Here is a 72,089-nt window from a genome sequence, read left to right as displayed (position 1 = left end):
TGGTATTAGTTAATATTTCGACGATATTGTTATATGTGACCAGTACATTTGAACAGGTATGATTATAAACAGTAAAATTAGGCATTTAAACTGTAGGAAAAAAATTCTACTGAAAAATGTTTCATCAGCATAAAAAACTAATGATTGTCAAATCCGAGACTAGACAACATTTTATAGTACCTATAGTTGCTCTTTTCAGCCCAAGTCCTCACGTAATGGCTTTTTTTAGTAGATATTTGAATTCACTTGCTTGTTTTTGTGGGTTTTTTTTTTTGCTACCACACAAAATGCGCATGCGCGGAATTTAATTTCCGTTGCCATGACGTATAAAAGTTACCATGCACCAACATTTTTCTTTTTACATCAGATTTGCATAACATGATTAAAAGTAGTTATACTTGAACAAAAAGAACCAAAAAAAACCTATCAAGTGTACAGAAAAAAATAATTTAATTTCTCGAAATAAAAGTATACATCACTGTTACTTAGCTACGATTTTCCACCTATAGAGGACGCCAGCAGGAAATGACGTACATTTATCCTCACAAGACGAAGTACTGGGGGGGGGGGGGGGAACCAGACAGATCCCCCCCCCACTTTTCCAAAAAATTATAGTGTTTTATGTGTATTTATCCCCCCCCCCCCGTGTTGTATGTTTTATATTATGCAAAAGAATTTAGGTCAAAAAAATTTAATTCTAATTTCCCTATACTCTTGGTTGACCTTGGCTAGAGGTCGCCTATATCCCGTGTGTGCTATATGTATATATGCTATAGTTTGTGTATGCTATATTTTGCTTCCATGTTGGGATAGCCTATATTTGTTTCCCAAATCTCCCCAGTAATCTTAGGACCTTATAATCGGATCAAGAAAAGGTTTATTTTTATTTATTTAATATATTTTTGAATTTTGGCGAGGTAACGGTGTATTATAATTTAATTAAGAAAAAAAAACCTAATGTGTTCTGTGTGCAAATATATTGTCATTATTCACATATTGGATTTGTAAATTGAAATCCGCTGTACTCGAGTTGGAGTCCATACACTTTTTTATTTGCTTGTATTTCCCACCTAGAGTTAGGCCGTCTCAAATTATTTATTGGATTTCTGCCAGAATCTCCAAAAATGGTTGTTCTTCCCCCCCCCCCCACACACAGTGGCGATTTACCGTGCAGTGAGAGAGCTGTACATTTAGAGCGAATAGAATTAGAAGAGAACTTGTTAGATCCTTTGTTTTCGTGTTTGTATGTAAAGTTTCCTATATGGGGTGTTTTCCCAGACTCTTTCATAGCCCCATGACGTCATTATCTCGTACTTTTCCCATATAGTTTCTCTGTCCCGATAATTAAGATTTGTGATAGGTTGCGTAATATAATTAAAGTTTATTTAATTATTTAATTTTAATTTTAATGGATAATAAAAAGAAACTGAAGCTTTTTAAGAAAATTTATAAGAAATTAAAAGGTTGGCGGCTACAGCAGATTCCAATCCGGGGTGGGGGTATGGGGGCAAGGGTTCACTTTGTGGTGGTCCCCTTTAAGGGGAGACTATCCATTGCCCCATTTCCCTCCCCTTCTTTTCACCCTTTGCAGCCCCGTCCCTCCCATTCACAAATCTTAATAGAAGTTCTTTTTTTCTAATTAATTTGAAAGGATTACAAAAAAATTGGCCTATTCATTTTTTTTATGTTTATGACTTGGTCACACGCCATCATGGTTTTAGTTATGTAATCTGTTATTTTTCCCATTAAATTTTTGTTAAAGTTGCCGTCTTGATATAAAATTTGGTTTCGTCTGTATTTTTATTTCTTGGATATCTCCATAATTAACTGTATCCTGTCTTGTTTCCTAAACTCGCACTGTGCTATCGCATGATATTTTGTGAAGTTCGCACATTTGCACATGAGATATTTTACATGTATGCGTATCATTCTCCTTCGGAGTGCTACTTTACCAGTCAGCCATATGTCGTGTAGATATTTGAATATCAAGCTTTGTATTTTTGGAGAGCCGATGTTGGTCCAGTACCTCCAAGGTCTGTCCCAATTAATCGAGATATTTCCTCCTCTACTTTATTTTTAATTTTAGAGGTTAAATTTTCCCTTATCCAATTATATGTTTCCTTAGTTTCAGTTCCCCAAAGTTCCTCATTTTCCCTATATTTACATAAAAGTTCCTTTATACTTCTAAAGGTCCTTGGTTTTTCTAGTCTTTTTACCAGTTTATTATTTTTGTAGATGTCACTTATGTTTTTCATGCTAAAACCAAACCAGTAAATGTATAAAACTTCCTAAGGGGTTTTGGGTTGGATATTTACTTCTTTTACATTATAAATTAAATACTAGAGAGGAGGCCTAACTCGAATCGGGAGAAACACAAATAAATAAAGAAAGAAAGTGCGGACCCTGACTCAAATACAGCCTGCCTCATTTTGAAAATAGACTTTAATGTGAGAAACGCCACACCATAGTCACTCACATGAAACAGTAGGTTTTATTTTAATTTCAACTGGTAGTATACCGTTCATCTCGCCGGAATTCTAAATTGCAAATTAATTCAAAAGCAACTAAATTTATACCAGGACAAACAAATAAATTTGAAAAGTCCATAGAAAAATATATATTAAGACAACAGGGACAAATTTGACATAGTTTTGCTGTCCCTACACACAGACTATATAGCATACACACACCATAGCATTGATACACATAGCATACACGGAACATAGGAAATCCTTGGCAAAGATCACTAAAAATCAAGGATATGAAATCTGAAAATGGGAATAAGACCCATGTTTCAGACTACTACCCTTTATAAAACACTAGGACTAATTATAAACTAAAAGTTTGATCAAAATTCCTTTTTGTTAAACTTTAAACAAGCACACACATCTTGAGGTATACAAGAGTACATGAAAACACTTTTTTTTGGGGGGGGGGCATCTGTCTGGTGCCCCCCCCCCAAAAAAAATAAATAAATAATAATACTTTCGTAACCCATACTAGCGAAAGATTATCATTTGCACTCACATTGTATGTTCTTTAAAATAATGATATTTTTTTATTTGCGAGATATCGTCGTATAGTTAACCTGATACAATACAATCTTGATCCGTTTGCACCTTGTAACTTATCATGCGTGAATGGCAAGCGCCTTCAAGCAATCTGGTGATATTTTCGTCTCTTTTGCGATATTTTTTTTATCTGACATTAGCGATACACACACAGTAAGGATGCATACGCATGCCGGCATCCGCTACATTTACGGAGTTCGTTGATATATTTTGTTCTGTAAATTTCGCATGATGAAAAAGGAAGGAATACATTATAACAATGCAAGGTTAGTTTCTTTTATTTTATTTTCAATCAATTGTTTGTTTATTGTACCGTGCCGGGGTGGGGGGGTGGGGTGGGGGGTGGGGGCACAAATTCAACACAAAATTAGTTCCTTTCTTATCTGCATGGAATAATGGAGCAAATATGATTGACGATATTGACTAGTAATAACAAGCTTTCAATTTACGCGCGCACACACGAAGACAACTTGAAAAATAGAAACAAACAATAAAATTAACTGGTAACTTCGCACTTGCTCAAGGCTTTGTAGTTACAATGGGGGGGGGGTATTTTCTGTGCTATTCTCTGGTTAGGCATGACTATTTCGCAGAAATACAAACAAATCTTTTGAGATGAGCATAAAAGACAATTATTTCTTTTCCTCCATACATTTACGGTGTTCTCAAAGGACCCACATATTTAGGTAAAATTATGACCGTTACCAGGCGTTACTGAGTTGAAAAGATGCCGAGTAAACTTAGGAATTACGCCACGTACAATGTATAAACAACACTTGGCAACTTTTAATGATTAAAGTTGGTGTTTTTATTTATTTACTTATTTATTTAGTTATCAGAACTCTTTCAGAATAGCAATGTAATTGCCGATTATACAGCTCGCCTCTAAGAAGATTTTCGTAGTTTCCAACTGCCATGCATAAAGTAAGTTTATGCCAAAGTGATCGTGACCTACAAAATGTTGGCCATTGTCACAGGGCATAACATTCATAAAACAATAAAGAGCATTCCTTTTTGTTTTATCAAAGCAGCGGAACCATAATGAGTTGATAAAACACAAGGATATTTGTTGTTGTTTTGCAAACCATTGCTAATAAAATCAGCTTCAGAAACTATTATTATTGTCCGCCCTAGAGGAAAGATTTTACAAGGTGGAAATCACTGACTGTCAGTATCCCTGGAATGACAACCAGTATGACAACTCTAACTAGTTTGTGCATCAGTAAATAATCTTGAGTAGCCACTGCACCTGAAATGCATGCAGTCCATTCATCGAATACCTCCTATTCATTCATTGTATAATACACATTTTACTTACTAAGAATACCCTATCACAGTATAAATGTTTAGTCATAAATCGGGAAAGTTTACAACTGGATATGCATATTTATTTCTATTTTAACCGTACTGTCATAAAGGTACTTCTGTGGAGGCTAATGTGTATATGTCATGATGAAAGCTTATGTCATCAATAGTTTTCTTTCTTTGCTCTTTACAAAAAATCAAAATAATAAGACTTTCGTTCATCATTTGTTAGATTTCATATTTTCTTGAGAATTTTTTTAAAAATGTATCTGGAAAGTAAACATAAAAAATACGATAATTTAAAAAATGAAATTTGGGTCTCCATCTAAAGAATTTATATATTCTTAGTTACTACTCAGTAATTTTTAATTATTCATAAATGAATGTAAGAGAAATTAGTTTTACAGTGTAAAAGTGCGAGTTTGATCCATTTACAGAAGGGTTTACTTGCTATTCTCTTTGTATAATTCTCCCAGCTTTAAACTGCAGATACAGAGCATTACATAAGACAGCGAATTTCAGTCTTAACCTAAAGCTCGATGCTGGAGAAGAGGTCACTAAATTACCGTTTCCATAGTTACACACTGATCAGATAGAGCAGTCTCCCGCATGTATCATTCCCTATGATTAGAGGCCAAGTAAACTGCCTTCATTTCATGAGCTATACTAGTGTAGTATAGATGAAATAAGTTTTAAATTGCAAAAGCTGTCTCTTTTGTAACCAAAGTGCAAATCAATAAAGGAATATAATGACATGTAAAATTACATGAACAACAATGAAGGATCTTTAAAGAGAGTCGCAAAAGATTGAGACTATTTAACGAATTTCATAAATTTCATTTTAAATAATCTTAAATGTAAGATTATGTTATGTGTATCACATGACAGAAATGATATTCAAAAAAAAGCATAAAAATAGGTTACATAATTGACTTTAAATTACATTCGTCATTACACCTTCAATTCATATGTCGTCATGCCGGCATTTGCTGAGTTACTGGGTGTTATTAAACGTATCATATAGTTACGTATGATACTGGAAAATATCATATGGGTATATTAATCTTAAGAGGAGCCACATTGGTTCAGTGGTTAGCGTCTCAAACCTGCGACCGAAAGGATGCAGGTTCAAACCCTGCCATCGGATCAAATCCTCGACCTTATTGGAAAATAATGAGATAACAAGTACATTCTACAAAGACATGGAACCTATTACCTCCACTGAAACGTACGAAATGATCATCTAAATTTGCAACAAGTGATCAGGAGAAGTGCGACCTGTTGAACTCGCAAGTTTGATATGTTACACGTTTAAAAAAATTATGATAAGAGTTACCGCATTTTGAAGTTAGAAATCAAACTTTTATTTCTGCCATCATTATATATAAACAAGAAATTATAGATGTAATAACTAGTCTTGACCTAAACAAAACCGCTGGAACCAATCCAATAAGTAATAAACTTGTACAAGTATAGTTGAGGAAATGTATGTTCCATTGCAAATACTTTTAAATAAATCACTCCCAGCCAGCGTGTTCCCAACACAGTGCAAGCTAGCGTATGACATACCGATGTATAAGAAAGGAGATAAAACACCACCGTCTAAATACAGACTAATTGTTGACTTCGGCTAAATTATATACACTATTCATAAGTCCAACCTTAGAATATGCTTCTGGAGTCTGGGATAATTGCTCTATTGAAGATTCGGAAAGATCAGAATAAGGGGGGGGGGGGGGAAATCAGATGGAAGATGCACGGATCGTTCCAGATCTATACCCATTAATTCTTCTAGATAGTCTCTTTATGCGGAAACTGTTTGGTTTGCACAACGAAGGAAAAGGAAGAGATTATGCATTATGTATTCGATTATAAATACTCAAGTACCTAACTATTTAAGCGAACTTCTTCCACAAAGGAGATATGAGGCATCTAATTATCGTCTACGTTACTCTCAAAGTATCACACCAATCTCTACCAAACTTTATATTTTCACACGACCTTTTACCATATACGATTCGTCTTTAGAACTCTCTCCCTGATGATATCCGAAATCCTCCAAATCTTTCTATTTTTAAGAAACGTTTCTCTAATTTAACTAACAGGTCATCACACAAGCAGAAAGACATTTTTTTGTTGGTGGGTAGTCACGTCACTTTTCAATGATAAATCTAGACTTAACCAAGAAGTGTGTTGAAAGGTAGAGCGAAAGAGCTGGGATCTTTGGCATTAGGTAAGGAGCAATAGACAAAGTGTTCAACTTCTTCATTATCATAAGCACATGCACACGTGAAAGAGTTAACTAAATTCACCATGTAAAGGTCGGATTTCAGGAGACTACCTGCTTGTCTAAGTTTAGTATGTAGGATATTAAGATGACATTTGTCAGTAGCATAATTTTAGCGTGATGACCCGTTAGTTGAATTAGAAAAACGTTTCTTAAAAACAGAAAGATTTGGAGGATGAGAAACCTATAAATTGATATCAAATGTGTTAACATCGGTGGTTCTTTACAATTGGCATGACTTATTTGATTATATACAAACCATCAAAAAACGGCAAGGGTAGAAGCGGGTAGCAAAGATATGAAGATCGGTAAGTCGCAAGCAATACCGAGACAAAAAAGGCAACTTTCAAGGTAGCATTTTCACACATTTATATTGACACGGGTCGTTTTAGACTAATGAGAAACCAATAAATGGATATCAAATATGTTCAAATCTTTGGGGTTTTTTTTACGATTAACATGACATATTTAGCCTTATAGAAAACGACCATGTTGCAAGGATATAGGCGCACGGACAGAGAAATGAAGATGTACTTAATAAGATACATACACATAATTTTTACTGTTTTATTGCTTAAGTATATGCTTCATATCATTAGTATCAGCATCGAGGTATGTGATACCATCGCAAAACAGCAATGGTAGAGGCACGTAACAAGGATATTAAGTTTGGTAATGGTAAAGTCGCAAAGGATACTGGGTGAAATATATAAACTTTTCTAGGTTGCATTTTCACACATTTCTGTAGGCATATATCAATTTAGACTGATGAGAAACCTATCAAATAATACCAGATTTGTCAAAATCTTTGTGTGCTTACGATTGGCATGACTTATTCGACTCTAAGATAAACGTTCGTGTTGTAAAGATCTAGGAGCACTAACATTCAAATGATTATCATCGAATTATATGGTACCATCTCAAAGCGGCAAGGGTAGAGGCACGTAGGTAGGATATGATGATCCGTTGATGATCCGTAATATCGCAAGCGACACCGAGTAAAAAATATCAACTTTTTTACTTGCATTTTCACACATTTATATATTTCACAGATCAATTTAGACTGATGAGAAACCTATCAATTGATATCAGATAGGTCTAAATCGCGTTTTTAAAAAAAATTACTATTGTTATAACTTATTTGCCTATATGGGAAACGCTTATTGAGGAAGACATTGAGTGGACATACAGACACATAAAGATGTACTTTATAAGATGCATACACATATTATATACTGTTGTATAGCTTTCCCTATATGCTTCAAATCTGTACTATTAGCATTGAAGTAGGTGGTACCGTGGCAAACGGCAATGGTTGATGCACGTATCAAGGATATGAAGATGGTTAAAGTCGCAACCGATACCGAGCCAAACAAATAAACTTTTTTATTTTGCATTTTCGCACATTTATGTTGGCACAAATCGATTTAGACTGATGAGAAAATATCAACTGATATCAGATTTGTCTAAATCGGGGTTTATTTACTATTGTTATGACTTATTCACCTATATGGAAAATGATCGCATAGGAAGATCAAGGATAGAGGTACGTATCCAGGATATGAAGATTGGTAACGTCGCAAAGGATACGGGGTAAAATATACCTACTTTTCTAGGTTGCATTTTCACACATTTCTATAGGCATAGATCGATTTAGACTGATGAGAAACCTATCAATTAATATCAAATTTGTCAAAATCGTTCTTTGTTTGCGATTGGTATGACTTATTCGCCCATATGGAAAACGTTCGTATAGGTCAGATGTAGGCACACGGAAAGACAGATAAAGACGTGCTTAATAAGATACATACACATATTTTATAATCATGTACAGCTTTAATTTTATGCTTCAGATCTACAGTATTAGCATGGAAGTATGTGCGACCATCGCAGAACGGGAACGCTGTATGAACGTAGCAAGGATATGAAGATCAGTAAAGTCGAACCCAGTATTCAGTAAAAAGTACACTTTTTTGTATTTTGCATGTTCACACATGTCTATTGGCACAGATCGAGTTAGACTGATGAGAAACCTACATAATAATATGAAATTTGTAAAAATTGGTGTTTGTTTACTATTGGTATGACTTATTCGTTTATATCGAAACCGTTCGTATAGGAACGCATTGGGCGCACGAACATACATATGAAGACGTACCTAATAAGATACATACACATATTATTTACTGTTGTACAGCTTTAATTATATGCTTCAAATCTATAGTATTAGCATCCAATTATGTGCTACCATCCTAAACGGCAAGGGTGGAAGCATCAAGGATACGAAGATCGGTAAAGTCGCAAGCGACAATGAGTCACAAATAGCAACTTTTTTATTATTCATTTTCGTCATTTTATGTTTGTGTGTGTGTGTGTGTGTGTGGCATAGATCGATTTAAACTGATGAGAAACCTATAAATTGATATCAAATATGTCGAAATCGGTGGTCGTTTACGATTGGTACAACTTATTTACCTATGTGGAACATGTTCGTGTAGGAAGGCATTTGTCGCACGGTAAGACAAATGGAGGCGTACTTAATAAGATATATTAACATGTTATGCTGTTGTTTAGCTTTAGTTTTATGCTTGAAATCAGTAGTGTCAGCATCGAAGTATGTTGTAAACTCCACCTCCCCTTAGTATGCTACTGCAAGCACACTTTGTCAAATGCTAACAGGCACTAACTTTCTTGAAAATTATAATTATCAAAAAGATTCTGGATTCGTATATGATAACCTTATAATGCGCCTTCATTTTCCCTCAGGTAGGTCTCCAGGTCGAGTTGTCATGAACAACAGGAAACAATATCGTACATTCTTTGTTAAGCCATCGCTCCGGTGGTGCAGTGTCTCTACAGAGCGTCCGCCTTGGATGCGAGAGGTCGCGGATTTAAACCCCAACCGAATCATACTAAAGTAAAAATGGTACTAGCAGCTGCCTCTTTTGGCGCCCATCATTAAGAGGTTAGTTTTCGGATTGGTCGGCCTGTTGTCAGGATAATGTGATTGGGTGGGACAAAATGCTGTATGTTTGTGGCATGATGCCACATTGCTACACATCATTATAAACTGTCACAATGCAGACATGGTAGCGATATGATTGCATTTTTTTTTAAAGCTACGTAAAAAATTACACACACACACACACTTTGCTAGGGTATTTGCTATTTGAAGAGATGGAATCTTGTTCATATTTCAACCGCTTTGTATTAATGATCATCGCTGTGACCAACATATACGATAATAATACTCCCGATGATGATGATGATGGTTGCTGTTCATGATTTGTTTTATTACTACTGCTCCATGGGTATATTATATATCGAACTTGAAAACAGAAGTACTACCAGCAATAAAGCAACTTTGAAAACAAATCGCACTTAGTCGATATAAATATATATTGACATCAAAATGAACGTCATATGCTCTTGTGCAAATGTATCGAAATGAACTATCACAAGCTGGATTTTTATTTTATTTATTTATTTATTATTTTTTTTTTTTTTACATTTCTAAACCGAAATAAGTAGTACTTCAAGGTTCTGTCTATGGTATAAATATGTTCATGGACACTTTACCATTGTAACTTTAAGTGTATAGACTGCAAATACGATGAAGCACAAATCGAGGACGTCGAGTGGTAACATTGAAACAATATTACTACTTCGGTCCAGCAGGATAGCGACCTATATATGTATTCCTGCCCACTACCATGTAGGATGTATCAAACTGTATATTACTCAAGCGCTCTTTGTCGAGCGTGCTGGTGTGTGTGTAAAAAAAAATGGAATATAATAACTTTAACTGAAATATATACAATTAAATTCTATATAAAAGTGATGCGGCAACTGGGAGTAAAGCAAAAATGGAAGAAACAAACTTCCGGATCGCTACTATCAACAGTAATGGGATAGACAAAGCGAAAGCAGACAAAATAGCCAAAGAAACAAACTTTCATATAATAATGATACAAGAAACACACTATGGAATTAAGCCAGAATTCAAAATTTTAGTGGAAGACAAACTTAACGCAATAAAGATATGCAACAATTTTACAAATAATGATATTAGAGTGGGTTGCAACAATAATATTTTTTTAAAAAACAGGGAGTAAGCTAGGAAAGGTTTGAGGTGGGGGAATTTTTTTAAGGGACGGTTGCTACATGTTAAATTGTTTAATTGGCATATTTTAAATGTGTACATGCCAGCTAATAGAAATAAGAAATGAATTTTAAAGAAAACTTATATACCTACCTACAACAATATTCGATGGAAAATCTAATCATAGGGGGAGATTTCAACTGGGTAGGGGACGAAATTGACAGAACGACTGACCTAACAAGTGACAAAATATACCGAACTGAAATGGTAAATTTATTAAATAAACACAATGACATTCATAGAAAACTGAACATTTTAAGAAGAGAATTTACCTTTAACTATAAATAAAACCAGTCTAGCAGGATTTATACATTTTACGGGAATTTTTATGATCCATTAATATATATTAATACTGCAATAACCAACCAAAAACTATCAGGCCATTTCATGGTCACTATTGACTAAAAATGAAAAAAAAACAAATAGAAAAATATTGGCCAAGACTATGGAAACCAAATAATAAGATTTTAAATGACAAAGAATATGTCGAAATAATAAAATAAAAAAAGAAATTGAAACCTTCCAAAATGAAGAAAATATTAATATAATAATTGATTGGGATGTTTTGAAAAACATAATAAAAAGAATATCTATTCAGTACTCAAATAGAGGGCGGAAAAACAAAAAAGACAAACACGAACTCAAATTCGAACTAAGCAAAACTCAAATTCGAACTAAGCAAAACAACAAACGACGATGGAGAAAAAAAAACGATTGACAGACAAAATTAAAATCGTTGAAGAAGACGAAAATCAGGGGAGAATAATAAGGGCGGGAAAATTTACAGAGATCTACAACAAGGCAAAAAACGTATATAAACGAGAAGAATTTAGAAAAGGGGTGATACAGTTTTAAACAAAATCAAAATAAACAATGTAACCCATACTGTAAAAGAATATATCCTAAATAATATTTCCCAATATTATAAAGAACTATACACCACACAGAACATATACTTCAGCACAATCGACAGCTACTTAAAAAATGTCGACTGTGAGATGACATCAACAGTACATAGAGACCAATGTGATGACGTCATCTCAGATGAAGAAATCACAAAAAGTATATCTACACTCACAACAATCGCCAAGGAACGATGGACTCACCGTGGAATTCTACCAAAAGTTCCACGGTGAACTGACGCCGATCTTAAACGCTTTGTATAATAATATATTTTTAAGTAAAAATAAAATGACTAAATCTATGAGGGAGGGAGTTATCACAATTATATACAAAGGGAAAGGGGATAGAGACGAGATTAAAAACTGGAGGCCCATATCACTTTTAAACACGGACTATAAGATTTTAAGTAGGATTTTAACAAATAGAGTAACGGGTAGGATAAACAAAAATAATTAATGTAAATCAAACTTGTGGGGGAGGGATATACAAAACAATATTTTAAACATTAAAACTATAATTAACTACATAAATGAAACTGGTATGATGAGTGCTATGGTACTCTTCGACCAGGAGAAAGCTTTCGACCGATTTGAACAAAACTATATAAAGAATGTTTTTAAAAAGTTTGGTTTCAGACCCAATTTCCGAAATGGACCAAAATCCTACAAACTGGGATAATTTCATGTGTACAATTAAACGGGAAATGCACGAAAGAATTTGAAATACAACGATCAGTGAGACAAGGATGTCCACTATCAATGCTACAATACGTAATGGCAATAGAAATCCTAAGTCACACGATAAGAAACAACCCAGAAATACAAGCAGGGGCGTATTAACCATTAGGCAGACTAAGCACTTGCTTAGGGCACCAGGGCCAAAGGGGGCACCACAAAGTTGAGTAAAGGGTGAAAAGAAAAAAAAAGCGAATGAAAATTTGTAAAAAAAAAAAAAAAATGATAAATCTAGTGCCAACTGATCATAATATTCTGTTTTTTGATCATGGTACACCCTAGGGTTATCTTCCCAGGTGTACGTGGAAAGGAGGGGGGCACCAAGATTTGTCAATGCTTAGGGCACCAGTGAGCCTTAATCCGCCCCTGAATGCAAGGCATTCAAATACCAAACCAAAAAAGAATAAAAAATGCTCTAACATGCATATGATTGCACCAACTTTATAAGAGAGGGGAAATGCTGTAAGCATCTAGTAGAAGAATTTGACAAATTTGGTAAAGCGTCGGGTTCCAAAATAAACCACAACAAGCACGAAATCTTAAAAATAGTTAACTGGAGGGGCAACCACCCTGGATTGCCCCCCCCCCATACACACACACACACACACACACACACACACACACACACACCTACTGAGAGACACGGTAAAGGCTCTAAGGGTTTACTTTGGTATAAAAAAAAAGCGGTAGAAAACTATGAACATATTATCAACAAAATAAGAGAAAATTGGAAAATCTGGCCATGGCGCCATTACGTATCATGGAGCGGGCCCAAGTGGCCAAGACTTATTTATACTCAAATATTAACTACATAATTAAATCCATAGATATGGATAATACAATTTTAAACAAAACAGACAACGAAATAATAGATTATATATGGAATCATAAAATGCATTATGTAGAAAAAGAGACATTATATAGGGCCAAAAGGTAAAGGGGGCTTGGGGTTGTCGAGCCCCCTACTACTATAATTAACTAACATAATCAATAGATTAAAAAAATTGCAATCAGACCCGGTTACAGCGTGGGAAGCACTGTACATCTACTGGTTCGGCTTCACCTTGAGAAACCGACCAGATATATACAAACATAACAAATTAATATAAAAAATTGAAGTGCCACGAAAATTTAAACATATAAGAGAACTAATTTTAAAATATAGAGACAAAACAGATTTATGGAAAATGGAAATAAGTAAAAGTGACCCTTGGATTAGGGAGGAGGTAACCAAAAATATAAAATGTAGATTACAGCAGGACAACCGGGGGGGGGGGGTAAATTGGACAAAAACTTGGAAAAATTGGTGAAAATAAGATCTATCAAAACACAAAGTATAATTTTTTAAATACCTGCACAACACCTGGCTAACAGACGAAGAAGCTAACGTCGTATGCTCAGGATAATGCCGAAATGCCCTTTATGTAAAACAGCGAACTTCACCAAACTACATACGATTGCCCAATGTGAAAAAAATAAATATAATAAGATAAAGTTAATAATGGAAATTTGCAAAAAATATAAGTATAACAAAAATAACATTTTATTCATAGATGTAGACTACGAAAACAAAATCGTTCTAAAAATGTATAGACTATATAGTAACTACGATGATATTCTGTGGACAGGTGATAAAGATTTTTAAATAGGATACGTGGTAAAAATAAGAGTATTAACCACAATACGAACTCAATACGTCTTACGACGAACAGATACTTACCGTCAGGCTGATATAACGCAATTTATGTTGGAATTGGGGGAGAGAGGAATAGGTATGACATACCGAAGGGTCGCGTAGCGCAATTGCGAGCTGATGCCATACCCATACCCCTCCTCGCACCCCACAACAGCCATATTTTAAAGAAAATTTCAAATTATATTTCAAATATTTCAAAGAAACCCATATAACTTTTTTTTAAAGAGAAAAGGGAAGAAAGGAAGAAAGAAAACAATAAAAGAATTTTGTAATTTAATTTTTTTTTTCTATGAAAAAAAAATTCTAAAGACATATATAGTAAGGGATACAGGGAAAATATAAGGGGGAAGTAAATAGCGATGACATCATGGGGCTAAGTCACGTGGCGCTAAGCGAAGTGGACAGGCCCATCAAGAGTCTTTAAAAACACCCCATGTAGAACATAAACAGACAAAACAGAGACACAAGTACATACTGTATAACACTTAGTGTAAAACCCTACTAACTTCTTCTATATCTTAAAATCCATACAGCTCCCGCACTGCATGGTTGACCACTGCACAATAATATGGTCTCATAAATACGTTTGGATCTTCCAATAAAGCATAATCAGATAAACTAAATAAAGGAGGCCTAACGCGACCCAGGAGAAACACATAGAGAATAAAGAAGCGTGAACCTTGGAACGAGCGTAACATACCTATCAACATCTTTAAAACCTATTATGAGGAACGACACATATTATCACTCGAATAATAAAATGGGAAATTATTTTTTTTTAAAACAAAATCTAAATAGTACACCATTCCATCGTCAAAATTAGAAAACCATAAAATAAATTAAAAGATACAATATAACATCATAAAGGAAGAAATACAACTGGGAAAGATAGTTGATCTATACTTACTGTCTCAGACATAAAGAAAATATAGCATACATACAATATAGCACCATTACATATAGCAAACACTGAGACCTAGGCGACATATAGCAAAGGTCACAAAATATTTCAAGGGAAGGAACTTCGAGCAAGGTGAGGGAAACAAGACTCGGACGAACAACCCTTTAGATAACACTGGTCAACAGTGAAATCATTACTGACTTGAAAAGGCCCTAATCTGTAGTATTTTGGTGTGCCGAACACGAATATAACCGTGAAAAATTTGTATTGGCTCTCGTTTTGAAGATATTCATATACCTCATTTTCTATGTTTCACTGTGTAAATTTCTCCAGTAGGACTGCAGCAACATCCGGAATAATGATGTAACATTGCATAATACCATCATGCTCACATCATCCACAGTTGATTGCATCATTTTCTGATGCAATGCAATACTAATGCCATGCGGCTGCTGAAGTAAGTTGACGTCAGCAGTGTACTATACATGTGTAGGCCTATTATACTAATGCCAGGCGGCTGCTGAAGCTGACGTAAGCAGTGTACTATATAAAGCCCAATCAGATAGGTTCAGCATTTAAAATATTTTAGACGTTGTGCGAGACAGTTCAAGCTACTGTTACATAAAACTTATTATTTTATCCATTTACGTACAATAAAGAACAGTAATGCCTCGAAAGTGTGTTAATACCGCGGACAATTTTTGCTATATTTGTGGGGAAGTGACATTTGCCAACCAGAAGAAAAGTATCAATTCTCAAGTGAAGAAGGCATATCATCTTTACTTCGGATGCAAGGTTGGTGACCAAGACAAGCCTTGGGCTCCGCATATATGCTGTGCTACATGTACAACACAGCTTTCACAGTGGTTGAATTGCAAAAGGTCATCAATGCCGTTTGCAGTCCCAATGGTGTGGAGAGAGCCAAGCAACCACCTAAATGACTGTTACTTCTGCTTGGTTCCTCCTCTTTCCGGCGGAATAACGAAGCGAAAGAAGTCGAGAATAGTCTACCCAAACATTCCGTCTGCATTGAGACCAGTTCCACATGGTGAGGGACTTCCTATTCCAGAACCTCCAGCAGAATATTCTCTTGATTCATCTGACGAAGACAAAGGTGAGTCGACCTGTTCTTCTCCTGGTCCATCAGCATGCAGTGATCCAGATTTTCACTGTGGTGCATCATCAACCCCACACAGAATAACACAGGAAGAACTAAATGACCTGATTCGTGATTTGGACTTATCAAAGAACAAGGCAGAATTGCTAGGATCAAGACTCCAACAATGGAATCTTCTAGAAGAAGATGTCACAATTACTGCATATCGAAAGCGCCACCAGCAATTGGTGCCTTTCTTCAGAAAGGAAAGTAATATGATATTCTGTTCCGATATTGAGGGCCTCATGAATGCTTTAAAAATCACTCATGACCCACAAGAATGGAGACTATTTGTGGACTCTTCGAAACTGAGTCTCAAGGCTGTGCTTTTGCACAATGGAAACATTCTTCCATCTATTCCAGTAGCGTATGCTGTCCACATGAAAGAGACATACGATAACTTAAGGCAGCTACTGAATTCCATTGAGTATAACAAGTACAGCTGGCACCTCTGTGGTGATTTGAAGGTAGTTGCCCTTTTAATGGGACTGCAGCAAGGATATACAAAATACATGTGTTTCTTATGCGAGTGGGATAGCCGAGCAAGGGAAATGCACTACATGAGGAAGGAATGGACTCACAGGCAGAATGTAGCCATTGGAGAGAAGAATATCCAACACCCAGCTCTGGTTGAGGCTCAGAAAATCTTGCTACCACCCCTTCACATCAAACTAGGTTTGATGAAGAACTTCGTGAAAGCCATTGACCGGACTTTGCCAGCATTCCGATACCTGCATGAAAAATTCCCTCGACTCAGCGAAGCAAAGATTAAAGAGGGAGTTTTTGTGGGTCCTCAGATTCGAGAGCTTTTCAAAGATGACCGATTCAACAACTTGCTGGAAGGTGACGCGAAACAAGCATGGAATGCTTTTCGCCTAGTTTCTACAAACTTCCTCGGAAATGTTAGGGCAGAAAACTATAAGGAACTAGTAGAAGACATGTTGATGAAGTATAAGAAACTTGGCTGCAATATGTCTCTAAAGATTCACTTCCTTCATTCCCATTTGGATTTCTTTCCTAGCAACTGTGGTATTGTTAGTGATGAACACGGCGAACGTTTTCATCAAGATATCGCAACAATGGAACAAAGATACCAGGGAAAATGGTGCACTACAATGCTGGCTGACTACTGCTGGACACTCCTCAGAGATGCTCCCGAACAGCTGTACAAGAGACAGGCGAAGAAATCTAAGATGTAGTCAATGACTTGATTTTTTATAGGTAGGCTATTACAGTTGACCTTTTACTATTGGAATGCATTTCGTTATGTAAACATTAATTTCTTGCAGATTACAAAAAAACTAGAGCCAATTTTGCAATTTGACTGTCATATTCGTGTTCAGCACATAAAAATTGATAAGAATTGACTAATTTTATTTCAGTAACATGACTTTTGTAAAAATTTGTTGTCCAGTGTAACACTATGGAAACATAAATACCCCATCAAAATATCTACAAACTAAATTTGTTACATAAAATTTTGTTTTAAATAAAACATACAACACATCTGAGGGGGAAACACACAAACATAAAATACTTTTTAATTTTTTGGAAATGGGGGGCATATTTCTGGTGCCCCCCCCCCCAAAAAAAAAAAAGAAGTGTGTGCGTGCGTGTGTGTGTTATTATACCCATTACATTACTTGCAAAATATATATGGTGCTGACATTTTCGGCAAGAGGGAGACATACCGATATTCTGCATATAATTATTTTAATGTTTTTCAGAGCGAGAGTATTGGGGCCTGATCTGTTCAATATATTTCTCAACTGATATAGCGGGTATAATAGAGCCCCCCTCTCCCCTTCCCCCGAGTTCGCCACAGAGCGCTCATGTAATATACGGTTTAATACAAAATACATGATCGTGGGCAGGAATATACAGATTTTGGTCGATATACATGATCGTTGGTATCTATTCAAACGAGGGCCATGAAATACATTAGCAAATCCCTACAGTATTTAAGGCAGGCGATTACGAATTATTTAAACCACATTCTTCATCTGTCACAGATTTTATAATCATTTTGAAGTGGCTGCTTTATCTCGAGGAAAACGAGCGGTAAGTGTTATATAAAACAAAATCTTAATAGCAATTCGATCACTTTTGCGTCATTTTACAGTAAGAATATTAACAAATAGAGGATAATTTCTTTTCCTACGTTAGGCATAATACCTGGTATGTTTCTTAGTGTGGCACACACACACAAAAAAAAACAAAAACAACACAAACAACATTTTAAAAAACCCACAAAAACGAGTGGCGCGCCGAAGCCACGGGCTAAAATGTTTTTTAAATATATATTTATAGTATCAATCACAAATTGAAATATATCCAGTATTAGCGTTGGAAAAGAAAGTTTTCTTTTTGTTATATTTTTTTTTAATTATCTCATCCTAGAGAAACACTTTCTGCAAATGACCTTAATAAAGGAAAATAATAAATTAACCTAAACCACTTTGAATGTCGACCGTAACTTTTATTTACACGGCATCATGCGGGGAAGAAAATACCAACTGAACCGGGATTTGAGACAGCAGATGAACTTGATTCATTGAACTTCATTAGCAATTGTACAATCAAACAAATGCAACAATGAAAAAGTGGAACTATGAAAAATCGAGAATGTTAGATTTGCGGAGGATTTATTCCGAATTATTGTCTGCTAATAGAGAATTCATGTCAGTTGCTGTGTCAGGGATGCCCAAACAGCACGCCGTCCAAATGTGAAGTTGCGTCGTGCTGAAAGACATAACACTGTGCCATAATTTATCTTATGTCATGTAAAGAAGCTGCTTAAATTATAGTATTTAAAATTTTCTCCATTTTGTAAGAGCTCAAGAAATTAATTCTGGTCTGAAAGACAAGATGACGGTAAAACTCAGAAGACGCAGCTGTACAGTACCGTTGGTGTTTGAGACATCATAAAAAAGGTAACTGCGTTAACTTCGCTTTTTGTTTGATAATATGTCGGAGATTATCTTTTGCAGATCTTCTTTGAGCTTGGAGTAACTTTTACATTCTAAACATTTTTATTTGCACTTATCTGCTTAACATGCATTGCTGGGATAGCATATAAAATACGAAGTCAGTATAATGGTACTATATTTTACATATTTGAATGATAAATTACTGATAAATGATATAATGATAAACTACAAAATAAATAATTTGCCCGTTATCCCAAATATGTTAATTAAAACAAACATTGAAGGTAAATTCAGATATAATGAGCAGTTGTAAGAAGTAAGAAATAACATTTTATCAATTGAACCAGTTATGTGTTATCATCATCAATTGTAAAATAAACACATGGAGACAAGTATGCTTAAATTCTAAAATGAACACACACACACACACATATACATATGGTATTTTAATCTAATACAGAAAATGTGACATTGATATATGCAGACCAATACATTTTTTCTTCTACAGATACAAATTAAAAAGCCTAATTTTGAGAGTTTCACCTACAACATTCATGATGGGAAAGGGCCACTAATTATGAGCTGACATATGTGGAAGAAAAATACCATCCATGTTGAAAAGGGCTAGAGATAATGTGAGAAAACATAATTTATCAATCAGAATTAACATTATTGTTGCTATTTTATCTCAACTGGTCAAAAGGCTAAGTGGGTTTATGTAATGGTTCAGAGTGTGTTATTTATTTCACATCCCCTTCTGTCTTTCAACAGTAAGAAATTAGCTACTTTGGAGTCCATAGTTCTGATCAATTTGTTTATATAAAACTTGGTTTTGGGCTTAAATCAACTTTCTGGATAAATCTAATAATGAGCAAAATCCATGTACATGTATATACACGAGGTGATCATGTATAAGATTAGTTGAGTTTTTTTTAACCAGCCTTAAAGCCATACTTCTACAATATAGACTAAAATCATTAAGTTGTCCTCAAAGTTTGATGAGTGTTAACCATTAATAATAACACTGGTCAACAGTGAAATCATTACTGACTTGAAAAGGCCCTAATCTGTAGTATTTTGGTGTGCCGAACACGAATATAACCGTGAAAAATTTGTATTGGCTCTCGTTTTGAAGATATTCATATACCTCATTTTCTATGTTTCACTGTGTAAATTTCTCCAGTAGGACTGCAGCAACATCCGGAATAATGATGTAACATTGCATAATACCATCATGCTCACATCATCCACAGTTGATTGCATCATCTTCTGATGCAATGCAATACTAATGCCATGCGGCTGCTGAAGTAAGTTGACGTCAGCAGTGTACTATACATGTGTAGGCCTATTATACTAATGCCAGGCGGCTGCTGAAGCTGACGTAAGCAGTGTACTATATAAAGCCCAATCAGATAGGTTCAGCATTTAAAATATTTTAGACGTTGTGCGAGACAGTTCAAGCTACTGTTACATAAAACTTATTATTTTATCCATTTACGTACAATAAAGAACAGTAATGCCTCGAAAGTGTGTTAATACCGCGGACAATTTTTGCTATATTTGTGGGGAAGTGACATTTGCCAACCAGAAGAAAAGTATCAATTCTTAAGTGAAGAAGGCATATCATCTTTACTTCGGATGCAAGGTTGGTGACCAAGACAAGCCTTGGGCTCCGCATATATGCTGTGCTACATGTACAACACAGCTTTCACAGTGGTTGAATTGCAAAAGGTCATCAATGCCGTTTGCAGTCCCAATGGTGTGGAGAGAGCCAAGCAACCACCTAAATGACTGTTACTTCTGCTTGGTTCCTCCTCTTTCCGGCGGAATAACGAAGCGAAAGAAGTCGAGAATAGTCTACCCAAACATTCCGTCTGCATTGAGACCAGTTCCACATGGTGAGGGACTTCCTATTCCAGAACCTCCAGCAGAATATTCTCTTGATTCATCTGACGAAGACAAAGGTGAGTCGACCTGTTCTTCTCCTGGTCCATCAGCATGCAGTGATCCAGATTTTCACTGTGGTGCATCATCAACCCCACACAGAATAACACAGGAAGAACTAAATGACCTGATTCGTGATTTGGACTTATCAAAGAACAAGGCAGAATTGCTAGGATCAAGACTCCAACAATGGAATCTTCTAGAAGAAGATGTCACAATTACTGCATATCGAAAGCGCCACCAGCAATTGGTGCCTTTCTTCAGAAAGGAAAGTAATATGATATTCTGTTCCGATATTGAGGGCCTCATGAATGCTTTAAAAATCACTCATGACCCACAAGAATGGAGACTATTTGTGGACTCTTCGAAACTGAGTCTCAAGGCTGTGCTTTTGCACAATGGAAACATTCTTCCATCTATTCCAGTAGCGTATGCTGTCCACATGAAAGAGACATACGATAACTTAAGGCAGCTACTGAATTCCATTGAGTATAACAAGTACAGCTGGCACCTCTGTGGTGATTTGAAGGTAGTTGCCCTTTTAATGGGACTGCAGCAAGGATATACAAAATACATGTGTTTCTTATGCGAGTGGGATAGCCGAGCAAGGGAAATGCACTACATGAGGAAGGAATGGACTCACAGGCAGAATGTAGCCATTGGAGAGAAGAATATCCAACACCCAGCTCTGGTTGAGGCTCAGAAAATCTTGCTACCACCCCTTCACATCAAACTAGGTTTGATGAAGAACTTCGTGAAAGCCATTGACCGGACTTTGCCAGCATTCCGATACCTGCATGAAAAATTCCCTCGACTCAGCGAAGCAAAGATTAAAGAGGGAGTTTTTGTGGGTCCTCAGATTCGAGAGCTTTTCAAAGATGACCGATTCAACAACTTGCTGGAAGGTGACGCGAAACAAGCATGGAATGCTTTTCGCCTAGTTTCTACAAACTTCCTCGGAAATGTTAGGGCAGAAAACTATAAGGAACTAGTAGAAGACATGTTGATGAAGTATAAGAAACTTGGCTGCAATATGTCTCTAAAGATTCACTTCCTTCATTCCCATTTGGATTTCTTTCCTAGCAACTGTGGTATTGTTAGTGATGAACACGGCGAACGTTTTCATCAAGATATCGCAACAATGGAACAAAGATACCAGGGAAAATGGTGCACTACAATGCTGGCTGACTACTGCTGGACACTCCTCAGAGATGCTCCCGAACAGCTGTACAAGAGACAGGCGAAGAAATCTAAGATGTAGTCAATGACTTGATTTTTTATAGGTAGGCTATTACAGTTGACCTTTTACTATTGGAATGCATTTCGTTATGTAAACATTAATTTCTTGCAGATTACAAAAAAACTAGAGCCAATTTTGCAATTTGACTGTCATATTCGTGTTCAGCACATAAAAATTGATAAGAATTGACTAATTTTATTTCAGTAACATGACTTTTGTAAAAATTTGTTGTCCAGTGTAATAAAGTGATCTTTCACCTGACTGAGCATGTTACCACCGCATGCAATATTTATACATATAGTGCAGTTTTTACTAAATTTAGAATACATGCTTATATAAATGAGATCTAGATTGAAGAAGTGAACATGCGTACAAATACACGAGGTTATAACCACTACTGCTGATTCAAGTTTGATCATACTTGGCCATTGGGCTTATATAGTCAAGCTTCACAATGATGCTTATTATGAGTGTGATAAAGGTATGTTAATGAAGTGACCTTGCATCTGATTGGCAGAGTTTCTTACGACTTGCACAACAGTGTTTCTGATCCAATTTAGATCTGACTTGTTTAATTATTTGCTTGTATGTCTGAGGCTGTAAGCAAATTCTATGCATATAATGTGGTGGTTCTACATCTCACTAGCCATTCTTGCTACTGCTCTTAAAACTATTTCTCATTAATTTTATCAGACTTGGTAAACAGATTTATCTCATCAAGATATAGCAAAAGAGCAATTTTGTAAAAAAAAAATATTCATTCATATTAAACTCAGATTCTGCATCTGATTGGTTGACCTTGCAAATACTGTAAGAGCTCTATTTCTGACAAAAAGATTATTTTGATCTAATGTAGCAGAAATGCTTATATGATCAAAACATTGAACATATTTGATAACAAATAAGAACTAGTTTTTCATGTAAATTTGATAAACATTGATAAATCGGTTCATATCATTAAAAGCTTGGAAGAGTTGGATTACATGCGAGACCTTCACATAATAATCATGCTTTATTTAGAGAATTATTTTTGTCAGGATTTAGTAAAGTAGGTAAAATCAATATGGACTGGTTTTGTTATGTACAGCAACACTAGTTGTTTACTGAGTACTGAGGGAATTGGAGTAAGGCAAGGGTACATTGCAGTAGGTAACCTGGTTGACTTGATAACAGGATTGTAACACAAACATTTTTATCAGGAGTCTAGCATACATACCATTGATTCACTGCAGATCCTGCCTCTGTTAGTTACCTTTTAATACATAAAGCATTTGGGGTTTTTATGTCACAAATCCCATAGGGATTAAAATTTACATCATAGGTCTCACTGGATAGTTTCGTATTTTGACATACACCTAATTTTTAAGGTAGAAGGCATGAACCTAATTATCACAAGCCTTGCATTTCTAAATTCACACATAAGCTAAATCTATAATGTGGTTTAGATTTACTTTGAGTTAGGCATGGAAATAGGTTGGCTTGTTGGTGACTGCCTGTCACAGTTAGATGAGCATTGGAGATCAAATGCGTAACTTGGTCTGCAAATGAGCTGCGGACCTTTATGTGTGTCTGCTACAGAGGCAAATATAAAAAAAACTAGATGGTTGAGGGGTGATGAAAAGTATGCTAATTTGTTATAGTACTAGTAAACTTTATTCATGCATAAGGCACATACTGATTCTTTTAGCTGCCTTGTCACAGAAAAATATTGAAAATAGCTATTTCTTGTCAAAAATGAATGTAAAATTTAGGAGATGGTGGCAGTGATGGTTCAGTATAGAAACCAACAGTTGCATCAGGAATTAACCTGATTACTGCATTCAAAATCTCACATGTATGCTTTCTACAAAAATCATTAGTTTGTTTTTGTTAGTATCTTCAGTGTAAAATTATTCTCATTTTTCTGTAATTGGTCATTGTCGGATGAAAATTCACCAGATAAACTGTCCAGTGAGACCATAAAATACACAATTAGAAAATAAAATAAATTTATTCTTGAAAGAAATATTGCATGCAACTCTGTGACACAAATGAAATTAATAAGAAAACACTTAAACAAATGGCTAACATTACTCATCTGGCTTATATAACTTAACAGTTGGCCATTTCACTATGGAGTAGTCAGGTATATCTAGTATTGTAAGAACAGAACCTAAACAATAATCTCCAAACTTTTATCAAATCAATTGCATACTTAGGTTTGGAAAGTATTACATGGGAATTATGTTAATTTTTAAAGATCAAAATGTACCTGCATGTTTTGACCCTACCAAAACCAAACTAAAAGCTCAAATGTGTGCAGCTGCTTTTGCTCATCACAAACATAATTGGGAGTATAACTGCTAACCCTACCCTCTAGCACACATTTAAGATCTTTAGAGTTTTTAAATACAGCCTTCTAATTATATAAGTTTCATTACATTGGTTAATAATTAGTCACATGTGATGACACTTGTAACTAATCAAACCACAGCCACTGAGAGCAGACTAAGCACTGATATTTATATGGTACAGTGGCAATATACAGTCTGTCTGCTGCACAGTTAGTTACCTGCCCATTAAACTGACAACACATGAAACAAACTGGACAATTCTGAAAGCCTTGAATTTAACTTTATTTATCTGTATGGTAGAACAGAACATGAGTTGAAAAGCTTTTAATGAAAGACCTTGATATCAAACCTAATAATAACTGCAGGAGTTATATTATGGATAATTAACCATTCTCTCAGTTTCAAACTGGGCATTCCATCCCATGGGGTTCTAAATGTAAACCAAGTGTAACCTAATGAACTGTAAAGACCATAGCAGCACAACAGCAGGGGACCAGATATGTCCAGATCCAGGAATCATAGACCAGTTTCAAACTGATAATGAGCCACATAAAAATTACACATCTGCTAGAACTTAAGTGATGAAGATAACTTAAACTGCATTATTGTTAATCCTCCTCCTCCACATCATCATAATTGAGATGCATCATATATGTTTTATTGTAAAATAGTTTATGCAACAAAATTCAGTGAAGACCTTTACTGCCAATTTACCAGTGAACCATTTGTTTCAATGAACATATTTTATGTTGTAACAAGGAGCATCATTTAAACATTATGATACACTTATCATACCTGTATATGAAATCTTAATACTAACACTTATACTTGCAATACTACTACTAATAAAAACACCTGCACTGATAATTTGATTATGTTCAATTGGACTTGTATCTAAATGATCACCAGCTGTATGAAAAGACATATTTTAATATATAGATATTGGATGGAATACTAGTTACCACAATTGAATAGTCATATGATAAATGGTATATTATTATTTTAAACAATTTATATTTGCAGTGAAACATACTTTTATATTATCTTCCCTTAAATTTCATTTATAGAGCAGTATACTCTGCATTCATTAAATTACTAAAATGTTTAATAATACAACAACAAATACTGCAACTTCCAGAACCACAAAAATCAAAAGATATAAACAAAAACTTCCCTACATATATCAACAGTTGTCACTTAATAGACAGAACTATGAAGATTTAGGACAGGATGTTAACAAATTAGGTATTCAAGTTAAAAAGAAAAAAATACCAAATAAGCTTACTACCAAAAAATCAAACAATAACTGTGAATTTTAGTACATTCCCAGGAAACAGAATATATGATTTTTCTTAACTTAATCTGATACATCTTAAATCTATAGAAAATGATCCATATTGCATGACTAAAATATTATGTAAACAAAAATTCCATCACTTTTTTCAGATGCAACATGCATACCCCAACCCATCCTTCTTGATCATAAAGTATACCAACATTCCACTATAAGATGGGGAGCTGTAGTGGCTCAGTGGTTAGCTTTCTGGACCTGTGAAATAATGTAGGTTCAAATTCTACCATCGGACCAACCTGGGTTAGCTACCATGGTGTGTCCTTGGGCAAGGCACTATACTTAAAGTGCCTTGGCACTAAATAACTTACTTGTGTTGCTTTACCATAAAAGGCCAAACCAAACACAAAAAACAACAACTTTAAAATATGAGTTTTGTCACTAATAAGTATAGGAAAATCATACAGAAGAAATGTTTTTGTTAATACAGTTTAATGGATCTAAAAAATCTCTTTCTTCTGCAGGAGTTTAAAATGTTAAATTAAAAAGGTCATTGCTTTGTTCATACACATCAGGCTTCGTAACCCATATCCAGCTAAAATTTTCAGTAGAGTCTGAATAAAAAATATTTTAATCTGGATGATAATATTCTTTCTCCATTCATATATTACACCACCAAGATTGATCCAAATAAGATTACATTTTACTATAACACTGAGGATGAGTATGCCTCTTAACAACTGACAAATGTGGAGAGAATGGAGTTAAACTGAACTTTGATTTCTTTTCAACCATAACACAAGATGATCATTTATTATGAAAAAACCTGAATAAAGTTGGAGTTCATAACCATGACAGTCTTGATATAATATAAATTCAATATATTATTGTTGTCTTGAGGTATAGTTCTGTATATTACAATCTCACACAAGATCAGGGTATATTTTAGTACCATACAGTAAATTCAGGATTGTATTAATACCTATTCTGGTGAATGAAAATTGAATAAGATTTACTATTTTGGAACCAGTTGCAATAAAGTTTACTACACAAGAGAAAATATGACTTTACTGTAATATCTAAAATGTAAAATCTGCAAACAGAATACTTGCTTGACTTTACACTTCAACTATATCATAATATTTATTTGAAATGAATTTATACAAATGGCATTAAATTGGGTTTCAGGCTGGTAATGACAACGGTAGTAGTGAATAGGGTCGGTCTAGGGACTAGGGGACTTCCATGTTAAAAAGGGTATATCCACTCTGGGGCTATGTAAATTTAACATGGGAGAAAAAAATATCCACTCTGGGGACTATGTAATTTAACATGGGAGAAAAAAAAATATCCGTTCTAGGGACAAGGGGAATTTAACATGGGAGAAAAAAAAACTATCCACTCTAGGGACAAGGGAAATTGAACATGGGGAATAAATCGTGGGACTGTCTAGGGACTAGGGGAAATGGAACAGGGTCGGGACCCTATTTTAATAAGGTCCCAACCTGATGGGTCTATGAAAATGGAACAGGCGAAAATTGAAACAGGGAGGGGTCTCTATTTTTTTATTATTTTTTTAAACAAAAAAATAAAAAAAGGGGTAGGCAATTGAAAGTCAAGATCTTTTCGAGAGATAGGAGTGGCCCTGAAAAGGGCCTTTGGTTTTCTTCTTCTTCTAATTTCTTCTATTTCTCCACCAGTTTCTTTTTTTCTGTCCTACACGTTTTCTATTCTTTTCTTTCTTTTCTTCCTCCTTTTTCTTCTTTTTCTCTTCTTTCTGCTTCTCCTCCTCTTCTTTCTTCCTCTTCTCATTTTCTTCCTTTTCAATTTTTTCGTTCCATGCTCTCATCCTTATCCTTTCCTCTTCATCCTCCTTCTCCTCATTTATTTCTTTCAACAGATCACTTATGATTTCCTTTAGTTTTCTTAAATTGTTGATCTCCATCTTCACTCGATGGGGACTATAAGAATAGTGATCATCGTTTAGGTTAACTAACATTTGCTCCATCATGCCCAAATTGTCCAGGACGTCTTGCAATTTTTTCATTTTATCAAGGTGGTTCGAAGCCATCTTCTTTTTTATTCTTTGTAGAATGGTGCAAATGATGAACGTTGTGGGTTCTTATACGGAAAGCGCGGACATGAAGGAAAACATCCCCCTAAGACCCAAAACTAATATTACCTAGTAAACATCCCCTACTTTTCTCATTTCATATTATCTACTATTCACATGCGCGAAGCAGCAATAAACAAAGCTCAATAATCTACTATCCACACAAACTTACTTGATCACTTACAAACACAAACACATACACTCACACTAGGAAAAAAGAGTCAGTGTTTATATTCACACTATTCTACATACACACATTGGCAAATGGATTACTATATCTTTTCTAGAGTATTGGGTAGCCCTGAAAAGGGCTGTTTGTTTTGAACTCCAGGGCACCTGGTTAATGGTTGCACCTCCCCGGCCTGGCACTGCAGACGCATCTCCTACTCCAATCACCTTTCACTCTTTTTGCTGGGAGTGCAGAGGCGGAATGAGTGGCTTCAGAATCCCAATCTTCTGTCTCTGGGATTCTGAAATTTCCTTGTTGTGTCTGTGGTACAGCCATTCCTCTCTCTTTTTCCTCCTCTTCTTTTTTTCTTCTCTCCTCCTCTTTCATCCTTCCTTCTTCCACTATAGCCTCTGCGGCCAGCTCATTCAGTATGACCTTGGCATATTCCAGGTGCACATGAAGTTCAAGCAATTTTGTTAGCCTTCTGCTCATTTTGTAGTGTTGATCAATCAACAAGGGTAGCTAGACTGCCTAGTGGTTTTCAATTTATACTAAAAGCACGAACGTGAAGGAAAACAACCCCCTAAGACCCAAAACTTATATTACCTAGATCACTTAAAACGTGCGGACCTAAAAGAAACACTCACTCACTTTTTATACTACCCATCACTATTCTAAAAAATTTTCATTGAACAAATAATATACTATCCACACCTCTAAAGCAGTCAAATCAAACCCCAAATCTACTATTCCCACACTTCAAACAACAAAAAACATTATCATAATCTACTATCCACACAAACTTACATGAGCGCTTACAATCACACACACACACACACACACACACATAAACATATAGAATCACACCAGAAAAGAGTGAGTGTTTATATTCACACTACTCTACATACACACATTGGCAAATCGATTCTTATTTCTTTTCTAGAGATTGGGGTAGCCCTGAAAAGGGCTGTTTTTTTGCTAGCGTGAAGTTGAAGCTAGGGCGATCTTTTATATTCTAAGAATGTGACGTCCTCTGATGATAGGCTTTCTGATGATAGGTCTTCTTCTTCGGAAAGAGAAGAAGAACTCTTTGGTGTCAATACGACAATCGACAAAGCCTCTGTCAGGTTCAGGTTGCTGCTGCTGCTGTTGTTGCTGCTGTTGCTGCTCTCTCTGCTGTTTCTGAAGTCTGTACTTCTCTGTCCATTCTTCTTTCTCCCTGTTCATTTCTTCTCTAAAAAGCTCTTCTATCAGGTCTTCAGTGACTTTTAACATTCTCACATTCTCTATCTCTTCCGGCTTCGCTATCAGACTGTGTCTGACCCTATGCAAATTCACGTAGGCTTCGTTTAGCTTAGCTAGTCTGGAGCACATCTTCGTAGGAGGATGAGACGACAATGGATGGTTAGACTGGAAACTACCCCGGTTTTAATAGTCAAAGCGCGGACGTGAAGGAAAACATCCTTACACGGTTTTCGAGTTGGACCGTTCAGTGAGTGTCATGGGAGGGATAGTAAGAAGTCAAAGAGCATGAATCAAAATTCTTATAGCCAAACAAAAGACAAAGGCATTTTGTCTTCAAAACAACATTTTTTAATTCAAAATCACTTAACACTAACAAACAACTATAACATTTTTAACAATAACCAAACAATATAACATCAAACATTTTTTTAAATCACAAACATTTTTTTTCAACTAACACATTATTTTGGACAGGGTTGACAACGTTGTGAATGAAATTGTGATTTCCACTGTTGGAAGTCATTAGGCCATAGATGGACACTACGTTTCCTAGCTTGAGACAAAGATAAGCATACTGGTCACAAAACCATCTATCTACTTTCACATCGTTTCTAGAAGAAGAACGAGGATCAAAATGAGTCACTAAATGTTCTAAGGAATATCCCAGGCTGCGATGATGCAGAAAATACACACAATATTGTCCACACACCAAGGAATCTGTGCCTTGTAATTTCACATTATTGAATGAGGTGGTCTGAGCATTTCTTCTCATAAAGTTAATGATATCGTCTTCCAAAGGGGGCAATCCATACAAATCGAAATATTCCACACATCCTTCTTGAGGAAAGTAGACGGCTACCTAGTGGGTTCCTGGGAGATGACTGTCGTCCGTGTTGATCACATAAGCTTGATGGTCTTGAGGTTTGCGATGAGGGAGTTCATCTTTAGCACAGACGACAGGATTCCAAGAAGCAGTGTACAAACTATGGTTCAAAAGATAATAAAGTTCCCAGGTATCCATTTATTTGTGTGGTTTTTTTCTTCACAGGTAATGATAAGTGATCAATTTGATCCTGACTTTTTGCTTGAAAATGTCTGACAAGTAAAAGGCGTTTTGCTCCAACTTCTTACTCTGGGCAAAGAGAGATTCGATGCGACGGCACTCCAGAGACGTTAAATGGAGGAGAAGAATGTTTATCCAAGCCTTTATACCACTCATTCAACATGAATTCTATCTTTATGTGACCCCAAGCTTTGTCCAGATATTCGTCCAATTTTTCTTCTTGACTCAACATCAGACATTTGTCGTGTTGAATTTGACTGGGATGATCATTGTGACATCCATAGCACTCTTCCTTGATCAATTTTTTCATTATATCTGCCAGGACTGTAGCAAAACATCTCCATCATGATAACTTCTTCGTCTTGGGATTCTTCTTCTTCTTCCATGGTCTCCTCACATTCCATTCCAAAGTTTCTCCACTAGGTAAAGAGGGATAACAGTTTTCCATAGCTTCTAATAGTCTAGAATGACTTCTCTCAAACTGTTGATTTCTATCGTATTATCGAATTCTTCATACAGGATAACGTTGACCGTATTGGGTAGAGGTTCTGCAAACTGAAGTTCCACACGAATCTGGCCAGATTTTATAGGGTGGAAATGTCCCTCGTCGCTGCCCTGGTCAGGGATGAAATCGAAAGCCCACAAAGCATAGCCTCCTGCGTAATCTTTGTACGTAATGCCGTGACTGGTGTTGGTCCCTAACTGGCCGGTGGCTTCATACAGGAACAAGTACGATCTCAAGTAATTCATCTTCATGGGATCAAAGTCCGGTTCGAAAGGTCGGGTACACAAGGTCTTGCCATTGCGACTGACTTCGATTTTCTTCACCAAAAAGTGTTTAAACTTAAAAGGATTTTCAGTGAAGGCTCCGTTGAAGGCTGAATTCTTGACCATACCAAGGATTAAACGTTTGGGTAACTGTCCTTGAAACAGATGATCTTCGATCATGGAATGATGGTTAGCGGGAATAGTGAACGTTTTCACTTCCACACGTCGTATGGGATACTTGGTGGTCGTTCTGCTCAGAGTGTTACTGATGTCATTTCCCACTTTAGGTAACACTTCCACGCGTCGTACGTAGAGTTTGACGTCCTCGATTTTGCTTTTGGCAGCACTATCAGCCAACAAATGGAAAGCGGCACTGCTGTGATTCAGTCTCAAGCGAACATTTACACCATTCAGCAAATATTTCTCTTGCAACCATATGTCCAAATGCAAACAATCCATCAGTTCTAAACTCTTCTTATTTAAGATTTTGCTTCGTCTTTCCTCAAAGCCGTCATTGTCTTTACTTATTATATCAAACTTGTTTGCTTCATCAGGTTCCCATAGCACACAGGCATTGAGATGAGTATTCTTGGCATCTGTTTCGTACGTCAAGAGATTTTCCAGGTAGGCACGGTAAGGGTAAGTATCCATGCTGCTGCTGACCAGTTTGTTATTCAAGTACAAGTCCACTGAGCTGAACAAGGAATGCATGAAATTGTTGACGGGAGCTATATTCTCAGTGTCTTCTATTCCACCATCATCCTTATCTTGAAATTTGACTTTCAAGTACAAGTAACTGCTATTCAGATCGATGTAATTTTCGGGCTGTCCCTTGATTTCAAATTCGATGGGAGTGGAATCTGTCAAAGAGGAAACGGGGTAAAATTCCACCCACTGGGATTCTTGCATCATCATCATGGTAGGTGGCATGGCAAACAGATCCAGTTCCAACTTGGAACAAGCGCATGACTCTCATTGCATTTTTTTCTGTTTCTCAATAATCGAAAACGTCTAAGCCTTTGACGGTTCTTCTTTTCTTAGTCTTTCTAGCTTTAGAAGTGTGAAGTCTGGTGAAAGGGTGTTTTCTTCGTCGTCTCTTTCTGCCTTGTCCTTGCTGTGGCGTCAGGGAAGTAGGAATGCCTGACTCGGTAGCGTGCAGGGCATTTATAGGTGTTTCTCGTCGTCCCAAAAGGTTCTTACCCGTTTGCAGCAAGACATTTTTGCCTGCTCTCATGAAAGCTTCTTTGGGGTTTTGTTTGTCGATGATGACATTTTGGAGAAATTCTTTGCCTTGTGTCAGTGCCGCATCTTTCAAGGCGTTCAATCCACGTGTCACCATCGGTTTCAACACCGGGGCCACCGAACGAAAGGCCGATTTTAACATATCTCCTAAACCGTGTCCTCGCTGTTGAGCAACCCCTCGGTACACTGGATACATGACTTACGAGTCGTGAGAGAACCGTTTTCGAAAATGGAGTTTCACCGTGACTTTTCCTTTGGTGAATGGAATATTTTGTCCCAAATCTCCTTTTATAGCAGTGTTGACCGTGTCCAAATAAGACTTACTGACAGGCAAATAATGAGGATGTACAAATTCGTGGTGAACGTGATAAGTATTTGCACCTTCCTGGTCATTGTTCGTGGTACTATCCACTTTGAAAGGAATGACATGCAGTGACGGTATGGAGGTGTGTCCCACCACGTTGTACTCCACCACATCGGAGTACACGAAGATCAAATTTAGTCCATGGTTCAGTTCTACCGGGAAACGAAAATACCTCACAAAATGCCCGTTGTTGTCAATGTCTGCGATGTGAATCCTTTTGGTCTGCTTATCCGTGACCATATTGAGGTCTCCACCCAAAATGTCATACAGTCCAGGGCAAAATTTAATACGTATACTTTTTTCCTCACTTTCAAATTTAATTAGTAGACGATGAGACACTTTATGGTACTCAATGGTGACACGTTTTTTTAGTCCGGTCAGAACTTTGTCAAATGCTGCATGGAATTTGTCAGCGATTGCCTCCACCAGATGCTGACCACTAAAATAATAGCCTGAGTTAATTTTAAAGTGATAAACGTAAAATGGAGGAGAAGTGTCACTGCTGCTGCGGGGTACTGTGTCCTTTGGAATTGATTTATGTTGATTAGTGGTAATCATGGTTTGCTGCACCGTTTGGTCCAGAATTTCGACGTCAAAAGTGTTTTGAGTTTCAGTGATGTTTTTGATTTGTGTTGGGTAAATCATTTCTACCAAAGCCACTTCCCAATGGGCTTCGTGATCTAATTGGATGGCCTCAGGTAATTTGGCCGTGTAACAGCACAACGTGTTGTTGGGAAACACCTCCATGGAACTGTCACTGGGTAAGGTTAAGTAAAATTGGTTTTGGTGACTCATAATTCCAGAGTTCTGTGGCTGTCCGAGGGGTTACTGGACGTCAGAGACGTGTCTCCGCCCAAAATGGGGTTGTTGTTGTTGGAGTGGTGACTGACACTGGCACTGGACACAAGGTTCCCGTTTTTACCGTTTGAAGATAATTTCATGGAGGGATTGGGAAGCAGGTAACCGATGCAACTGCTTAATAAAATGGTCCACAGTTGTTTGTCTCCTTGTTGCAAACTCAAATTGGCAATGGCTGCACCGATGACACAATACACCACAAAGATTTGGCAGAAAAAGACAATTTGCATTTTAGGCACACGTTCTCCACACCACACCCACAAGGGTTGTTTCTGTAAATCTTGCCGAGAAGAACTGGGTGAAGGAGTGGTCGCCGTAACTGAGTCTGTGTGAAAGGGCATGATGGTCACTTCTTTTATAGTCGATGACTTGCGAAGCGTCGATCCAAGAATAAAAACTGGGTGGATAACCTTTCCAATGTACTTTGACTTCTTTGACACGTCGTTTGCCCACTTTATGGGTTCTGCATTCGAGAATGCTTTTGATGTTGTACATGTCGTCTTCTTTTTTTGGTGAAACGTTGTAACTCGGGCAAATAAAACGTTCCTTTGAGTACTTCTCCGTTCATGTCTTCCAATTTATAGACGGCAGGATCATGGCCATGCACTCGTTCAGTGATACGAAACAATTCGGTGGTCCAGTTAGGTAAGTATCCTTTGTCGAAAGTGCGTTTTGGTTTTGCCAGTGCGCACCCAATCTCCAACGGCCAACACACCACTTTTCTTGGGGACAGCCCTCGTCGGGGACGTACCAAACAGGCGCTCAGACACTAGCACTTCGTTCTCTGGGGTCACTTCTTGCGGGGCACGTCCAATGCTTCGATGGTAAGATTGGTTGTACGCTTGCACCTGGTGCGGTAAGATGTCGATGTACTTCAGAGTGTGGTGATGCGTAAAATATTTCCACATGCGTTATTTCAGAGTGCGTTGAAAATGTTCCACGATGCTGGCTTTGGTTTCAGGATTCTCGTTGGTAAAAGAATGAATGTCACGTTTCTTTAATTCTTTTTGGAAACCTTGGTTCAGAAATTCGGTACCTTTGTCTGTTTGCCATCGAAGAGGGTGACGACCGCTTTGTTTCAACACTCGTTGCAGGGCTCGCACTAACTCGCTGCTCGATTTGGAAGTCAAGGGCACGACCCAGGCAAATTTGGAAAAGACATCGATGACACAAAACAAATATTTGAAGCCACGATTGTAGTTGGCCAAATGAGAGACATCGGCTAAATCGGCTTGCCATTGATGATCGATGCCTTCCACTCGGGTGTGACTTCTGGAAAACTTGCGTCGAATGGGTCTGTGTAAAGTGTAAGTAGCTTGTTCTTGTAACCATCGTTGCACTTGAGGTAAACGGAGACTTTTCAGTTGCGTTTTGGCAGCACGATACAATTTTTGAACTCCTGCGTAACCTGCAGGATGGGAGGGATCATAATAAATGCTGGCTAACATTTTTTCCATTTTTTGTTTGTTTGTTAATAAGGCACCCACTCTTGGAGGATGCTACTCTTTTTCTCTTGGGGTATTTTCTTGGATTGTAATGCTTTGCGTGTGTGACCGGCAGTAGGTGTCGAGGAGGAGGGGGATGTCTGAACAGGGGATATTTTTTCTTGTTTCACTTCTGTCTTCACCTTCTTTTTCTCTTCTGATGAAGAAGGGGTGGTCATCATCTTTTTAATCCATCCAGTTCTGGAGGGGTCGATTCTGAGATCTTGGGACTCCAGAGGGCCTTTTTATCTTGCTCCCACCAGTCCTCCCAACACGGTTCCCAAGACTCCTTTCAGCAACGGACCTAACAAGAGGGGTAAAATTCCTCCACGTTGAACCAACATCTTCTTTTGACGAATAGGGATTTTCTTTTGAACCATTTGGCGAAGAACGTGATGATGTTTACCTAAACATTGTTTCTGGTGTTTGGACAAAGGGATCGTGCCTTTCAACACGTTCAAACAACATTTGCACACGGTATCGATGACCTCTTTGGAGGCCGATTGAATGAGTTTTTTTCGCAGGGGTGGAGAAGCTTTGGAAAGGACAGATAACATGTCCCCATGTTTGACTAAACGTGGAGGCAGTCCTTTCCTTTTCTTTCCTTGGGGTTTAGAAGAGGAATGTTTTCTGGAGGGTGACATCTTTGCTGGTGGGTTCCGGGACATTCACCAAACAGACACTAACGTCGATGACTTAACACACGCCCTTTTATCTTTTTTGGGGGGACTATCGCTTTGTCATAAAGGTGACAATGCTTTTTCCAAAATCGCCAAGGAATCCTTTCCTTTGTTGGCGCCTCTTTTTCTTGGAACGACTGTGTCTTTTCTTAGGGTAACGTCGATGCTTGGCTAAGCGTTTTGTTGGATGACGAGTCTGCCTTTGTCTCTTTTTTTTTTGCTTCTTGGAGGTGACATCTTTTGGGAGTTCACTGATACCCCTACTTGGTCGCAGGCCTTTTTTATACTGGAACGCGTCGCCACTGATTGTCTTTACGGCGTATCAACTTGAGGACAGGCATGACACGTCGTGTAGGGGTACGCAACGGACTAAATCGAGCCAGTTCATGCTTGGACAAATCCAGTAAACTTTGTAACATGCCCGATCTCTCTTGGACTTTGATTTTGGGAGAAGGTACTTTGTGAGCCGCGGCCACTGCCGCTAAATTGGAGGGTCCTGCCACTGGGGAAGTTCTTGGGGTCATCAACGGAGAAGTTCTTGGTGTGATCAATGTCTCCAAGTACTTTTCAGTTCTTGGTGTCATCAACGGAGAAGTGACTGAATCTGAGGCTACCGGACACGCGGTCACTGCCGTGGCAGGTCGTGGCCTGCGAGTGTAAGGTTGCGTCCTGGCCAAAGTGCCTCTCTTGCGACTAGTTTTCTGTGGACTTTTCTTTTTCTGGGGACTTTTTCTCTGCTTCTTTTTGTGGGGGCTTTTATTTTTCCAGGGTGGTGATTGGTAAGAGGAGGGTCCCGCCACTGGAGAAGTTCTTGGAGACACGGGTCTCCTTGGGGACCTGGTCTTGCCACCGTGGCTCTTTTTCTTCTTCTTGGAGCTTCGTTTGACTTCTTTTTTCTTGGGGAGAATTTTGGGAGCATTAGGATCCCATCTTAAGAGAGAGCGAATGATGACCCCTCCTAGAGTACTGCTCCCTCCAGGTTTCAAAATGATTTGTTTTTTGGTCTGAGTGTCGATGTGGGGATCGGCCAGTTGGGTCAAAGCGACTTTGTTTTCGATCAAAAAAGCGTTTCGTTTGATGAGGAATCTGAATGATCCCTTGCAGTAATTGACGTGCTGTCACCGTGAACCATCGTAAGACTTCTTTGAGACTAGCTTCTAAGACACGAGCTCGTATTTGTGGATTTTTTTCTCGACTGATGCCATACAAGGCATGAATCAATTTGACGTGAAGATGCGACTGAAGGGACATCATGTTCAAACTGTGTGAGACAGACAAAAGTGACCGAGGTTTTTATAGATGTTTTTGAGCGAAATTAAGTTGAGGACGGAGACATGTACAGGACAGGCCCTCCGTCTTGGCACCAGTGGTGAAACAATTGGGTATGAAATCGCAAATCATCGGGGGTCGTAGGTTTCAAATCGATGAGTAAGTAGGTGTGTGGAGTTTGAGTGGCATCGTCGTACGCCTGAGTCAGCCAAGGTGTTCCTAACTGTTTGGCTAAGACTTGCACTTGTGATTTATCTCGAGGGCTTTTGAACAAGACCACGTAATGCGCATTGAGACTGATGGTGCGATGGACTTTACTTTGTTGAAACAAATTTTGAGTGATGTAAACGACACTGGCATTACGGTGATGCCCTTTGCGCGTGAACCACAGTTTAATTTCTTCTTCGTCTTCTTCTAACATGTCGTCGAAAATGACCAAATGGGTTTGACGGGAGTCAGAGACGATGCCATCGTCTTCTTTAGGAATGCCTTCCACAAACACGATGGAATCGCCTCGACTTTCTTGCAAGAGGCTGTACGCCGATTGCCACTCTTTGTAACACCACACGATGCGTTGAGATGGACGATCGATCAAATGATGTTTATGTTCGATCAAATGTTTGACGAATTCGGTTTTGCCTGAACCGCTAGGTACAGCAATGAGCATGTTAAAGGGATGGCGACGATACAAAGCCTCCCAACTGGCATGATCTAAGTGTTCGTCGATGACTTTGACAGGAGAGGAAGAGGGAGCAGAGACAGCAGAGGTAGCCATAGTGTTAGGAATCTCACGTGTGACACTAAAACAGACAAGATGAGAGTTTATATACTTTTTTCAGGACACGTTTATTGAATGTTTTAAACATGAATACGAAAGACAAAAATACATAAAAGCCAAAGGCTTAAGTACAACGATAAAAGGCACATCAAAATCATCAACGTAGAATAGAAACAAGTGTCTGTACAACATGTTTTGGGTAATGTTCTGACCAGTTCTATAGTGGGTAAGGTCACACAAGTGTCCTCCCGAAAGGGTCTTTCAGGCATGTCCACGACAGTCCTGTCCTGGGTGACGGGTTCTTCTGGCCCTGTCACTAACACAGGTTGAAAAGTGACTTTTTTCCTTGAACAACTCTCGTGCATACTGGGCCACTTCTTGGGTCCAAGCCTCAAAATCCCATTCTTTCCAGGCATGGACATCTGTCCAGTGGGGGTGTAAGTCACAAGCTATACATACATCGTCATACACGTCTTCGGTAGCTAAAAGTTGACGAATCTTTTTTTCCCTTAGAGGTCGAGAAGTATCCAGATGAAAACGCAAGGCTTTGAGCAAAATGAGTCTTTCGTGACCATTTAAGGCCATTTGGGTGGTAAGTACTGATCATAAAGAGTCCACAAGGAATCAGCTGGTAAACGAAATCCCGGAAAACAAGTCACTAAGACACACACCACTTGTCGACCCAAATTGAATGGATACAGTTCTTGTAATAATTGATGGTAATGATCCACGGTTTGAATATGGTCACTGAGTTCCTTCCACAGAATCTGTTCAATCACATGTGATAAAAACTTGGCATGGCAGCCTGTTTTTATATTCTCTTTTTTTTTTGATGCAATACACGTACTTTCTGGCCAGAGATCTTCGTTCTTCTTGAGTTGGAAATTTAAATGATCCAAACTGTAACCTACACTTCAAACTTCGTTTAGAAGTTTCCTCTTCCGCTAAGTAGATTCCACGTAAAATATGTTGGTAATCCTTTAACTTGTCTTCCTCAATGCGTTGCTCTACGTAAATCTCGAAGTAACCAAAATTATGAACATGTCGATCATTGGCGACCTCGAAGTGTTGAACAATGTCTGACCACTGAAACAATTTCTGACGAATCAGTTCTCTTATAGCATTCAGGTACCAGTGATTTAAAAATCGGTGACATAACGGATGCAATTGTTCTTTACCTTTGACTTGTATTTTGACCAGCTCTCGGTAAATCCTTTCTCTCAACTCCACAGGCAAAGCACGAATGTTCTCTTGTAAAGTATCCATGAATAGGTCAGTCAGTACAATTCACATTCTTCTCCTAGGGCAAAAGTAATCCAAATAGTGAGTCATTTCTGACCACTGCCACTCAGGGTAACGTCCAAGAATCTCACTGAACTCTTTTGATGTAAACGGTCTAGAGTGATATAATAGGATGAATGCACACTTGACCCAGAGAAATGTAACACATTGATTAATTTTTTTCACATTCCTCTTGTGAATTTCTCGGCACAAAAGTTGTACAGTTACCCATTTAGATTTCACTCTGGCAAGTCCCTGCCAAACTTCCTTGTAAATCTCCTCTTGCAGTTCTTTAGGTAATAATTCAATATCGTTTTTGAAATTAAGTTTAAATACTGGTCTCGGTGGTGTCCAACATTTGACTCCTAATCAATCTGGTTTCTTCTTCAACGACATGGTAAGTTACTTCAATGTCTTGGTCCCACTAAGGGTAAGTAATGACAATTCAGTGACCAACGAGCATGTTCTAGGTAGGCCGAATTTTGTGATTCCCAGTGGTGAAGTGACACACCGCAACTGAAGCACTTGACTTTATCCCCTTCGCCCAAGTAGAAAAATCCGGCTCTGGCTAATTCTTCGGGGGTTAGTCCTCCCAGATACTTAGGCCATTTTCATTTGAACGATTGAAGACAATTTTCAAAGTCACAGTATTCAGACAAACGCACAGGGAACGAATATTCTTCTTTCACAGGTTCGTTTCGATGAGGGTTGGGTGACATGGACAGGAGTTTGCTCAGGGCTGGATGACATCCGTAGGGGGGTAGATGTGAAGGTGAACATCCACATTTAAAACGAAACCCAGTCAAGTGTCCAAGAGGATGAGCGGCATCGCTTTCGCATCCCTCAGGTTTGGCATGTACAGCATCACTTTCCATGATAGGGGCAGTGAGAACAAAGTTCCCATGATGCTTTACGGCATCGCTAAGGTCACAGCGTACAGCATCGTTCCCATCGCAAGGCTCTAAGTATGATCCAAGCAGCTATGTTTTGAACTTTTTGAAGTCTCTGCAGTAGATATTAAGATGAACCAGACAGAATTGAGTTACTATAGTCCAGTCTTGAAAGTAGTAATGAACACACAAGTGTTTTAGTGGCATCAACTGAAAGATATCTGAGAATGGAGCTGATGCGTCTCAGCTCAAGATATGCAGCCTTGCTTATGTTCATGACATGTTGGTGCAATGTGAGAGTACTGTCCAGAGTAACACCTAGGTTTTGTACTGATTGTGTGAATTTAATGTTGTTGTTGCTGATATTTATTGTGTGAGGTAAAGGATGTGAATGAGAAAGTCTTTGTGTTGTGATCAGAATGGCCTCAGTTTTATCATCATTCATCTGCAGCTTGTTACAAGTCATCCATGATTTCGCATCAGAAATGCACATCTCTACACCTTGGATGGTAGCATCAACTTCAGTTGGGTGGCTAGATTTGTATATTTGGGTGTCATCAGCGTACAATTGGTGAGACACTGGATGATGATCTATGACACTTGAGAGCAGCTGAGTGTATAGAATGTAGAGAACAGGTCCAAGAACAGACCCCTGTGGAACACCACAACATAGATCAACTGGGCTGGAGTGTAATCTATTTGCAGACACAATTTGTGTCCTGTGGCAAGGGCGATATGCAGATTGTACATTGCTAAAAAGACTGTTTGAATTCAGACAAGATACAAGCTGGGATCGAACAACCTTTTCTAAGATTTTTTTATATGAATTGGAGATTAGAAACCGGGCAGTAGTTCTTTAAATCGTTATGGTGTAGTGTTAGTTTCTTCAGCAGAGGTTTTACAATGGGAGTTTTGAAAAATGATGGAAATTATGCTGATGAGAGAGAGGTATTAATAACATCAGTTAGTGAAGGCAATACTGGATCTAAGCACTCAAGCAGCAGTAATGTTGGAATTCAAGTTCACATGACTTTGGTGCACTCTAGGATGATTACTTAAGAATGCATTTATTGGTGGTGAGAGACTAAATACATGACTTGATACTTGTGTTTAGCATTAATTGGAAAGCTGAAGATAGTAATCTTTTGACATACATATCTTAATTGTACCATTTAATTTACAAAATTCAATGTAATTTGCATTGGTAAAATGTGTAGCACAAGAAAAGTCATTATCAATCAGAGATAAATCATATCTTTGTTTTGTCTGGAGCTTGACTAATTTATTGCACATTTCTGTACACTACTTTGTCTTTAATCCATGATTATTCACTGCATTCGGATGCATTTCATGGTGAAAATTCACCAGCTGGATTTAAAAGTGGTGAATATTGCTAGCGATTGTTCTGCAAACCCTGTATGTCACAAGGAGTCAGTGTATTCAAGGACTCATACAGTATTTACAAGTTCTCATTGATATTTCAGATGAAAATGAAGAACTGAAAAAAAGATGAAAATCTCAAGTGGAAACCTTTCTGTTCAGCCATCTCATCCAAAACCTCCTGAAATGGAGAGTATTTGCTGACTCCAAGATTTCTTCTTATCCTGCTGGTATTTTCTATTTAGTTTATCTGGTCTCTTTTTATCAATTTCTTTTATACCATGCCACAATTGGAAATTCTTTATCAAAAGTATGTATAAATTTCATCACTTTTCTGTCTGTTTAATAAGATGTGTTTAAGAGTACTTACTTACTCATGATGCTGTATATATGAGATTAGATGTTCTGTTAAAAAAGAATGCATTTTGTGATATATTGTATCACTGCCTTATATACAGTGGTCATTGCAACCAGTATGCATTTTGTTTACATGCCAAAAAATCCAGTCTGATTTCTTTGTTTCTTTTTTACTGCAGTTAAGGACTAGTGATTATTTTTATACATTTAGCTGCATCCAGAAGGACAACACCATCACCATCCCCATCCACTCTGGAGTGGAGAATATACAGATTTCTCTCTGCCAGTTCCTCTGCAAGTAGTAAGTATTGAGGATGGAAAAAAATGTACATTATAGAATAATGAAACAAATACTACAGGTGTTGACTTTTATATAATCTCTTATTTCATTTACAGCTCTCTAAATACGAGTAAGTCAATTATACACTGTATTCATGAATTTAATTCTCATCTAAGGTAGTAGAACTGTTTTATGTTTGACAGAATGTTGGGTAATTTGTGGCAGTACACTAAAAACACATTTTGTTGCATTTAAAAATGCTTATGTTCAATGCACGTAAAAACTCATTGGTTTGTTGTCACTTCAGTTGATAATAGTCTTGTCATCGTGTAGACATTTTGAATGTTAGAGTTCAATGATAAGGTCATATACATCGAGTCAACATCAGAATTTGTTTGGAAAATGGAAGATTATGACATGAAAGCACAAACTCTTGTAGCTTAGATACTGTTATTTCAGAACATTGTGAGATGTTAAATAATTAAATTATAGGTCATAAAACATACTGTTCAAGACTTATTTGTGCATATAAACAATGAATTGTTTTTCATTGATGTGTCGACTGTTCATCATTCCATTGGTTTTTTTATTTTCCTTTCTTATGTATACCATTGTCTTCTGTAAGTCAGACGCCTAAACCATCTACATTGAATGCAGACTTTACAGACACCAGCAGTGAAACAACATATCCAGGGAATAAAAAAATAAAGGATTATAGGGAAAAGTTTTATTTATTTTCAAATAAACTGTACAGAAACCATGTATTTCATTCCATAAATATTTTTCATTGTTAAACCCATGTTCACTGTACAGATCTTTATAAGGAGTTTATAATAATGATCTTGATCTTTCAAAACTGATTTCATCACAAATCTCTTACAGATTTCCAGTTCCAGGTACTTATGAAACTGGACACAAATATTGAGAATTTGTTGGAGCAGCTGGCCCTCCTAGATCATACACAAGGCCCAGACACAGAATATAGAGAAGAAATTCTTGCAATGCCATGTGATTCAGTGAGGAACTAGAGGGCCTTTGCCAGAGGTTGGAGGAGAATCCCAAACTCTCCAAGAAGATGGTAAATTGGGGCCTTATTTTCTATATAAAAAAAAACTGTTATAACCTTTATTTGCTGTTGTGAACCTCAATATACATAATGCAAGTTCTGCGGCGCCTGTATAATTATTTTTGGGGGTGGGGTGAACATGTAGTGGTCAGCTGTTTTGTCTTACGGATGTAGGCCAAAACATGTTTAGAGATGAACATGTAACAGGTATTTTACTACATATATACTATTACATATTTTGTGGCTATTTTAATTCAATCCTTGAGTGAATGTCATTTATGAAGTTAACAGATTCATGGTGGTTAATTTGGTTTATGATTGCTGTTAGTACATTGTGTGACCGCTCCGGTGGCCTAGTGGTTAGAGCGTCCGCCTCGGATGCGGGAGGTCGTGGGTTCGATCCCTGGCCGAGTCATACCAGAGACTTTAAAAATGGTACTAACAGCTGCCTCGCTTGGCGTTCAGCATTAAGAGGTTAGTGTTAGGACTGGTCGGCCTGGTGTCAGGATAATGTGACTGGGTGGGACATCATGCTACATGTCTGCGGCATGATGCCCCAGTGCTAGACATCACTATAAACTGCCACATTGCAGACATCGTAGCGATATGACTGAAAAATTGTTAAAGCTACGTTAAAAATCAGAATCACACATCACAGTACATTGTGTTGCATAGTTAACCCTTTACTTCCCATATAAAAATCTAACCCTCTTACCTGTGCGTACCATATGACGTTCGCGACGTCATACTCTTGCTCCCCATAAAAAAACTCACAAACCGTAAATCAACGTCATCCTTAAAAAAATTATTCTCGCATTCCTGGAATAGCCTCAAAATAACCTAAATTATTTCTACTGAAGGTCTGCATTTGTTATTAATGCCGAATTACTGTAAGTTATTATTTGTCATCATTTCGTGATAAAAACAGCTATCGAAGCACAACTTGTTTTGTTTTAATCAGTGCAACTTTTGCTTCGAATCTTTAAACATTAATATGTAAATACAAACATGTATTTAATCATCATACTTGGTAAAATTATTGTTCAAAGTATTTAACTAAAATATTTCACAGCCGTGTTCCCGCTATATTCTTCGTAATATCAGTTAGAAGTCACAAGTGAATCTGACAAGAGGCAGAAACGTAATAATGGCGGACATCGCATTATCTAGGCAGTGCCTGTTCATTAGATAGACTGTAATTATAATTCATTTGGCATATACATTAAGGAATATATAAATTCATAAGAAACATGATATAAACATTCAGTGATTAAATATTTAGCTCTTTAAAAAATAATAGTTTGAACTATATTACACAATGCGACGTTGGATAAATCAATGTGGTATAGAAGGTCAAGGTTATTTTTTCATATCACTCATTTTGTAATGATAATAACATAACACAGCCAAGAAAATCATATCTAACAAATAGAAAATAATATTACCAGTACATACTAATTATTACAACCTATAATTATCAATAGTTTTTTTTAAAAACATAATTAAAAAGTGAGTGGTCATATTATGAAAATCCCCATTTCTAAAAATAGATGCACCCAAATGGCATGCGTGGCGCCATTTTACTCTTGGTCGTAATGTGATTCAGTTGGATATAGGAATATATTTCATGCAAGGATGTACTTTAATGATTCATTTCATCGTTGATGAAAAACTCAGGTACTGTTTATTCGGAAACAATGAAATTCAGCATCACATTTTTGATTTTATTACATCTTTGGAGCTTGAAATTATTCGTACTTTACCTGTGACTAATATTTTAGATTTTTTCAAGCGCAATTAAATGTTCTTCACAGAATAATATTTTATAAAGTTTATCCTGCTTTCCATGCATGGCCTTATTAAAGCTTATTAAAAATATTTCATAGTGAGTTCTTGTTATTTGTCATTAGTGATGTGGTCAACGAAATGTAATTATATCTGCTGTGAGAGGAGGAAAAAAAACTTAATTAGCTAATGTTTCATTTCATTGAAGAGCTGATTTAAAATATAAATATGAACTATTTAGCAAATCACTTGTTCTCAGACTTTCACGTTGATGAACAAAACAAGCAAACATGAGAATAAGAAAAAACTATAATTGTATTGGCGCACATCACACAGCTACTCCTCTACCATGACCATGCTTTGATGAAACAGGCTGTGACATTCTATGCAGCATAGATGGACGTTGCAAACGACACAGCCAGATTTGGTTTCTTTACATCTTTTTTCTCCATGCTTGGTACAGTATTTGCAGGTAGATTTTTTCCTTTTAAGTGTTTGCAGTCTGTGCATCTCAATATTGGCCTGTGTCACTGGGGCTACAGATTTTCGATGCATGGCAACCTTCCTGCACTTGAAACTTCCTATGAGCTGCTTTGCCAAATTAACTCGAAAATCTGTCTGAATCTTTTTCTTCTTTCATGACTCTCAGGATGACTCTCCACCATTGTTATAAAACCATTGATGATACATATATTTATAATGAAATGAAACATATATCGCCACCATTTCTTTGAAGGTCATCCAACTGGATATTTGGCCCTGAGTTGGTCACATATGTCAACCCCTCTGTAGTACTGTTGGTAATTTGTGATGGCCTTTGGACAGTTAACCAGTCGCACTGTCCCATCTTTCTGTTTCCGGTTAGCAGTATCAATGATGGTTGGATCTGCTGCTGTGGATAGGACTGTCACTGGTTTTTTGTCCTTCCACAGTGTGGCTGTCAGGTTTCCATCCTGTCTGACTAAATGGTCCCCTTGCTCCATATATGGTGGATATTTAAATTCCTCTGGGAAGCCTTTACGCTTTTTCCTCATGGTGCCACATGCATATATTCCATGTCTCAATAAACTTCGCACCAGTCGACTGGATGTAAAAAAGTTATCAAAATATACATGATAAAATTTTCCTCTCGAAGGTATAGTAAGCTTTTGCACAACTCGATAGCCAAGACCCTTCATGCTCTCATTCACGTCACCTGTATCTTCCTCCCCCTGGTAAAACTCGAACTGGTGACAAAAACCAGACAAACTTTCACAGTGCATCCATACTTTCAGGCCCCACTTGATTGGCTTTGATGGAAGATACTGCTTGGCCTTGTGTAATCCCTTGAATGCAATCATACGTGTAAAGTGCATTATCTTCTTAATAAATCATTTAATGAAGTATTGTTTGAAATTTTAATCTAACCTTAAAATAGGATCAGTGAAATAAAAGTTAATTTATGTTTATTTTTAATTTATTTGTATTATTATGAAAAGGTATGCATTAAATTTCAGATATTCATGAATCTAATGTTTAGATTTATGTATGGTGATTTGATAGATTAGAGTTGTGTGGTTATGGATATCTAATGTATGTTTTTGTGTGTATATGATAGACACACATGAGTGGTTCTTATTGGACATACAAAATTAACTTATTGTTTTAATTTTTATAATTATCACATTAATGTAAAGATGAAAGACAATATAATATGTTTGCATACATGTATGTATGTGTGTTTCTTTAAATGATCTCTATATGTGAGTGTTTCTGCTGTGCAATTTACTGTTGGAAAGAAATACAATATTTGTAATGAATGTAGAAATGTATAAAAACCTTCATCAGTGGTTTGATGTTAGCCAAGGCTTGTATGTATTCGCAATGTTTGACAGAACTTCATCCAGTATTGGACGGATTTTGTGAAGTTTGTCATGGTTAGGGTGATCAGCAGGAAAATCGGTGTTGTCATCATTTAGGTGAAGGTACTGGAGGAGTTTTTCAAACCTTTTGCGTGGCATTACATTTTTGATTCCTTCATTTGATAGAAAATTGTCATTTGACCAATAAAAACTATAGTCAGGAGCTTTCATTATCCCCATGAATATCAACATGCCAATCTCAGGCATACTGGTCTCTGTCCAGTTTGCATCACTGATTCCTTGATTCACATGTTGTTCAGCTGCAAATTGATTTGTTTCACTAACAATCTTTTCAAAAAGTCCAACTGGAAAATATAAATGGAAATAGTCTAGTTCTGGTGCTGTTTCCTGCAAATTATGTGATGGTCCTGACTGCTGAGTAAATGGACTTCTGTCAACATCTTGCACGTCTGCAAACCAATTTGGCTGATCATCATCAGTGTCACTTGAGTCTGATGACATTTCAATGTCGATATCTGATGACAGAATTTCAGATCCTTCGTCATTAAAGACATCATTGTTTATAAAAGCTGGTATTTCGTTGGAACTGAATCCAGAAAAATCGTTTTCACTGCCAGACAAATCACTGTAATCAACAGACGAGGACGACATCACTATGATGAGATCAGGGAATTCCTTTCGTAAATAAACAATTTCACTTCCGGTATCGTCTGTTATATGATTTGATTGAAACTTTGCATATTGAAATGAATGGAAGAAATGAACAACAAAGATGTTCTTAATTTTGTTATTTTATTTTATATGACACGCAAATATGACAGATATCTTATTTTAAACACGTTAAAACTACATTATACATTATAATGTATGGAAGAAGACTTGCCGTATTTGCCACGCATTCGGCAAATATGATTTTCCACATAAAGAACATGATGACATTATGAATTTATACTAGTAGTGTAAACTTTCGCATTATAATTGGCAAAAATTACAAGTATGAGTAACATACATCTGTTGAAAAGGCCATAATATTTACATCGAATTGAGGTAATACAATCGACCCATGATGCCATTTTTGATGCGGCCGTGGAAAACCCCTCTACCTATAATTGGTCGGTTAAATTTAGATTTATAAAGTTCTGATGTTAAGTAATACGTCATTGAAATCGAATGTTAGTAAAGACGATTTATTTTTTGACCAGCGTTTGGTTACCTCACAGCGAATCAACGTTTAAATGGAAACTTGTAACCTATTCATAGTATATATTGTGTAATGCGTAGAAATGCGTAGATGGGGGGCAAAGGTAAAACCGTAGTTAGGCGTAGACCGGGGGGGGGGGGGGGGGGGCAAAGGTAAAGGCATAGAAAAGCGTACTTGGGGAGTAAAGGGTTAATGTTATCAAATTTTTTTCAAGTTAGAGAAAATAAATTTGATTGCAAAACCATGGCCAAAAAAAACTATATACAAGCATATTTTGTCACATTGATCATGAAATACTACTACTAATAATAATTTCGAAATCAAAAAATAGTAATATTATTATTATTATTATTTTCAGATATGCTACTTGAGCTCCCTTGGCAGGTTTACAATTGGGGATAATGTCTGCAGGATGATGAAAATGCTTGGAACAAAAAGACTGGCCAGAGTATAGTCCAAAGGGACGTAAAGGGAAAAAAGCATTTCAAGAGCTTGTGATATGTCAGGTTTTGATAAGTAAGGATGGCTTGATTTAAATTGTGTTTTTCATGTGACTTGCCAGAGATTTTTAAATGAATTGATAAAGTAACTTGAGACCACATTTCAAAGTACATGTTTTAAAAATATTCCATTGATTATTGCTGGCATTTAGAAAAATGCAATGCATCCTTTGTTGTGAAACTTATTTTAAAACATTGTATTACTCTTGCAGAAGCCTGCTTGAAAAATAATGGCAAAGCAAAGACAAATGGAATGGAAGAGTCCATATCAGAGACCCTCAAATATGCACCCAACCAACGCAGAATGATAAAAAACAAGGTAATCCGAATGACTCTTATTTTATCAATATTGGATTCAATTTCATCTTTTAAAGCATAGTATTTGCAAAGTGGATGCATTTCTAAACTGATAACAAAATCAGCTTATCCTCTTGCCCAGGACTATCAGAGCTAGAGTACAGCTAACTACAATATACATACATCTTGTCTGATTGGACAAGTGCCTCCATTTGGAATTTTTATTCACGTGAAATATTTGGACGGAATAAATTCATCTTTGCACAAATTGATTGCACCATCCACTTGCCAGAAATGAAAGTAAGTGCAAAGTTATCTTGTATCTTGGCTTAACGATATTAAGGGAAGCACAAGTGCAGTGAAGAAAATTTCATACATTTTTATAATGCTGATTAACATGACTTCTGCATATGTAAGTAGTGCTGAGATGATATGACTTTATTTAAGCATTACAATTTTGTTTTAATTTGCAGGTGCCTGAGCAGAAGAAGTAATAGATAAACTTTACAGTGGAGTTGGAGACTGATTCTGATTCATAATCTTAATTAAATCTAGAAAATAAACATTAAAGTGATATTAAAATATCTGTTGTATTGTTTCCTTCTTTCATTTTTTTCTTAAAAACAAATGTCTGAATCTTTAGTCTGTAAATTCAGTGGATTCCTTATCAGTCCATCTACTTTTACCTTACACCATGCTACTTTAAAAAAAATGAATTATCCCCGTTAGGGTAGGTCCCCCCCAACCCCCCACCCAACTTTGTCAACTTACCTGCCACATTTAAATCTAATGGAAGGCCCTGCTGTAAAGCCTGTTAGTAAAATTACCCAACAAGAGGATTTCATACATTTGCAACTCCTAGATGGATGGTAATGTTTTCATTTTTGTAATGTAGATATGGACATTCTTGCCACCAGTATGGAATATGTGTTTCAGATACACAAGCAACTTTCATCAGATTTGCATATAGGTTTTATATGTTGTGAGTATGTTGTAGGAAGTTTTTTTTAATAACATTATACAGCATTCCAGCAAGTTCACCAAATCACATTGCCACAACGTTATATGACGTTGCCACAATCTTAAGGCAGTGTTATTTCAACATGTAACTGTTAGCTCTGTTATACCTCTCCACGACGATGACACTGACAGCCTGGAGGAGGACCCCTCCCACAGACTATTATGAAAGCAAGTTCAATTACAAATTTTACTAAATCCCTCTAGGTCTTTGGGCACCTGTGGACATGAATCTGCAAGGCTAAAATTGTCATTTTTAATATAAGATCTCAACATTTTTAAGGCCTTAATTTTAAAGACTGATCCTTAAAACTCCCAAAAGGTCAGTTCACCCCAACCCGTCTGGTGGATACAAGGCTCAGATCGACATTTTACGAGGTTTGTTTACCCCTGTCCCTGCTGGTTAGAAGTACATAATAATACAAAGTAGAACCTTAGTATGCATTTTCTTTGGCCATGTTTCTCATTTCCTCACACTTGTTTTGAAATCCTTATGTTATCAACTGGGTCACCAGCCTTCGTTTAGAGTAACAGCAAGTATATATATATATTTAAGTCAAAGGAAACACAGTAAAAATGTTTGATTTAACAATGACATATTTGCCTCAGGTCTGTGATCCTGAAGTAAATATTAACTGTCCATTTATTTTCTTGGCTTTTCTTTACTAGGAAATTGATGATAGAGATTTCTGCGATGGTGAAGGCAATGTAAAAATTGGTTACTATAACATACTTTTTACGCCATGTTTGAAAAAATAAATCCAATGGAAAGGTTATAGTCTGAAAATCGTCATTAAATTAAGTTAATATAGGGGAAAAAACTTTAAGAGTTCATAAATATTTTTCAGTGCTGAATAAAGATAGAACATCACACTTTCTGCTGTGATTTTAATAGTTTCTGGCAGCATGAAAAAATTTCTAGAACTATAATGTATAAATGTTCTCAAAAGATTATGTTAATATGGGGGAAAAATCTGTTATGAAATAAACCGATAAGATCTTGTATGAATTCATGTTATCTTTAAATATGATATTTGTGTGAAAATATCTGGAAGAAAAAACAAGATGGTGCCACTCACACATACAATGTTGTTGCCACAGTGGCCATATTAAGAAACTTTTTATCGCTACGTCTGAATGGATAATTGTGTCAGCATGTCAACATGTGTACAAAATACTTATGCTGATGTCTAGCAGGTCCTGAATGAGAATTATGGTGATGTACAGACATCCTATAAGGCCACCAATGTGGCCATCCTGAAAATCTTGTTATCTACTACTTCTCCTGAATGAATCGTCATATCAATGAAAGACTTCTTATGTCTAGTTGGACGTAAATGAAAATAGTGCCAATCTAACCTCCAATATGGCTGTTTTAATAGGCATCTGGAAAACCCTTTCCTTGCTACTTCTCCTAGATGGCTGGTCATTTTGACTTTGTGCTTTCACTAGATGACCTATTTGATGTCTAGTTGGCCGTAAATGGAACTATGCTTATGGTTTTGATGTCTAGTTGGTACTAAATGTGGTTTTTGCTCATAGACTTCTAATGGTATTATAGTTGGTTCTTTAATGAAACTGCTGTACAAAATTAAAAGGCCTTCTCGCTTTCTACCAAGTTTGGATACAGTTATCTTCACCAGCTAGGATTTCTTGGTCCTCTTTTTTATACATCAACCCTTGGCATATGTAGTTAGCTAAAACAGTATTTTGAACAATTAATCGCCCTCTTGCAAATAAAATCCCAATTGCATGCTTTTACCAGTGTGAGAGCTCCTTATATAAGTAGCTAAGTATTCAGTAACTGAATTTCCACATCTACATGCATCAACTCAGAATTAAAAGTCGCAAAACATATACAAATTGGAACATCTTGAGACATGTGTCACTTTGCATGGTGGGTGTTATGATTTAAATGCAACAAGGATTTTGAATTAGGGTTAATTTCTTTAAGCTGTATTCAATCATGGGGCCCTGGGTTATAGAATGGTCTAGGCACATACATCACTCAAACTAATCAACTCTCTCTAGTCCAACCAATGTGTGTATATGAGAAAGCTTGCCAGTAGCGTTATGTGTGTTGATTTCCTCCAATAAATATGCTGGCTGCCATGTAAACCTTATGATGTCCTGAAAAATGGTGTTAAGCTCCATACAAGCAAGCTAAACAATCAATGATGTAATGGAACAGTAGACACCATTTTAGCTAAATATGCCAAGAACTGATTTAGAGACTTGGTTAGTGATGATGACTTAAAATTGGCAAGAGATTAAAAAGATAAAAGAAATGACCTTTCATGGCACTGTAATATAACAAATGAGGAAAAACAAAAGTTTATTGCATTTAAACCTTTTGTTTTTTCACAGTTTCAATTTAAGTCATAAGGCCCCTTATTTTGCCTTACCAAACATATAGCAAGTTATTACCTCAAGCCCTAGCACTGATAATGCCTCACAAGTAAGCAGTCTTTTATGCAGTCTCAGGTCTGAGTATATGTCTAGCAATACTTATGTCCAGTTTGTTTATAAAATTCTTTCTCACATGGTACAGTTGTCAGAGAAACACGATAAATTCAACAAGTGTGGTAATGAAGGGACAGGCATTCTTTATTTATGCACACATCCCAAAGGGACATTGCTATGTTTGAATCAACACTGAACTGAAGAATGGAGCATCAGCTGCATCAATTAAGATATTGTGGCCCACACAAAATACTGCAAGGACTGTGATCTATTTATGAGTGCAATGGGCATGAATTACTGTAGCAGACTGGAGGAAGTAATCCGAATTTATTAATATCTTGAAGCTAAATATAGTAAAGTTTTCATCTATAATCTGTGGAATCGTTTTTGCACACAGTTTGCAGGATTTGTCTTTGGGTCATCATTTTTCTTTTTCTTCATCTTTCTAGCTTATGGCATCTTGACAAGTCTTATGATGCCGTGCAACTGCACTTGATGATTACCACAGCCAGTGACATTGTATCAGATCTTCTGGGATCAGATGATTCAATGCAAATTCCACATAACCTATCACCATCCTCATGTTTGCCATCTGACTTACTAAGTTATTTTGCCTAAATAATAATAAAAACAATCTGGTCTGATGTATTGATAGTGTTCTGAATGACCATAATATATTCTCTGTATCTACCCTAGAAAATCCTGAGTGGATCGCTGTTTGGTTTGAATAAACCAAAGTAATCCAATGAAAGGCACTTTACAGACACAAGTATCTGTTTCCTGTATGCAGTGATTAAATGATAGTATTATGTCTTTATTTTTTAAAACTGATGATACATATGATCACCTTCAATGTGTAATATTAGTTATATTAATTAACGAGCGGGCAATATTTGAATTTCAAAGATAAAGTGTATGCCATGATCACTTTAGTAGGATGATTTGTCAAGTGAGGTGATCTTTTCTGTTAGAATAAATATTGTTAACTAAACTATTTTCGCAAGTTATGACATAAGAATGATTCAAAGAAAGAAAATTCATTCAATTGAACATATAAAATTAAGACTGCAACATAGTCTAGATAAACTATTTCTTCAGAGACATAATCCAGACTCTGTGGCAGCAAAAATATCAAATAGGACACACCTAAGAGACAATCACACTTTCAGCCACAATGGTTTGACAGTTATCAGTGGCTTGAATTCATTGACTATGAAGGCAAAGTGATTTGCAGTTACTGCAAAAAATGTTCCCAAACTATCACAGATTTTAAATTCTACCAGTGGACTTGTAAGTGTAACTGACAAATTCAGGATTTAATCAAGCATGTCTCATGATAGTTTTATACCTAATAAAGCAAAATGTAGCACAGGATATTCATGACACTTAGGCCAGCATGTACAAAATATTCCTCAAGTTAAAGTTGCTAGCACTCCACTAAGAAATGTCATTTTATAATAAATAATAATGTAATGGAAAAAAAAAATCAATAAAGTGATTGCACTCTTTAACATAGCCTACTACCTAACTCAATAATGAAAATGATTTGGTTCATTATATCTTTGTGTTTTATGGAATAAATGCATACATCTGATTGAATTTTAGGCAAGAGACTGAACTTTTGGGTTAAGTTAAAATGTAGGTGGAACAAATGCATTATCTAAAACCACTTGTATCAGTGTGCATTGTGACTTTTCTTTAAGATAACTCTAAACGGTACTGGGTATATATCATTTTCTTAAAATGCACACTGTTGTCTTCCATTTGATTTGATGACTTACAGGTATACTGTCTACACAGTAGGCCTCAGCATCAGGAAAAATTATGTATACTTCAGTTACAGCTGAAATAAGTTTTGCATTAGCACCTGAATCAGACAAAAAAGGTTGTGTTCTGGTGTGTGAATAGAAATGGCTAAAAGTAATACAGACAAAAGCCATAAGAGTACAAAGGTTACATATGAAAACCACCAATTCGCTTGCACATGTGGCATACAAGTTCAAAGATTTGCTTCTTGTTTATTTGTGTGCACACATTGTTCAACTCATAAGATATTTTAAGAGCTATTTCTCTATTGCATGCAACATATAGATTTTTCTTTTCCAAATGGAGTCCAAGTAATTATTGCCCAATCCAGGTATAATTTTGTACACAAGTAAAGAACAAAATAAGATAAATCTTCATTTATTTGCAATTGATAATACACTTAATGAATATACACTGTTACATTTATTTTGTATCACTTGAATAAACAGTATTTCTTTCAGTTCATTTTAAACTTTTATTTTATATCACTTGAGTAAACAGTATCTCTTTCATTTCATTTAACACTTAGAAACAGGTTCTTCCAGTTACAATAATCAAATTTGGAAACAATAAACAAACTGGAACTTTTGACCTAATTATATTACATTTACTAGGGTTAAAACAATAAATTCCTTAACATAAAAAATTAACAGTTCCAGTTAATCAAACACAAAATCATCTTTTATACAGGGTGTGAACTGTTAATATTTACAGGATAAAGCTTATAGTTTCCAAATCGATTGAAGCTTACATGTTGCAGTTGCTGACGCATATCTATTTCCAGCACGGTTTGCATACGTTCCACCTTTAATAATTTTGTTACTCCCCCCCCCCCATTCAGTAACAAGTATAAAAAATCAGGATTATTCTAAGGCAAAGTTTGTAACTTGTGTACCACAGTCATCAGAGAGACAAAGATGCAAAACTTTATGATGCCTGTCAAAGGAAGAAAACAGTTTGTTGTTTTCCCAAGTTTTGAACCAGTTAACTTGAATTCTCAGACCATCAGTTGCTACAGCCCCACTAACTACAATTGTTAGGGAATAATGTGAACTCAAGTTATCTGTGTATATATATAATTTTAATAACCAAGAATACCGCATGTCTAGGAACATTATAGCATTCAATGGTAAAGTCAGAACTGAGATGAGAGAATTAAACAAGCATAGTACATGGCATAATATATCCATAAACTATTGACTGGGAAAAATACTACAGAACACCATTTCTGCTGGCAGTAAGATGTTGAACCTATATGTCATAAATACTAGGTTGGACATCTAGGACGAGTAATATTCATAATGGGCAGTACCCACCCCCACCCATCCAACTTCCCCCCACCCCCCCAAGTGAGAAGGGCCTGATTTGTAATCTCAGCCACCCAACCTATCACAGCCTTTATAGTACTTGAAACAAATATTGAGTAATAGTAAAACAAACTCTGAAAGTTATTAAAACCAATTTGTTATATTTTCATAACTCTGCTTAGTTAACTGTGCAAGCAGACTTAAACATATCAGTGTATGACAGTTAAATTGAGCTATAGCATCGATTAACAGAAGCTACGAATTCATCAACAAGCAGTGAACAATCATCTTCACAATAAATGTCAAACATTAGCATCCATAAAGTGTCAAGACAAGTTGTTACACTGGATATATAATGATCCATTTATTTCAAACAAGCTGTGAAAAACAAACCTCACGTCCGTTATATGTACGCTAGCCATTGCAAAGGATGCTTTAATAGATTAATGTTTATCGTCGTGTCTTGACAACCATTTTGCGCGCGCACACTGGAAAGTCATGCTATATATTTGTTACTTGTGAACGTATTTGTAGGCAGTACGCTATATATTGTTCCCCGTGGCCGTATTCGCGGGCAGAATGCTATATGTTTGTTCTTCGTGAACGTATTTTTGGGCAGTTACTTTGTCAACTTCAACCTAAAGGTCAAAACTGCCCATGAAATTTATATATCTGCCACGAACCGAAAACATGAATAGGACTATAACATAAGTATATATACTTATTTTCAACATATACATAATTACTATGCAAGAAATACAACCTATGTATATATATTTTGATTTGAAATGTAAACTATATCATGTCCTTCTCGTAAACCCACTTTCGGGATGACTGCCCACAAGGCACCTAAAATGTGTATATGTGTGTGTGTGTGTGTGTGTGTGTATATATATATATATATATATATATATATATATATATATATATATATATATATATATATATATATATATATATATATATATATATATATATATATATATATATATATATATATATATATATATATATATATATATATATATATATATATATATATATATATAATGAATCAGTGCAAGTGGCTTAAACTTGGATCTGTAACTTTTTGTAACAAATCCTGCAGGAAAGAATTCTGCGGGGAATATTCCCAAAGCATTAGAAGGGGGAGTTTAGGACCAATACCCTGCCTGCGATGTGGTGTTGGGGTCAGGGGTAAAACACAGTTATATGCAAGTTGCGGGGGAAAGAGATACCGTGAACTTAAAAGATATTATAACAAAAAAATAACAATAATGCGTTAAAATGTGAGCACGATTATATAACTAAGTTTTCAGACAAATTATAAATTGGACAAATACATTATTATATAAAATGAATCAAGAATTTGTCCCACACCCTATCATCAAGAATTACGAAGCGAATCATAATGGAATAGTCAGAAATTGCAGGTTGAAAAAACCAGTTGGTGTTGTTACTAATGCTGGTTATCTTAGATTTACTGTTGGAAAGAAACATTATCTCTGTCATCGTTTCGTGTTCGAGGTATTTAACGGAGTGATTCAAGATGGTCTTGTGATCGATCACATCAACAACAACAAACTCGACAATTCTTTATCCAATCTGAGAGTTGTAACACAAAGTCAAAATTGAAAGTCTGGTAATACTGGCTGTAGTGATAAAAGAGTCAAAGCAATTTTATCCATAAATTTAGATATGAATGAAGAAATAATATTTCAATCGATGAACTCAGCTGGCAAGTATTTTGATATTTGTGTGCCTTCAGTATGAAGAGTCGCAGAAAATATATACAAATCTGCCCTCTCAAAAAATATAGGCAAAAGATTGTTTTTCATTATTGTTAGGTACTTCACTAAAATCCTGAAGTTTTTTAATGTAAATAGCATTATTAAAGGGAGATAACTCCGTTAAGCATATCTCATGCAATTAGTTCCCTCCCCTTGACTTCGTCAAGGTGACTTTATCAGGGTGACTTTCAGAAGATGTCATTACCTTTTGCGGGTAATATATTATCCTGATAAGTAGGACTAAATTCAAGTATTATTTTGCAACAACTGAAGTTAACAGTTAACTGTAACGATATACACTACAAACGGGTAAACGGTTCTCCGTGTTACCTGTACGATCACAACAGGGAAGTTAAACATCTCCAATTACTTCCCCTTGGCAAAGTCAAGGATTTTATCAAAGACTGCCAACACGGGCGCGCGTACAATAAATAATATTTTTTTTTTCACAGATAAAATCCTTGTTTTATTAAATTCGTTTGGATTTCTGGTTCATCTGTATTTTTTCTGCGATTATATTTAAGAAAAGAAGTACGACAAACCGAGTGAGCTATTTTTGAATTTCCAAGTATCGGTCAGTTTATATACTATAGCGTCCGAATTATGTACGGGGTTTCGAAACCCAACAAAGTTGCACAACTTCCGCGTTATCGTCTCGACGCGGTGACATTTCACACCTCGCGGGATTGATTTTGGGGAGGGTGTGCAACTTTGTTGAGCGTAGAATATAACTCCGTATCTGTCTGTGATATCCTACTGTAAATACTATGTGTTGTGATGTCCTACTGTAAGTAATGTAAATACTATGTGTTGTGCTGTCCCTTACTCGTTTGTAAACTTGCTAAGATGCGGTGGCGTCTTAGGAGTTTACAGATGTAAATAATGTAAATACTATGTGTTGTGCTGTCCCTTACTCGCTTGTAAACTTGCTAAGATGCGGTGGCACCTTAGGAGTTTACAGATGTAAATACATGTAAATACTATGTGTAATAGTGTAAATACTATGTGTTGTTGTCTGTCTCTGTAAACTTGCTAAGATGTGGTGGCACCTTAGGAGTTTACAGATGTAAATAGTGTTATGCATATATCTGTCCTTATATGAACCCACTAGCATATCATTTGGTAAGCTAGAGGTTCAACATGGGGAATGTTTCGTCTTTCGCAAACACACCCTCTGGGCCTTCTAGACTGTTGTTTGACAGGTTAGGGGCTCACATGGGCGTTGTGTTTCCGCTCCTGAGTTTGGTAGCCTATCATTTGCAACAATATGAGATCAAACCTGCGCTCTGAGGTCCTATTTGAATTTATCTTAGAATGCTCCAGATGGACATTTTGATGTGTACGGTATTTAACCACAGGGACGTCGGAAGATTTAACCTGGTGCCAATGCTTCCGAATGATCTGTTGTACGTTACTCAGAGGTGAAGAATAATCAAGAAGGGGACTCGTTTGTTTGTTTGTCTTGACTTTATATTACAGGGGACGCGTTTGCTTGTTTTCATAGTTTTCTATTTCAGTGCGACTCATATATCGAGATCCTAGTTTTGTTAATTGCTTCCACAATGTAGCTCCTGCTATATACTCTCCTTCTAAGGTGCCTCAATGAGTTTTTTGAGTCTACTTCTAAAGTTAACCAGATTAGAGGACATGCATTTGATCCGAATACAAATTGTGTAAAGAAGATTTTGAGTACATTCCGCGGGTGGTAATTAGTCGGGAGTGGATGCTGGTGAGAGTCAGTGCGTTTATAATGTAGGTCAGTTTTTATGTCTCTCATCCCACCCCAGGAAGACATAACAATTATCCAAGAGGATAAGCGAATTTTTAAAATGCTAACAGCATCACAATGGCATAAAATAAATGTCTGTGAATGACTTCACAATAATCCCAAAATAACGATTGAGTCCGAAAATGTTTGTCATTCCATTGAATAATTTAAATAAATAGATCTTCTCAAATAAAAAGACCCCGAACACATCAATAAGGATGATTCCATTTGAGATGTTAAGGTAGGAATAAGTAATTCTAATGTAATCAACCTTAATATAACTACCTAAGACACAATTTAAGAATCAGGATGTGGGCGGAAAGTTTATTTCCAGAACATTCTAAAGGATTCAACAATCTTATATTGATGCCCACTACTCTTTCATCTTAATGGTAATTTCCATGAAACGGCAAAAGGAATTTGCTTCTGGAAAATTCTAAGGTCAGAAACAAGGTTGTATCCAGAACTGAAGCTCAGTAAAAATGTTTACCCTACATGATATTAGACAACTCTTACCCACGATAGTTGTATAGTAGGATACCCTAGCGACAATGGAAATCCCAGTCAAAAAGGTCGTGGGACACTCTAGTGACAAGGGGAATTTAACATGGATGGGTCTATAGAGCCAAAAAAAAGAATGGGACTGTCTAGCGACAAGGGTATGGGACTGTCTAGCGACAAGGTAAATTGAACATGGGAATAGGGGGACTTACCATTAATATAGGGACAAAGACATATATAACACATACAACAGACAACATACAAAAACACAAACAACTATACAACCGACTAAAAAAAGTTTAGGCAAGAAAGCAAATCTTTTTGAGATATATGAATGGCCCTTAAAAGGGCCTTTGGGTTTTTCTTCGTCTTCTTCTTCTTCCATTTTCTCCTGTTTTTCCACCATCTCCTAACTTTTTCAATAATTCCTTTCTTCTTCTTTTCCGTCTCTGGAATCCAGTCAGGATGGCCCATCGATCTAAATTTCTCCTGCACCTTCATCCAGTTTTGATTTAATCTGTTAAACTCCTCTTTTTTTCTTTCTATTTTCTTTGTTCTTTGTGTTTTCGTTTTCTTTTCTCTCCTTTACCCAGGTATCTTTAATCATTTTAACTTCTACTTCCAGCATCTTTCTTATCATTTCTTCTGCTTTCTTTACGTGGTCTAGGCCCCACTTCACAAATGACCACTCAGTCCAATACAACGTGTCTTCTAGAAAGCGCCTGACTTTGATTACATTATCAAGTGCTTCCTTCAAGCTACCCACTCTCACATATTTGTTTTAATTAATCTTCTTAATTTTTTCACTTCTTCCTATCATACCTTTTACCAGATGTCTCGCTAATTTTCAGACTGATCACAAAATCTAGGCTACCATCAGACGTCAATTCTTTCCCAATCCTTTCCACCACATAGGCCACATCCATCATCCAGTACAAACTCTCCTTCAATTTTTTAACAACTCCATCTTCTTTTATTCAATGTAGAATGGCGCGAACGATCTATCTACGTTGGATTATAGAGGTTTGCGCTCTTCCGAGCATGTACCTCTGATTTGTGCCTACATGGTAGGCTATTCAATTGCTCCCAGGGGAAGGAATTGGAGCCACTTCCCCAGGCATTTAAGTGCTCAAGGAGCACTTTTAATTGAAACCGTCATTCAGTGGACCTAATAGAGGTCCTAACTGTCTGAATGGAGGGCTTGAAGGAGAGTGGAAATAGACCCTGCACACACTTAATTTATTCAGTCGGTACTACTTAGCTGCATTAGGTATGTATGAGTGCGACTGGACCCATCACACCCTCACATGTATTGTACTGAATGTTCAGTAGCATTAATGGCGTGCACTGACCGCTGATTGTTTTTTATGTCCGGCCGTGGAAATGGAGGAGAGGGTGGAAATGATGGATTCAAGGTCACAGATCGGTGCTCCTAGACTCCAGTGTATCGGGTCTAAACTGTCGTCCTACACAATTGGAATGAAAACTCTGTGCTGTTTTAAGCTAGAGTTTTGCCAAGGAGAGGTACCGTAGGTAACAGTTTTTAGTAAAGTTTGCCACCTTGTATGGCTGGTCCTGATGCTCTTGGACTTTTGAGACCACCTTATATGCTGGAGTAAATATTAGGGTCCTATGTGCCTGAATTATTGTGGTTTTATTTGCGGCCTTGTGCTGCTGGGCCTGATGGCCTTTGGTTTTTTAGACCACCTTATAGGAGCTAATTTGAGGTCTTACTTGCCTAGAGTTATTTATTGGTTTGCCACTTTGTGCGGCGGGCCCTGATGGTATTGGGTGGTGGACCACCTTATATGCTCTAATGCGCGAACGTCGAACGCTTTGACTTTATATCGAAAACCACAATATCTACTATCCACACACGGGAAGGAGAAAAATAACCCCAAACTTTACTATCCACAAACCACAAATATACTATCAACACAAAGGTGAGGAGCAACAACAAACCACAATATACAATCCACATACGGGAAGGAGAAAAAAAAACTATACTATACAATCCACAAAACCCAAATATGCTATTCACTCACGGGAAGGAGAAAAAACAAATCCTTACTATATTATCCACAAAACCGCAATATCTACTATCCACAGGCGGGAAGGAGAAAAAAAAACAACCCTTACTATACTATCCACAAAACCAAAATATACTATCCACACACGGGAAGGAGAAAAAACAAACCAAAAATACCATCCACACAGAAGAGAAGGGAAAAAACCCAAACACTACTATCCACACAAACGTATTATCGAATTCGGCATACAGGATGACATTCATCGTCTCAGGTAGAGCTTTAGCAAACTGAAGTTCCACACGAATCTGTCATGATTTTATAGGGTGGTAATGTGCCTCGTCATTCCCTTGGTCTGGAGTAAAAACAAAAGCCCACAAAGCGTAGCCTCCTGCATAATCTTCGTACATAATGCCGTGACTGGTTTTGGAACCCTAACTGTCCGGTAACTTCGTACGGGGATAAGTACGACCTCAAGTAATTCATCTTGACACTAAAGTCAGGTTCGAAGGGCCTGATACACAAGGTTTTGCCATCGCGACTGACCTTCATCTTGGACACCTGGAAGTGATGAAACTCGAAAGGATTTTGGTTGTGGGATCTGTTGAAGGCTGCATTGCTCACCATACCAACGATTAATCGCTTGGGTAACTGTCCTAGGAACAGATGATCTTCGATTTTAGATCGGAGTCCAGTGGCAATGGTGAAAGTTTTCACTTCTATTTGTCGTATCGGATACTTGGCAGTCGTTCTGCTCAAAGTGTGACTGATGTCGTTTCCCACTTTAGGTAACACTTCCACACGTCGTATGTAGAGTCTGGCTTTCTCGATGTAGGTTTTGTAATCGGCAGCACAATCCATCAAATGGACCATCGATAAGGGTAAGTATCCATTGCTGCTGCTGACCAGTTTGTTATTCAAGTACAAGTCCACTTCGCTGAACAAGGAATGCATGACACTGTTGACGGGAGCTACTGCCTCATCGGCATTCCGATCGCTACCATCTGAATCGTTCACTCTGACTTTCAAATACAAGTAACTACTGTTCAGATCGATGTAATCTTCGGGCTGTCCTTTGATTTCAAAATCGATGAGAGCTGAGGCTGTCAAAGAGGAGATGGGATGAAATTCATTCGACCCATTGGGTTTCTTTATTCGTCATCATGGTAGGCGGCATGGCAAAAATATTCAGTTTCGACTTGAAACAGGCGCAAAACTCTCGATGCATCATTTTCTTTTGTCTCTATGATTTAATGATCAAAATCATCTAAGTCTCGAGCAGTTCTTCTTTTCTTAGACTCTCTAGCTTTATGAGTGTGGAGTATTCTGAAGGGGTGCTTTCATCGTCTCTTTCTGTCCTGTCCTTGATGTGGCTTCAGAGAAGCAGTAATGCCTGACTCGGCAGCTTCCAGGGCATTTATAAGAGTTTCTCGTCGGCCCAAAATGTATTTGCCCGTTTGAAGCAAGATATTTTTGCCTGCTCTCAGGAAAGCTTCTTTGGGGTTTTGTTTGTCGATGATGTCATTTTGGAGAAATTCTTTACTGTACTTCAATGGGGCATCTTTTAAGGCGTGCAATCCTCGCGTCACCATCAGTTTGAACACGGGAGCCACCGAACGAAAGGCCGATTTCAAGATATCTCCTAAACCATGTCCTCGTTGTCGAGCGACTCCTCGATACACTGGATACATGACTTACAACTCGTAAGAGAATCGTTTTCGAAAATGGAGTTCCACCGTGACTTGTCCTTGGAGAATTTAATATATTGTCCCAGATCTCCTTTTATAGTTGTTGTTGTTGTTCTAGGGTTTAACGCCATTTTTCAGCACAAGATAGGCTATACATGGCGGCCAGTATAACTGGTGGAGGAAGAACCCTGGAAAACCCAGGGAAGAACCACCGACACACGAGAAGCTACTGGCAGGCTTTCCCACGTACCCACGCTAGCCGAGCCTTGGACTCGAACACACGCAGACAGAGGTGAGATGGCAGTGATCCGGAACGGTGAGCGCTTTAGACCACTCGGCCACTCGGGGCCCCTCCTTTTATAGTAATGTTGACAGTGTCGAAATAAGACTTATTGACAGGTAAGTAGTGAGGATGTACAAAAGTGCGTTTGGTTTCGCCAGTGCGCACCCAGTCTTCTGCTTCCATCACTCCACTTTTCTTTGGGACAGCCACCGTAAGGGACGTACCAAACAAACTCTAAAAGACGGTAATTTCGTTGTCGAGAGTCACTTCTTGGTGGGGGGGACTTCCGATGCTTCGATGGTAAGATTGGTTGTACGCTTGAACCAAGTGTGGTAAGACGTTGATGTACTTAAGAATGTGATGATGCGTAAAATATTTCCACATGTGTTCTTTCAAAGTGCGTTGAAAACGTTCCACGATACTGGCTTTGGTTTCGGGACTCGCGGAGGTGAATAAATGAATGTCTCGTTTCATTAATTCTTTTTGGAAAGCTTGGTTCAGAAATTCGGTGCCTTTGTCAGTTGCCATCGAAGACGTTGCCGACCTCTTTGTTTCAACACCAGTTGGAGGGCTCGCACTAACTCACTGCTCGATTCGGAAGTCAATGGCACGACCCAGGCAAATTTGGAAAAGACATCGATGACACAAAACTAATATTTGTAGCCACGATTGTACGTGGTCAAATGAGAGACATCGGCTAAATCGGCTTGCCATTGATGATCGATGCCCTGCACTCGTGTGCGACTTCTGGAAACTTTTCGTAGAATGGGCTTGTGTAAATTGTACGTGGCTTGTTCTTGTAACCACCTGTGCACTTGAGGTAAACCCAGACTATTCCGACGGGTTTTGGCAGCACGATACAATTTTTGAATTCCTCCGTATCCCGTAGGATGGGATGGAACGTTGTAAATGCTGCCTAACACCTAAAAAATCTTTGTTAATAAGTCGCCCACTCTTCACTGATGCTACTCATTTTCGTGTGGTATTTTCTTGGTTTGTAATGCTTTCCGTGTATGGCGAGCGATATGTGTCGAGCAGGAGGATGTCTGAACAGGGGTAATCGGTTCTTGTTTCATTTCTGTCTTCATCTTCCTTTTCTCTTCTGATGAAGAACGGGTGGTCATCATCATCATCATCAGTCTCATGTCCTAGTGTGGTCGTCGAGGCACTCTGCTGCTGAACATCTGACCAGTTCCCTCCACTTGTCTCGATCATGTGCCAATGCCTGTGTCTCCGCAAAACTTTTCCTGGTCCATTCTATGATGTTGTCAGTCCACTTTTTTCTCTGTCTACATCTCCTTCTGCCACCCTGGACGCTGCCCTGCAGGACTGTTGTGGATAGACTGTTGGCCGTAGTGACATGGCCATACCATTTCAGCTTTCTCTTTTTGACGGTGGTGAGGAGGTCCTCATATTGGTCTACTTTGCGCCTGATGGTGTTACGCACTTCTTTATTTCTGATGTGGTCCATGTAAGAGATGCCAAGGATGGTTCTGTAACATCTCATTTCAAGTGTCTGGATTCTTCGTTGTAATTCTGCTGTCAGGGTCCAGGCCTCACATGAGTACAAAAAGACTGAGATGACTAGAGCTCGCAATAGTCTGATTTTAGTTTTCAGACAGATATTTTTGTCTCTGCAGATGGGTCTTAGCTTTGACATAGCTGCCACTGTTTGTGCTGCTCTTGACAAAATGTCTGCTTTTGATCCCTCTTCGGTGATTATGGAACCAAGATATTTGAACTGGCTCACTGTTTCCAGTTCATGTCCTCTGACTTTAATCTTGGCTGAGATTTGTTTGCCACTATTTGTCATCAGCTTCGTCTTCTCAGCGCTTATCTACATGTCAAATCTGGAAGATGTTTCATCCAGGTTCTTCACTAAGGTGGCAAGCTCGTCTTCACTGCCTGCCAGCCCATCAACATCGTCTGCAAAGCAAAGGTTGGTGATGTTACGCCCTCCAATGCTGACTGTCCCACAGTGGTTTTCCAGGACTTTGCTCATGATGCGCTCTAAGTAGATGTTGAAAAGCGTGGGTGAGAGGAAACAGCCTTGACGCACTCCCACTGTTGTCTGAAACCAGTCCCCCACAGAACGTTGGGCAATTACTGCACTGATAGCCTTGGCGTACAGCTGCTTGATGGTATTGGTTAACTTTTGACCCATGTTATACTTCTTCATTGTGGCCCACAATGCCTAATGCCACACTCTGTCCAAGGCCTTTTTGAAATCTATGAACACATGATAGATGTCTTGTTGGTGTTGCGAGTACTTTTCACACAGAACCCTGAGATTGAATATTTGTTCTGTTGTGCTTCCTCCACTCCGGAACCCGGCCTATTCTTCAGCGATTATGTCTTCTGCTTGTGGTTTCAGTCGATTGAAGATGATCTTCAGCATTACCTTACTAGCATGGCTGATCAAACTGATAGTTCTGTAATTTTGGCACAGCTGGAGATTGCCTTTTTTGGGGAGTGTTATAATCAGTGACTGGGTCCATTGTATTAGCCATTCACCTGTATGCCAGATCTTGTTGCAGATTTTTGTTAGTAGCTCTTTCACTGATTCCCCTCCCCCCATTCTTGATATTTTCAGCTGGGATGTTGTCTACTCCAGCTGCCTTCCCATTCTTCGGTGCTCTTATTGCTGACTAAAACCTCTTCTTTGAGAATGGGGAAGTCATCATCATTTGAGGAGTTTGGAACTTCAAGGACCTCTGGGTCTCCTGTGGACTGATGGTTGTAGAGTTCTTTGCAATACTCAGTCCATCTATTTGCAATATCACTCGCTTCTGTGAGGCATTTTCCATTTTTGTCTTCAGTGGTACTGACTCTTGGTTGTTTCTGCCTGGTGAGGTCTTTCACAATTTGGAATGCCTTTTTCTGTTATTCTTTATCAGACTGCTCTCTATTTCTGTGCACTTTTGTCCAATCCAGTCTTCTTTTGCTTTCTTCAAGTTTTTTTCTGATATTCTTGTTTATTTCTCGGTTCTCCATTGCCCCTGTTGTGCGTCTGGTGTTTTTGAGTTCTCTTCGGGCATCACACAACTTCAGAATTTCTTCTGTAACCCAGGGTTTTTTCTTCGGGCGATGGAGGCCAATGATATCCTTGGCAGCTGCTGTCATGACTGTGTTGAAGGTGTATGTCATCCCTTTGACATCACCATCCATCACAATGAGTGGAGCAAATTTTCCTCCAATTTTGGCTTGGAATGACTTGCAGATGTTAGGGTCATCCAGTTGTTCAAGGTTGAATTTGAGCCTGATGTTCTTTGGCTTGTTAATTTTCTTCAGCCTCACTCGGTCATCATTTTTTTTAATCCATCTAATTCTGGATGTAGGTGGTGTTGTTAACTTGCATACTTTCTCTGGTGGTGTTGTTAACTTGTGTACTTTCTCTGGAAGAGTTTGAAACATTTATTTTCCTCCTTTTTCTGTCTTGGTCACTGGGGGTAGTGTTAGTGGTCGACCATTCATCAGGAAATCTCAAAATCGTTCCAAGTCGGCTGAGCTGTTTCGTCTAAGGTTTTCTGATAAAAGAGTTGCAATCATTGCAAGAGTTGGCCGTACTTTTGCAATTTTCCTGTTCCGGACGAAGCGTTGCGATCCATCAACAACAGCAATTCCTGTTATAACTGGGACATCTCGGTCGAATTCGGATTGGGAGGCAAATGAAGTGTCCGTTGTTCTTGCAAACGATTGTATTCTATCCATCGTTTGTAAGCACTAAAGCCAGTTTTCGTCCTTCCATTCGATTTCAATGGTAACGTCTGAGATTTTTGGACTTCAGAGGTCCCTTTGATCTTCTTGGTCCTGTTTATCTTGCTCCCATAAGTCTTCCCAGTATTGTTCCCAATACTCCTTTCAGCAAGGGTACTAACAACAGAGGCAAAATTCCTCCGCGTTGTACCAACATCTTCTTTTGACGAATGGGTATTTTCTTTTGAACCATTTGGCGAAAAACGTGACTATGTTTGGCTAAGCAAAAGGAGGGTGTCACCGCTGGAGGAGAAGTTCTTGGATACGTGGGTTTCCATTGTTTCATTAACTGAGGAAGAACGGGTGTCAAATTGGGTGTAGCAGACAACCCCTACAATGGAGAAGTGGAAGAACCTGAGGCTACTGGAGATGCGGTCACCGTCGCTGCAGTTCGTGGTTTGCAAATGTAAGGTTGCGTCCTGGTCGAAGTACCGCTCTTGTCGGTAGTAGCTGTTTCTGGGGCTTTTCTTTTTCTGGGGACTTTTTTTGTGTTGACTTTTCTTCAACTTCTTTCGGCTTCGTTTGGCTTTTTTGGGAGTGATTTTTGTTCATGGGGAGGACTTTGGAGGAATTAGGATCCCATTTTAAGAGGGAACGAATGATGACACCTCCTAGAGAACCGCTCCATCCAGGTTTCAAACTGATTTGCATTTTGGTTTGAGTGTCGATGCGGAGATCAGCCAGTTGCGTCAAGGCTACTTTGTTTCTGTCAAAAATGCGTTTGGAATGTGAATGATACCTTGCTGTAATTGACGCGCTGTCACCGTAAACCATCATAAGACTTCTTTGAGACTGGCTTCTAAGACACGAGCACGTATTTGTGGATATTTCCGGGACTGATGCCGTACCAGGCACGAATCAATTTGACGGGAAAACGAGACTGAAGGGACGTCATGTTGGCGATGTGTGAAACAGACGTGTACACTACAGGCCCTCCGTCTTGACACCACTGGTGAAACAGATGGGTACGAAATTGCAAATAATCGAGGGTAGTGGGTTTTAAATCCACGAGTAAATAGCCTAATGGGGTTTGAGTTGCATCGTCGTACGCATGAGTCAACCATGGCGTTCCTAACTGTTTGGCTAAGACTTGCACTTGCGATTTATGTCTATGGTTTTTAAACAAGACCACGTAATGAGCATTGAGAATGATGATGTGATGGGCTTTACTTTGTTGAAACATGTTTTGAGTACTGTAAATGACACTGGCATTACGATGACGCCCTTTGCACCGAAACCAAAGTTTGATTTCTTCTTCGTCTTCTCCTAACATGTCATCGAAAATGACCAGATTGGTTTGACTGGGGTGAGACACGATTCCGTCGTCTTCGCTAGGAATGCCTTGCACAAACACATGGAATCGTCTTGACTTTCTCGCAAGAGGATGTACGCCGATTGCCACTCTTTATAACACCACACGATCCGTTGAGGTGGACGATCGATCAAATAATGTTTATCTTTGATCAAACGTTTGACAAATTCCGATTTGCCTGAAGCGCTAGGCCATGCAAATAACATGTTAAAGGGATGGCAAAGATACAAGGCCTCCCAACTGGCACGATCTAAGTGTTAGTCGATGACTTTGAAAACGGAAGAAGAGGGAGCAGATACAGCAGAGGTAGCAATAGTACAAGGAATGTCACTTTTGATACCAAGACAGACAAGAAAAGAGTTTTTATACTTTTTCAGGACATGTTTATTTCTTTAAAATGGAATAACACAAAAGACAAAAAATACATAAAAGCCAAATGGTTAAGTACAGCAACAGGAAACACATCAAAATGATCAAAGTGGAATATAAACAAGTCACTGTACAACATGGTTTTGGTAACCAAGGTGTCGTAGGGACAGTGTGTAATGTTCTTACAGTCTCTACATTAAGTACAATCATACAGGTGTTCCCGCGGAATGGTCTTTCGGGAATGTCCATGACAGTCCTGTCCTGAAGGGTGTGGTTGTCCTCGGTTACAGGTTCTTCTGGCACGGTCACTAACACTGGTTTAAAAGTTACTCTTTTCCTTGGACGTTTGAACTGAGGATCACAACTCTTTGGCATAATTGGCCACTTCTTTGGTCCAAGCCTCAAAACCTCAATTTTCCCACTCACATACATCTGTCCAATGAGGGTGTAAGTCACAAGCTACTCACACATCGTCATACACGTCTTGGGTAGCTAAAAGTTGACGAATCTTTTTTTACCGTAGAGGTCGAGAAGTATCCAGATGAAAACGCAAGATTTTGAACAAAATGAGTTTTTCGTGGGCATTGAAAAAGACGATTATCATGTTTTATTTGATGGCAAGTACTGATCGTAAAGATCCCACAAGGAATGGGCTGATAAACGAAATCACAGAAAGGAAGTCACTAAGACACACACCATACGTCGACCCCAGTTCAAGGGACCAGTTCTTGTAATAAGCATTTGTAATCCTCCACCGTCTGAATAATGTCATTGATGTCCTTCCACGGAATTTGTTGTATCACGTATGATAATGGTTGTGGCATGGTAGCCCGTTTTTATACCCTCTTTTGTCGGAGGTAATAAGTGTAGTTTCTGCACAGAGATGATCTTGTGATCAGAGATGATCCAGTGGCGAATATAAATGATTTAGACACTAACTTGCACGTCACACTTCGTTCAGAAGTTACCTCTTCAACTAAATTTACGTTGTGTGAAAGATTTTGGTAACCCTCTAACGCTTCTTCTGGAATTCCTTGTCTACCTTATATCAAATAGAATCAGCAGTAACAAACTAATCGCTCGTGCCAAATGGTAGTTAATCAATGTTTGACCGCTGGAACACTTTCATTTGAATCAGTCCTCTTATACCATTCAGGTACCAGTGGTTCAAACACAGGTGACGTAACGGATGTAATTGTTCTTTGCTTTTGACTTGTATTTTGACCAGCTCTCGGTAAATGCGATCTCTCAACTCCATAGTCAAACGACGAATGTTCTCTTGTCAGTCAGTATTATTTTATTTAAAACCTTCTCCTAGAGCGATGGTAATGAACATAATGAGTCATTTCTGACCACTGCCATTCATGGTAACAGTCAAGAATGTCAATAAATTCTTCTGATGAAAATGGTCTGAAAGGGAATAATAGGACGAACGCACACTTGATCCAGATAAATCTGACCCGTTTGTTGACTTCTTTCACTTTCCTCTTGTGAATATCTTGACACAAAAGGTCTACAGTCACCCATTGAGATTTTGCTCAGGCAAGTCCCTGCCAAACTTCCTTGTTGATCTTCTCTTGTAGTTCGTTTGGTAATCCTTGATTTTTTAAAATGGAGTTTAAATACTTGTGTAGGTGTTGTCCAACGTTTGACTCCTAGCCAAGCTGGTTTCTTAAACGGCATGGTATGCCACTTCAATGACTCAGTCCCACTAAAGGTAGGTAGTGACAATCCGGAGACCATCTAGCATGTTGCAGGTAAGCCGAATCTTTCTGCTCCCACTGGTGTAGAGACACACCACAACTGGAGCACTTGACTCCATCCCCTTCTCCCAAGTAGAAATATCCGGCTCTGGCTGATTCTTCGGGGGGTAGGTCCTCCTAGATATTTAAGCCATCTTCCTTGGAAGGTTTGGAATCGACTCGCAAAGCTGCAGTATTCAGGAAAATGCACAGGGAACGAATATTCGTCTTTCACAGGTTCATTTCGATGAGAGTAGGGTGAAATCCGCAGGAGTTTGCTCAGTGTTGGAAGACATCCCGTAGGGTGGTAGCTGCATGGTTTCACGTGGTGGATAACATTTACCACGAAAACCAGTAAAGAGTCCATGATAACGAGGGCATCGCTTTCGCATCCGTCAGGTTTGACACGGGCAGCATTCCTTTCCATGGTAGGTGTAGTGGTAGTAGTAGTAGTAGTAGTAGTAGTAGTAGTAGTTATAGCAAAGTTCCTATGATGCTTTACTGCTTCGGTACAGTCACAACGTACGGCATCGCTCTCATCGTAAGGCACAACATCGCACTCCATTTGAGAATCCCCAAACTTGAATGATGTTTGTTTAAAAGGATTCATCTTTCTCGCTTGGTATTGGTAGTGACAATGATCTATCGGTTTTGAACATTGTCCCTTTTTATATGTACACCAATATCGACGTGACCGTACGGTAAAGTGAAGTGATTGGGAAGCCGCACTCGCTTCTGGTACACGATATGATACAGTTTTTCCAAGGGTCGACTGACGATTTTATGAGTAGGTAAACGTACCATTTTATGCTCTTCGTAGGTGGTCACTTTAAAGTTTCCATCCTGTCCAGATACGCTAAAGTTCACTACTCGAATATTGCGTTAATTAAGAGTCAAATCTTTCACTTTACACTCTGTGCGCATGTTTCCTTGTTTGTCCCTGTATTTGTAGCCGTAATTTTTAGGATCGCCACCTGCAAAATGTTGAATCTTGTCATCGGAGAGCTCATCCGTCCAGGCTCCTAAACGGTCTCCTTCGCTGTCAGGGTGACGTTGACCCAGGCGATCAATGTAGATGCAACTGTTCGTGTTAAAGTACAGGACGCGATCTCGTAACAGTTCCAAATCTTCGTACAATTTTAAGCGAGCATAAGCTGTCACATAAACCGCAATGATGACATTTCCAAATTCGCCGGCTTGTACAAAGCCCAGTTCTTCTTCATAATTGACTAAGATCAATTACTCATGAACGACGTGTTTCATGTATTTGGTTTTGTCGTGAATCATCTGGACGTACCGGGGAGGTTCTGTCAAATACTTCGTCTGAGGTAAAAACGGTCGTTGTGCCATTTTGCCCCACAAACAATTTAACATC

The 72,089-nt window shown here is 37.7% G+C and overlaps 1 long non-coding RNA gene across 4 annotated transcripts; it reads left to right on the top strand.

Moving 5' to 3' along the window:
* Positions 1 to 26,106: 26,106 nt before the first annotated feature.
* LOC149779330 (uncharacterized) lies at positions 26,107 to 49,631 on the top strand. Of its 4 annotated transcripts, none has more exons than XR_016415628.1 (7): positions 26,107 to 26,223; positions 41,642 to 41,767; positions 42,074 to 42,195; positions 43,057 to 43,252; positions 48,447 to 48,604; positions 48,801 to 48,907; positions 49,359 to 49,630. It is a non-coding gene; the product is annotated as an uncharacterized LOC149779330 (long non-coding RNA). The 4 variants fall into 4 exon arrangements; XR_016415629.1 differs by lacking the exon at positions 26,107 to 26,223 and adding an exon at positions 36,328 to 40,114 and having other exon boundaries at positions 49,359 to 49,631; XR_016415627.1 differs by lacking the exon at positions 26,107 to 26,223 and having other exon boundaries at positions 36,333 to 41,767; positions 49,359 to 49,628.
* The last annotated feature ends 22,458 nt before the right edge of the window (positions 49,632 to 72,089 follow it).

The sequence above is a fragment of the Sinohyriopsis cumingii genome, chromosome 17, assembly GCF_028554795.1.
Source record: "Sinohyriopsis cumingii isolate HCF-2022 chromosome 17, ASM2855479v2, whole genome shotgun sequence".
Lineage (NCBI taxonomy): Eukaryota > Metazoa > Mollusca > Bivalvia > Unionida > Unionidae > Sinohyriopsis > Sinohyriopsis cumingii.
The sequence above is the reverse complement of the archived record's forward strand: the minus strand, read 5'-3'. Positions and strand labels throughout refer to the sequence as shown.